We start from the raw sequence: 72,089 nt of genomic DNA, 5'->3' as shown, positions 1-72,089 counted from the left end.
TATAATTGTGTATCATGAGTATTAAATGACGATATTCAAGATTTTTGTTTTTTTTGAAGGTATTTTAGATTGTCAAAATTTTCTCTGTTTTCTAGAATGGCCAACACTTAAAGATGGTCATTGTGGTTTTGAAGTTGGCTTTTGATTTCTATCCCTTGTATATTTATAAATTATTAAGCTAGTGTTACCTCAAGGTAATTGTATTGCTCAAACAATACTCATCATTTTCTTTGATTTGTACATGTGTGTAGGTGACGTGTTTCTACTCCATGTGAATATCATTTCTACTCCAGCATCCATCTAAGTCGCACAAGATTATTGCATAAGAACACTCATATATAAGTCCGTAAGTTCACCATCCTGCACCAGTCATAATACTCGTCAAGTGGGCAACTTATCTTTTCCAATACTCACCTCCTCACTTACGAGAAACTCTCTTATATTTATTAGTCGTAAAATATTTAATCATGTTCCTTTTTCGATTAGGACTGCTACAGACCTTAAAAAGTTTAGGAGAGAACTAAAGAAATTAATCTTACCAAAAGCTTACTACAGCATTGAAGAGTATTTTAACGACTTATTTTAATATTTAAAATTAATTATATATCTGTTGATCAGATTTATTTACTTTTTTTATTATTCTTGTTTTATGTTGGTTCTTGCCTTTTCTTTTCTTCTTTTTTGGTTTTTTCTCTTATTATATAAAATATGCTTCTATGTTTAATCAAAATCGATTCTGTATTCTATTTTTGTCCTGTATCCTGTATAACCAAATAAATACTAGTATTACAAATTCTAGGAAGCTTTTAGCACAAATTTGTAAACTCAGCAAATAAAGTATATTTTGACCTGACTATCAAGGTTATTAAAATCAGAACCAGAAAAGTGTTTGGAGCAAACTCGATCATTGGTGACATTTTTAGTCGGACTTTTATGACAGATCTTCCTCCAAGATTTTTGTAAGGATGGATTCAATGGAAATTAAAAAATTAAAAAAAAAAACAGAGCTATTTTCGGTATGAAAAAAAAAATTTTTTTTCAAAAATCTCGGACACGTCGATTTTATTTTTGAGGGGGACAACTTTTCCTTACCAAGGCACCCTCATACCAGTGGTATGAGGGTGCCATTTTAGTGGAATCACCCCTAAAATCCTAAATGAAAAGAGGGATCGTATGATATCTTATTTTAAAAGTCTTTTAATTCTGAATATAACTGCCAAAATTGAAGTGGTTAAAATTATTTCTCTGGATAAAACAGCTTGTCAAAATTGCGGAAACAGCGAAAATGAAAAAGGTATTATGGACTCTTTTTTGGATAATATTTTTAAAAGAACAAGGAAATCCTATTTTCGAAGGGGTCATTTATTAATTAAGAGGCCACCTAATACCTGGAATCCTTTACGAGGGGTTGAAAGCACCCCTTAAATCTTAAATAGAAAAAGGGGTCGTGTCATTCCTTATTTTGAAGGCCTTTTTACTCTGAATTTAAATGGTGACTTCTGAGTGACTGATGGATATCTTGTGGATATAAAAATAGCAAGAAATATAAAGAAGGATATCGATCGGACGCTAGCTTCACACACATGAAGAACAAGTAGTAATACGCTGCTTGGTAAAAAAAAGGAGAGAAAATTGAAAATTAATTCCGGCAATAAGGTGTTTATGGCTTCACCCATGCACTTTTACATGACTAATATACATAATTTATTTAAGATCAAATAAAAGCTAAAAATTTTTATTGGAGAGAAAAGAGTGGCTAAGGCTTTGGAAAATCAAAAAAATTGGCTCATGATATAGTGCTTGGAGTTATGCCTCACCTTTGTCTGTGTATTTTTTGCAAGGCTAATTATCCTGGGCAGCGCAAAGTGTCCCACTTTAATTTTCCACAAGAACTCAAAGAACAGAAAGGTAACAGTTTACAAAACGGTTTTCTGCTAGTTTACTACTATAAGAATATTATTTGTCTATATAGGCCTTTTCTAGTGTAGAACACAAAACTGTTGCCGCCGCTTTAAAAAAAAGTGTTTTTTTTTTTGTGGGTTATTTACCCTATAAGCTTCTGGGACCCGGAAGCGAATAGGGGTGCTGGGTGGGGTACACTAATTTTAAAATAAAGATAGCATCTGTACTATATACCTAAATACAAAAAGCAGATACAGGGTATTTTTGAACAAAATAAAGGTTGAAAAATCCTAAAAAAACAAAATTTTCTGCACATTTTTTTGAAAAAATATACCAGTTTTCGGCGATTGGAACTCATCACTAAAAACTCCGTGATTGTAAAAGTTAAACTATCATCAGCCATTGTTTTTGTTTTTAAAAGCACTCAACAAAATTACAAAATACAATATATTTTAATTTATTTATCAGGAGTTCTTCCAAATCAGCAACGAATACTATATAAATATTTTCCAGAGTAAGAAAAGTACTAGTAATAGAATACACACATAGAAATACTCTTGTTGGGATATGATAATTCCCCATGGTTATTACAGGTGATTAGATTAGTGTGGCGTTAACTTTACAGTGCTACTGTTTTGCCAAGAGTTTGCAGATTGCAGTTGGTAGCTCAGAATTATTGGAGGCTTGGGATTGTTCGAAGGTTCACTTATGACTGGCTATAAAAGAATATAATCTTGATTATAACTATTAAATAAGAGGGCGCCATTTTTTTTTTATAAATGAGAGAAAACTAAGAAAAAGACTTGGGATATAGGTTTCAATTAACAATTAAATGACCCTGGATAAAATAGATTTAAAGAGGCAAAAAAAAATATCTTAACAATCCAACCAAATTATATTTACATCAAAGATATGTATACACCTCATGTTCTAATCTGTTAAATGTTAATAATTTATTATGAATTAAAATATGAATAATGCTGATATGATTAAAATAAGTTTGACAAAAGTAACATTTAAATTATGATTTCTCTACTAGGTAGATTTCAGCACTTGAAAAATAAAATGCAATTATTAAAGTTTTTTTTGTATATATTTGTATTAAGCAGGGGAAAGTTCATGAATCTTTTTACCTAAGGCATATCAGCCTTAACCAAGTTATATCTACTTAACTACCAAAAAAGGTACTGAAAAATACTGAACAAAAAATAACTAAAATTATAGGTAAGAAAATGATGTATTAAATTATGATATTTATTAAATATTTGTAGCAATAAATTGAGATAAATAATTTGAAATTAAAGGTATATTAATAAAAATTTAAATAGGAGGGACAAATCTATGGTTAGTAATATTTAAATAAATGGAATAAACTGGCCTGTATATTCCTCCAAGAAATGAACGTCTAGCCTTCAAAACCGAGGCTGTGAATGTATGCCATTTGTAGCTTAGCTATCTGGACTGGGAATCTCTAATACTAGCTCTAACTCTGGCTCCAGCTTCACCGCTTTCATCAATTTCCCGGGGAAATCAAAAGTCTGCAGCCATCAACAATTAAAGAAGAATAAAGAGGAAAACGGAAAAGTAAAACCCTAAAACAATGGTTGCTATTGTATTTACTGTCGATAAAAAAATGAATGGCGTTAAAAATGTGACACACTCACCTTGCTAAGTTTCATTATCTATCCATTAAAATCTTGGGCAACCTGCACCCGAATTATGAAATAAACGGTTTCCTAAAGGAACAAAACTATAAATTACAAACCATATTGGCCACTTCCTGCTTCACAGACTTCGGAAATAAAAAACTGGCCTTTTAAGTGCGCTTCTAGCTTCTACTTGCATTCTGCATAGTGATGCGAAGAGTCCGGATTAATCGTCCGTTCAATCCGAATATCAAATTGTTCCGAATCAATCCGGATATCTAAATCGTCCGGATACACGCCGCCCGTCGTCCGTTCGACCGACAATGATAATTAGCTATTTTAGTTTAACCATCATGTAGAAATCCTAAAAAACGAAATGTCTAATGGGTTGCATAATGCATACCTTATATTCGAAAAACAGCTATAAAAAACGTTTATCGGACGGTCGAGCATCGAACCCGAAGGCCGAAACATGGCATAGTTTGCCGAACGGGCAAGACATCGAGCGGATGAATTAATCCGGATGAAAAAACCGAAATTTCAATTCATCCGAATCAATACTGTCCGGATATTGAATTAATCCGGATTTTTACAACACTAATTCTGCAACACGGGAACAAGTCCCACAGAAAACAGACCAAGGATTTTTTCATTTTCATTTCCATTTTCCTCTTTGTGTTCTGTGACAAGTCCTCGAAAAATGGATGCAGTACCGACTAAATAAGTAACGCCCCCACCTCTCGCCTAAGCTGTCAATATTAGCCAATCAGAGAAAACATTAATTAAGACCAACCAGAAGAGTGACGGACCGTTAACAGAAAGCATGAATAATTAAATCAGGAGAGTGATGCATTACAGTAGTAATGTGTCATTGACAGTGTGGATTTAAAGAAATATGAATAAAAGAAGTTGACTGAAATTATTAATATAATTATTGAAATTAATGAAATATCAATGGAGCGTTAGTGAAAATAGGAGTAGAAAAATAAAACGCTACATTAGTATGGAATAGAAAGTTCTCATATTCACTATCTTCAGTTAAATATACTTTGCAATATCTGCAGTTATATTTTTTTATTAAAAAATGGGAGCTTTAGCCTGAAATGTATATTAGAGAGGACCATATATTATCGGAAATATCTTCAAGGCAAATGTCATTGGTATTTAATTTTCTTAATAACAGAGCAATGTCCAATGGAATATAATATATAATATATTTAAGTCATGCAAAACATAACGTCAAATCTACCTTTTCCCTAGTTTTTTCCAGAATAAAATAGTTTTTAGAAACAAATGTAAAGACAGGTAACAGAGAGTGTAACACAGTTTGTTGATCTTGTTTATACAGAAATAAAAAATTAAAATTAATGAGCATCTTTTGCTCATTTTTATTTATCATTAGCTTGAGGAAATGAATAGATATATCTTGTAATGATTAAATGTACTGAAATATGTACTTTGTACAATAAAAAGCATGAAAATAAATAGCAAGCAGCAGAAAGCAAAGTTACGCACAAGGTGAATATATGCAATACCTAAATATAAGGTATCAATCTATACCTATTACTCCAATTACTTGTACTTTTCAAATCTTTGCTCTAATTGATCAGTCTGTAGGTTTCTTAAAAGTACATAGTTAAAGGGCTGAAAAGCCCTTTGAATGAAAATTAAAAAGATAATGTTAGTTGCAATTTTAATTATAGCTTCTGTAGTGTCAGTAATAGTTAAATGTGTATCTGTAGTTAATTTGCCCTTATTGCTACTAATATTTTTAAAGTACTTAACCAACTGAGAAAATGTTTGATAAATTTAAAAATTTAAAAAGGTGAATTTTTATTAATAGCTTGTTGGTATTCATTAAGACTTTTCAATCTCTTAAGCCTGGTATTTATATTAACTATATCCTGCCACCTATTAATAATTTCATATTTGTACCAGTGTCTTCAAAATTTACAATAGGTACCAATAGGACCAATCTCTCGCAAAGCAGCGACTATTACTTGGTTAAAGATTTGCAAGACTAAATTTACATTTTGACACTCTATGAAGGTAGGGTACAAGGCTTTCAGGCTAAGAGTATAACTATATTTGAAAAGCTGAGTTTGCTATTTACAATGCACCTGTTTTAATGCATCAAAAGAAGCAACTTTAATTATATTCTACTATATAGTTATAGGTTGGTTGTATTTTTTTCATTTTTTTTTGTTAATTTATTACTCATAATTATCTTTTGTATTGGGATTTTTCTGTTGGACAATAAATAACTAATAAAAAATAAAAATATAATAAAATATAGAATAATGGTTGTGCAGGATCTTTTGGATGTTTATATCTTTAGCTGAGTTGGGTTTTCAAATAGTGACACTCTTCTATTTAATGCATGATTATGTGTTGCTTCTGCAATAATTTCAAAGCTTGTTTCCTAATCCTAAAATTTTTTTTTTAAATATTATGCAAACACTGTTTTGCACTGGCACGATATGATTCACACAGCACCAGTTACAATTTCTTTTGAATTGTAAGCATTTCCAACAATACTATTACCCTTTATATCTAAAAAAGGCTTTAGATGAATTTCATTTAAAGAATTATCATTTTTTTCCCTTTGTGTTGAGCACATTGAGTCACGGTTCCAACTGGAACAAGCTCTATAATATTGTAAAAACTAAATCAGACAGTCACAAATGACCATGCCAAATCTGGGACTCAAACCGAGGGCCACACGACTGTAGACAGGCATATGCCCGCCGTGCTGCCGGGATCGGCACATAAAATACATAATTTCTTGAAATTTGACGGCACCATTGATTTGTTAATGAAAGCATTAAAACTATCTCTGTAGATATTATTTGCTGTTATTTCGAGCTATACTTCATAAATTTATTCCCTCTTTGATTTTTTGAAAACGCAAAATCAAAATGTTGAAGTATGTAACATTTAATTTTCGCTCATTAATAAAACAATTTTAGTTAAATTATTTACAAGGATACTGGTGGTTTGTTTATTGTTTTTTAACAGTAAATTACATAATAAGAAAAAAATTAAACTAAAAGTCTTTCTCTTTGACTTTAATTTTCTCCTTATGCTGAGTCTTTTAAGAATAATGAATCAATATTTTAAGTTAACTTAATAGTAATTATTAACTGCCATTCCTGATTATAAATAGTACTATGATACTTTTCAATTACTGATGAAATATGAGAAACAGATGTAATTGTAGTTGTCAACTAGTGCTTTTTGTTAATTAATACCTAATTCATAGCAAATCATTTGTTGACTAATATTTAATATTACTGTATGCAATTCTAGGTAAGTCTTTTGTACTCATTGAGACGCCATATAAATCGCACACGGGGCCGTTCCGACCCGGGGATGCAGGGGGTGCGGGGCACCCGGGCGGCAGGTCAGAGAAAACTAAATTAATATTGTTTTAATAAATATTTTTAAAATTTAATAATTTGTTTCAAAAACTATTCTACACATATTATTTTAAAATATTATACATATGTAAATATTATTAATTATAAATTAATGTATTAAAGTTACTTTATAACATTCTAAATGTTATTAGTTATATTTCCGATTCAAATTTAATAGGTATACCTAGATATACGCTTCAGTCCGCTTCAGGTCGCAACGAGTTGGAAAAAATTGTCGCGACGAAGATTTTTCAGGAAAATACTTGTCTGTGGTCAAGGCATATAAATGCGTGCAGCGCGTGCACTTGTTTCATTTTAAATTTTAAGCGTGTAGCCTGTAGTCGCGTAAATCGCAACGTTATTAAAAACTTTTGTTTAATATTGTGGTAAAACAGACAGTAAAAATTAAAAAGGTATATTTGTATATTTTATGTTAAAAGGTAAAATTATAAAGGTAAGTATCTCTACACATACGTTAATTTGATTACATTTTTTTTTGAGCTGTCATATAAAATTTAAATATCGTTTTTATATTTTTGAAATCTATGTTTGGAAAATGGGTAGCCAAACGGAAATGGTGGATGATTGAACCTACTGTCTATTTATAATGCATATTATTTTTTTATTTTTCCTGAAATTTAAGGAGTTTTTTTTTCCTTTTTTTAGATACCTATTACTCCTAATAGAAATCTCCCAATTTTTTTCTCTTGAGATTTAAATTTTTGTTAGCACAATTAATTTTATTTTAAAAAGTAATGTTGACTTATTTAGAGTCAAATAATATAATAACTAAAAAAAAAAATTATAAATTTTGAACTTGAGGAAAAAATGAAAAAATTATATGCGTTATGAATAGCCAGTAGTCGCATTCATCCACTAATTCCATTTGGCTACTCATCTTTCAAATATTAGTTATTTGCTTAATAAAAAAGTAAAAAAAGTAAATAAAAGTAGCATTTAATCTTAATATTTATTTTTTTTTATTTGAAACGTTAAAAATATATCTCTTTATTCATTCAGGGAAAATATAGGATAACTTGGATTTATTTTAATTTTGGATTTGTTTTATTATAGATGTCTGATAATCGAAAAAAGCTTTCTGGAGCACAGTACAGAAAACGAAAGCGTGAAAAAGAAGAATTAACTAAAAAGGCTTGCAGTTCACTCCAAGCGTTTTTAATCCAAACAAGATCACATGACAAACCATCAAGTTCCCAAGCCTGAGATGAAAATGTGACGGAGACTATATGTATAATGGTCAATAGCGGAGAAGAGAAGGAGAACTCATCGAATACCAAAACTATAGTGGAAGGTGATGTTTTATTAGCAGAACAAGGATCTGAAGTAAGCTTTGAAAATATTAATGTCTATAAGGATCCTGGCTATTGGCCAAATGTTTTATTGGATAAAATTAAATTAACTCTGATAGAGTTAGGGCCTACGCAACTAACTGATATGACGTTTCCTTTAAATAAAGACAATAGAGGATTCTCATCTATTTATTATAAAAAAAAATGTGTAATGGAGAAATAATTCCGAAGGTTTGGCTAGTATATTCTAAATCAAAAGATTGTGTATATTGTTTTCCTTGCAAAATATTTAAAACTTTTTCTGGGGTAGTGGTTTGGTTGAGGGTTATAACGATTGGAGACATTTAAGTCAACTTATAGAAAGACATGAAAAGTCAAAGGGGCATATTTGTAATACAAAATCTCGGCTTGATATAAAACAATCAATTTCTTCTAAAACGACAACTGATTCACTAAACGAGAAATTAATAAACATGGAAAAAGATAGATGGGTTTCTGTTTTGAAAATTATAATTTATGTTGTCAAGTTTTTAGCCGGTCAAAATTTTTAGAGGTTTAAAGGCGAAAATAACAAGATATATGAGCAACAAAACGGAAACTTTTTAAAATTAATCGAAACAATTGCCAATTTTAATAAAACAATATGCGATCACATTAACAGGATTAAAAGAACTCCATCAAATATGCCTCATTATTTAGGTGTTCATATTCAAAATGAATGAATTTTCCTTCTAGGAGAGCAAATAAAACATGACATTATATCTATGTTAAATGCTAGTAAATATTTTTCAATTATTTTGGATACGACTCCTGACGTGAGTCATCAAGACCAACTAACTATTGTAATAAGGTTTGTTTTATTTTATTAAATAATACATCAAAACAAATCGAAATTAGAGCATTTTTTGGGATTCATTTCAATATCAGATTCGACAGGACACAGCTTAACTAATGTTTTATTGGATTTTTTGAAGACTCACAACATTTGTTTAGGCGATTTAAGGGGTCAGGGTTTGGTAATGGAGCGAATATGAAGGGTCGCAATAATGGTTTACAAAAAAAAATTATTGAATTGAACCGTAGAGCTTTTTACGTGCCTTGTGCGGCCCATAGCTTAAATTTAGTTGTTAATGACGCTGCAAAAGCATCTTTAGAAATTACAAATTTCTTTGCTATTGTGCAGGAACTTTACGTTTTTTTCTCCGCATCAACTAAACGTTGGCAAGTCTTAAAAGATGAAATCCCAACGTTAACACTAAAACCTCTTTCTAGTACTAGATGGGAAAGCAGAATAGATGCTCTGAAAGTTCTTAGACATAATTTAGGAAAAATATATGACGCTTTATTTGCACTTTACTGTGATAATAACAGGGACTCCGATACCAAAACTATGGCTAATTCATTACTCTTAAAAATTAAGTCGTTTAAATTTATTTGTTCCATTATTATATGGTATAATGTGTTAACAAAAATTTATATTGCAAGTAAAGTGATGCAGGAATCCGATGTTGCTCTACCTAATATTATTTTAATCTTAAAACAGACTAAAACATATATATCTGGTATTAGATCAGATGAAGGTTTCACTTATATTTTAAGGGAGGCCAAAAAAGTTGCCGAAGATATTGATTGCGACCCTTCGTTTCCTCCGATTAATATTGTTAGACCCCGAATAAAAAAGCGTTTATTTGACTATGAGTATGTAGACGAGGCCCCTAAAAATCCAGTTGATCAGTTTAAAATTAATTTTTATTTTGTTATATTAGATACTACATTATTAAAATTGGAAGAAAGATTCGAGCAAATGAAGCAACATGATACGTTGTTTAATTTTCTTAACAACATACATAGCTTTCTCCAAACAGAAAAATCAATTAGGTTTGCAAAATGTGAAGCTCTTGAGAAAATTGTATGATATGATCAAAAAATGAAAAAGATATTTTAGCTCAAGATTTATCTGATGAAATTGATAATGTTGCACCCTATATTTCCCCTGAAATGAATGCCTTAAATGTTCTTACCTACCTATTTGTCAATAACCCTATCTATGTTTTTCCCAATTTAGTAATTTCCATTAGAATTTTCTTAACATTACCTGTCACAGTAGCTAGTGGAGAAAGAAGCTTTTCTAACCTCAAAATAATAAAAAATTATTTACGATCCACAATGGGTCAAGAGAGGCTTTGTGACTTATCAATAATTAGTATTGAAAAAGAAATTGCAGAAAATATAGATGAGTCTAACATTTGCATTAAAAAAAGCGAGAAAAGCAAACTTTGCATAATCATTGGATATGTTAGCTACCTGCCCCTTTATGTATACATATACATATTATAAAGTGCATGTTGCGTATGTAAATAATATGTATGTATGTATTTAATTACAATTTACATGTATGTATATTAAATAAATGTTTGTATTTAATTACAACTTATTTGTAAATACATTACATTACAAATAAATTGTAAATAAAATTATGATTTAATATAAAATAAAGTGTTTATGTTTCTAAAATATTGTTTTTTTTAACGTTAAATTATTTCAAGTTATTTATTTACAAATGTTTATCAAAGGCCGGATTCGGTGGGGTAAAGGAGGGGCGGCAAAATTTTTTTCGCACCCGGGCGGCAGATACACTAGGAACGGCTCTGATCGCACATTCGCTAATCTCGCCAATTCCCTCGCAGTCAGGTACGCCCAGTTGTGCGAAAATGCCAACAGTTTGGCTGTGCATCAACCCTGATGAATGCAAATTCACTTCAAGATTTGCATTATCTGGGCGTCAAGGACGCTATTACATACCTAGATGTGCAGGGTGTCCCATTTGGGGTACTTTTGCGGGATATCTCCGTTATTTGTAGCGATGGAGAGTTGCCGTTTTGGCGACACTGTGCTACTTTTTCGTAAAAGTAAAGATGCTGTTAACAAAATTTTCATAGCCCTTTTATTTTTTAAGATACAGGGCATTTTTGAAATTTTTTCATTTTGCGACCCTCATAGTATCTCCGTTATTTTTAGTTTTTGTAAAATTAAAAACTCATTCTTATAGATTTTTTTGCGTAAAATCTAGTGATATAGATATATTTTGTTTTGATGAATTGTTTTTGAGTTATAGCCCAAACTTATGTTTTTTAAATGGAACACCCTATATATTTATAGTTCATAAAATTGGCCACTTTTTTCATTTTCAAAAATATATAATAGTATGGACTTACTTTCAAAAATACGCAAATAACTAACAATTTTTTAAATTAAATGCATAATTTAATAGTAGGCCATGAATAACAATAATAGACAAATAAAAAGTTACAAATTAATAACGACGAATAGGGAATTGCATCATTCTTTTTTTTTTGTAATAAAAGAACATAAAAAACAAATATATAAATTTAATAAACACTATAAGAAAACAACCATATAACAAAACAACAATGTAACAAAACAACATTTTTACAAAAGATGTTCAAAATGACCACCATTTTCTCTAATACAAAATTGGCTTCTTTGTAACCCCTTGAATAGCAGTCTCCTTCTCAAATTTTGAAATGCTAAATGAATTGCGTCTCGAAGTTCTATTAGATTATTGCATTGTCTTTTATACACTTGATCTTGTGTATACCCCCATAAAGAAATCTAAAATCGAGAGATCGGGGGACTTATCGAGGCTATCTAACAGGTGCGTTGGTACCTATCCATCTTTGAGCAAAGTTATTTTCAAGAAATGCCCTTAGCCCAGAGTTATAACTTGAGGCACCATCTTGTTGTAGGTAGACAATGTTATATTGGGCTAGAGGGATATTTTCCAGAAGTTCTGGAATAACTTTCTTAAGTATGTCTAGGTATCTACGTGCTATAAGGCCCCCTTCAAAAATTTGGTATACTATTCGTTTTCCCAAATTAAAACAAGACACTCCAACTCCAAAGCGTCCTTTTTGGCCCTTTCAAATATTAAATGTCTATTTTCTGCATGCCAGTTTCGAGTATTATGTTGGTTAAAAATGCCGCAGTTGAAAAAAAGCATTCATCAGACCAGATAACGAGTCTGCCAAATAAGTTGTTGGCATCAATTTGCTGCAAATACCATTGGCAAAATAGCGTCCGGCGCTCGGCATCGCCAGGATGTAAATGTTGAATGATATTAAATTTGTATAGATAATACTTATACTTTTTTAAGATGCGTTGTGCATTAGTTTTTCGCACTCCAATTTCTTTTTCGATTTTTCTGCATGAGCTCAAGGGTGTCGCTTCTATATAACCTAAAACATCTATTTCTTTTTCATCCCTAACATAAGAAATTGCTAGGTAGTCATATAACGGCTTCTAAGTTACCTATGGAAATATAGTTCAGAAGCTTGTTCAGCATTTTTATTGGTTTGTATAAAACATATAAGCATATGATATTTTTTATAATTTTCAAATGCTGCCATTTTTTTGGCAAAATTCAGTAATAACGAAAATAAATAGGTTTTAGAGCATAAACTAATTCAAAAACAGAGAAATTTCAATCAAAACAATAATGGTTTACAAAAAAAAATTATTGAATTGAACCGTAGAGCTTTTTACGTGCCTTGTGCGGCCCATAGCTTAAATTTAGTTGTTAATGACGCTGCAAAAGCATCTTTAGAAATTACAAATTTCTTTGCTATTGTGCAGGAACTTTACGTTTTTTTCTCCGCATCAACTAAACGTTGGCAAGTCTTAAAAGATGAAATCCCAACGTTAACACTAAAACCTCTTTCTAGTACTAGATGGGAAAGCAGAATAGATGCTCTGAAAGTTCTTAGACATAATTTAGGAAAAATATATGACGCTTTATTTGCACTTTACTGTGATAATAACAGGGACTCCGATACCAAAACTATGGCTAATTCATTACTCTTAAAAATTAAGTCGTTTAAATTTATTTGTTCCATTATTATATGGTATAATGTGTTAACAAAAATTTATATTGCAAGTAAAGTGATGCAGGAATCCGATGTTGCTCTACCTAATATTATTTTAATCTTAAAACAGACTAAAACATATATATCTGGTATTAGATCAGATGAAGGTTTCACTTATATTTTAAGGGAGGCCAAAAAAGTTGCCGAAGATATTGATTGCGACCCTTCGTTTCCTCCGATTAATATTGTTAGACCCCGAATAAAAAAGCGTTTATTTGACTATGAGTATGTAGACGAGGCCCCTAAAAATCCAGTTGATCAGTTTAAAATTAATTTTTATTTTGTTATATTAGATACTACATTATTAAAATTGGAAGAAAGATTCGAGCAAATGAAGCAACATGATACGTTGTTTAATTTTCTTAACAACATACATAGCTTTCTCCAAACAGAAAAATCAATTAGGTTTGCAAAATGTGAAGCTCTTGAGAAAATTGTATGATATGATCAAAAAATGAAAAAGATATTTTAGCTCAAGATTTATCTGATGAAATTGATAATGTTGCACCCTATATTTCCCCTGAAATGAATGCCTTAAATGTTCTTACCTACCTATTTGTCAATAACCCTATCTATGTTTTTCCCAATTTAGTAATTTCCATTAGAATTTTCTTAACATTACCTGTCACAGTAGCTAGTGGAGAAAGAAGCTTTTCTAACCTCAAAATAATAAAAAATTATTTACGATCCACAATGGGTCAAGAGAGGCTTTGTGACTTATCAATAATTAGTATTGAAAAAGAAATTGCAGAAAATATAGATGAGTCTAACATTTGCATTAAAAAAAGCGAGAAAAGCAAACTTTGCATAATCATTGGATATGTTAGCTACCTGCCCCTTTATGTATACATATACATATTATAAAGTGCATGTTGCGTATGTAAATAATATGTATGTATGTATTTAATTACAATTTACATGTATGTATATTAAATAAATGTTTGTATTTAATTACAACTTATTTGTAAATACATTACATTACAAATAAATTGTAAATAAAATTATGATTTAATATAAAATAAAGTGTTTATGTTTCTAAAATGTTGTTTTTTTTAACGTTAAATTATTTCAAGTTATTTATTTACAAATGTTTATCAAAGGCCGGATTCGGTGGGGTAAAGGAGGGGCGGCAAAATTTTTTTCGCACCCGGGCGGCAGATACACTAGGAACGGCTCTGATCGCACATTCGCTAATCTCGCCAATTCCCTCGCAGTCAGGTACGCCCAGTTGTGCGAAAATGCCAACAGTTTGGCTGTGCATCAACCCTGATGAATGCAAATTCACTTCAAGATTTGCATTATCTGGGCGTCAAGGACGCTATTACATACCTAGATGTGCAGGGTGTCCCATTTGGGGTACTTTTGCGGGATATCTCCGTTATTTGTAGCGATGGAGAGTTGCCGTTTTGGCGACACTGTGCTACTTTTTCGTAAAAGTAAAGATGCTGTTAACAAAATTTTCATAGCCCTTTTATTTTTTAAGATACAGGGCATTTTTGAAATTTTTTCATTTTGCGACCCTCATAGTATCTCCGTTATTTTTAGTTTTTGTAAAATTAAAAACTCATTCTTATAGATTTTTTTGCGTAAAATCTAGTGATATAGATATATTTTGTTTTGATGAATTGTTTTTGAGTTATAGCCCAAACTTATGTTTTTTAAATGGAACACCCTATATATTTATAGTTCATAAAATTGGCCACTTTTTTCATTTTCAAAAATATATAATAGTATGGACTTACTTTCAAAAATACGCAAATAACTAACAATTTTTTAAATTAAATGCATAATTTAATAGTAGGCCATGAATAACAATAATAGACAAATAAAAAGTTACAAATTAATAACGACGAATAGGGAGTTGCATCATTCTTTTTTTTTTGTAATAAAAGAACATAAAAAACAAATATATAAATTTAATAAACACTATAAGAAAACAACCATATAACAAAACAACAATGTAACAAAACAACATTTTTACAAAAGATGTTCAAAATGACCACCATTTTCTCTAATACAAAATTGGCTTCTTTGTAACCCCTTGAATAGCAGTCTCCTTCTCAAATTTTGAAATGCTAAATGAATTGCGTCTTGAAGTTCTATTAGATTATTGCATTGTCTTTTATACACTTGATCTTGTGTATACCCCCATAAAGAAATCTAAAATCGAGAGATCGGGGGACTGATCGCGGCTATCTAACAGGTGCGTTGGTACCTATCCATCTTTGAGCAAAGTTATTTTCAAGAAATGCCCTTAGCCCAGAGTTATAACTTGAGGCACCATCTTGTTGTAGGTAGACAATGTTATATTGGGCTAGAGGGATATTTTCCAGAAGTTCTGGAATAACTTTCTTAAGTATGTCTAGGTATCTACGTGCTATAAGGCCCCCTTCAAAAATTTGGTATACTATTCGTTTTCCCAAATTAAAACAAGACACTCCAACTCCAAAGCGTCCTTTTTGGCCCTTTCAAATATTAAATGTCTATTTTCTGCATGCCAGTTTCGAGTATTATGTTGGTTAAAAATGCCGCAGTTGAAAAAAAGCATTCATCAGACCAGATAACGAGTCTGCCAAATAAGTTGTTGGCATCAATTTGCTGCAAATACCATTGGCAAAATAGCGTCCGGCGCTCGGCATCGCCAGGATGTAAATGTTGAATGATATTAAATTTGTATAGATAATACTTATACTTTTTTAAGATGCGTTGTGCATTAGTTTTTCGCACTCCAATTTCTTTTTCGATTTTTCTGCATGAGCTCAAGGGTGTCGCTTCTATATAACCTAAAACATCTATTTCTTTTTCATCCCTAACATAAGAAATTGCTAGGTAGTCATATAACGGCTTCTAAGTTACCTATGGAAATATAGTTCAGAAGCTTGTTCAGCATTTTTATTGGTTTGTATAAAACATATAAGCATATGATATTTTTTATAATTTTCAAATGCTGCCATTTTTTTGGCAAAATTCAGTAATAACGAAAATAAATAGGTTTTAGAGCATAAACTAATTCAAAAACAGAGAAATTTCAATCAAAACCCGAAGATAGTTGACATTAATTAATTAATTTATTTATTTATTAAAGGTATCCACCAATTTTACAAAAATAAAATAATACAAAAGATTCAACTTAAGCTTGATAATAGTAAGACATAAATCAATGTTACAAATTAATTTAAAGAAACATGTTAATTTAATAAAAAACAATTTATTTGTCATTTTTTTGTTATTTGTTATAAATAGCCATGGCCTCCCATTAAATTACGAATTTTATCATCTAAATTTAGAAAATTGTTATTTATTTGCGTATTTTTGAAAATAAGTCCATACTGTTATATATTTTTAAAAAGGTAAAAAAAGGCCAATAATATGAACTATAAATATACAGGGTGTTCCATTTAAAAAAACATAAGTTTAGGTTATAACTGTAATGTGCCGACCTACATATCATACATATTATTTGAACATCCCTGTATTTCCCTATTTACCCATTCACATAGATTAGTAAATACTTTATCTTGTTTTGTATTAAGGATAAAACTTAATATATTTGTTTCGTTCTTATAGATTAGCTAATTACTTTATTATGTATTTTTCCCATCGTAATGTTATCTTCGACTCAATAAAACCATTCTTTGTATAATAGTTAAATATTAATTTGTAAGAAGATGAGAGGTAATTAAGTTGTTTTGTCATTCTAAGAAAGTTATTTACTTTCTCATAATAGAAGTTGGATTTTGGATGTTTATTAAGTTGTCAATTAAGATATTATTGTTATAATTATTAGTACCTATTGATAAAACGAGAATATATTGTACGACAGAAGGAAGAGCAAAATACTTACAGTGAGAACTCCGTAACAGTTTAAATCTTGTTTATAGTTTTAACTTTAATAAATATATAAAAAGTGCTCCAGTGCATTATTTCCAAACGGTCCATTACAAAAACTGGTGTCAGAAGTGGGATTCTCGTCATCCTGAAAAAGCTTGAAGCTGTGCCATTAGTTCCTGGGATCATTCCAGAGAATCACATCTAAAAGCATCTGAAAGGGGTAAGAACTTCAAGTACCTGATAAGTCTTCCAAACCTTGGATTGGACATAGAGGCTTAGTGGACTACGCAGAAGAATCACCCATTTCAACTGTAAAGACCAGCCAGGATATGCATCTTGGAAGCCTTATAGTCATACTGTAAGTCAAATCTTTATGTATCCAGATCTTTCATCATTACGAAGAATTTAATCCTATTTCAAATCAAATATAAACAATGTCTCTTTCCTTGGAATTAGCAGAAAAAATGTTAGTCCGTTTCGATGGTACAAAATCTAAACTTTATGATTTTATTGATAATGCCGAAAGTGCAATTAAGCTTGTTAAACCTGATTGTAAAAATATTTTATTCGCAATAATACTATCAAAAATTACTGACAATGCTAAGGTTTTAATCCGAAATCGCGATTTTGAAAATTGAAATGAATTAAAAACCTATTTAATAGAAATCTATTCTGAAAAAAGATCTATAAGTCAAAGGCAATTGGAATTAACGTCATGTAAACACAATATTGGCGAAAGTGTTATTTCATATTCTAATAAAGTAGAAAATTGCTATATTCAATTAATCAATTCTTTAGATATGGATCTTGCAAAAAAAGCACGTGAAGCTTGTGTAAATTTACTAAAAAATCAAACTCTTAATGTCTTTATAACTGGCCTAAATCGAGAATTAGGTATTTTAGTCAAATCTCAAAATCCAGATTCACTAGAGAAAGCTATATCAATTGCATTAAACGAAGAACAAAAGCAAAAGTCTAAAATTGAAATATCTAAATATCAATCTGTTAATAACTCTACTACCCGCCATTGCTTTAATTGTAACAAACCTGGACATACAACCATAAACTGTCGCTTTAATCGAAATCAAAGGCAAAATTCATTTTCTCATCAAAACTCTTTTAACAGGAATCCTTTTTCAAATAGTCAAATTCGACATTTATCACATAATCAAAAATTCTGTAGATATTGCAAAAAGTCTGGTCACTTAATTAAAGAATGTCGTAAGCGCGAATACAATAATAAAATGAGAAATCAAAATCAATTTCCTAATAATAATCCAAATAATTCTAATAATTCTCGTTCCAATAATCAACATAGAGGTTTTAACCAAAATCGAATTACTAATCAAAGTTCTAGCGTAAATCAAAGTCTCCCAAATATCTCAATTAAATTATATAAATCCCTCAATTTATTCTAAACTGCATTTTTCAAAGGACATATTTTCAGAATTGAAAGCTGTTAAATCGACACTCGAAGTTTATTACTATAAACCATTAACATGCTTGCTTTTTTTTTTTAATTTATGGAGATTTATTTTCTTATTCTTTTCCTTTTATTTATTTTCTTTTGAATTATTTTCTTTTTCTTATTCTTTCGCGTCAAGATTCTTCTGCAATAAAAATAAATACCATGTGGCACAAAAATAATTAAATTACTTGATTTAAATTGAGAACATTTGCACACAAATTAGAAATACAAATGTAACAAATGTAACTTGTAATTGTACTAATGTAAGTAAAATAATTTTTTCAGGCACAATTTTTGGAACAATTCTCTTAGCAATATTCTTTATTGAATTTAATTCACATAATCTCTTTCTCCCCCAACTTAAACCAATGTTTTTATTTAAAAATATCAGAAAAGCCTTATACAATACCAATGGTCTTAATGTATTGTATGACATTGAAATCATAATAACACACCATAGTTTATTGACAAACAGCTCAAGTCTTATTGATGTGATTATTTCAAGTCAAGAACTTGATATGATAAAAGCCGTTTCTACACCTGTGTCATGAAGCCTAACCGACCATAATTTATTATACGCCAACGTTTAAAATACCGTAATAATGATAATAATAAAACACATGTTTTTTTTGGTCGGTCTAAGGTAAACAGGGCATCTCGGTCCTGGGAGACTATTAGGTATTGCCCCGGAATTCCATGGACAATCTCAGCCTCCCGGTTTTTCCAGAAATACCCCGTTAAGGAGTCACAACCCAGAAGTGGTGCAAGTCGAATAACAAATAGAATTTAGCAAATACAAGATTTTATATAAAACACGAAACAAAAAAAAATAAAAATTAAAAATGTTACTCCCTAATTTATAAACTAAATTTTTAAAACAATTTCTCTCAATTTGCTTCAGATTTCAATAAAAAATAAAAATAAATCAAATGTTACTAGGACAACAAGTGTTCTCTGACTAGTTTTTTAAAAGCATTCAGAGTTATACATTCCTTAATAAAATTAGGTAACAACGAATTAAAATCGGATAAACCTTTATAAAGTACAGAATTGAGCATTTGACTAGAATTACACCTATCTAATAAAATAAAGTTAGAGGTACGACGTGTGTCATAATTATGTACACTAAAATTTTTAATTTTATTTTAAAATCACTAAAAATTTTGATTTTATCGTAAATATACGTTCGTAACATTTTATTTTTTGCTTTAAACAGAAAGACATATACACTAAAAGCAATTTTTTGTTTTATTGTCAACATGTTTGACACATTAAGCATTAATGACACTGAAGTAAATCTGTTGCATTTCGAAATAGTTCTAATTGCTCGATTCTACACGACCTGTAATTGGTCGATTTTAAACTTAGGTATATTATAAAGAAGTGATGAACAAAACTCAAGCTAAGGCGCTGCTATGCTATTATGTAACAATAATTTGGTAGTTAGTGACAAATTTTGTCCTACCTTTGAAATAAAACTTACTTTTTTCGAATACTTTCGTGTCATGTAATCAGCATGTACGTGAAAATTTAAATAACACCTAAATATTTAATTTGTTGTTCGTGTTCGATTGCAATATCGTATATGTAAACATGAATATTATCTGTGTTAATACCTGATAGTTTACTTTTCCTTCCAAACAAACAAATATGGTACTTATAACATATAGATTCAAATTGTTAAATTACAAAAGCTATTAAAATTACTTACACAAATTAAGGGGTTTCGTCAATACATCTTACAGATCTAGTGCCTCAGATAAGGTTAAAAGGTTAAAACGACTAAAAATCAATAAATATGGCATCCACAATATGATAAAAAGCTTAATTAATTAACAAATAATTGGACGTTGAAGACATAAAACTTACATTAAGATACATGAGGAATGGGACCAAACATGGATTTACAAAAACTTTAAAATTACATCATTACGACAATACGATAATTATTTTGTAAACAAGAACTCTCAGTTCTTGTTACAAAAGAACCATATAAATTTTCAAAGAATAGCGTGCGCCTTTCTTAAAGTATGGTACCTGTAATTTGCAAAAATAGATTTTAATAAGTTGGCCACAGATGGCGGTACTGGAAATGATACTTAAAATATAAATGTTTTTGACTCTTTAATATGAGAGAATGAAAAGGCGTTATAAAATTAGCATTGAAATTTAATTAATTAAAAAAGTGTGTAGATGAATGATTTATTTGATCATTGGCACAATATGTAATACTATTATTCTGTATCGTTTTATTTATCTCTAAAATGTCTAGTAAATCTAGTTTATTACTTTAAATTTAGCTTTTTGATGTTTGTTAAATATGATTTAAATCACTTTAATATGTTTTGTCCAAAACGGAAACCTTTTAATTTTCTTAATAAGATATTTCGATCCACTGTCTCAAAAGCCCTTTTAAAATCGAGAAACGCAGCCAAAACAAAATTCCCTTTATCCAGTTCTTTAAGAAAACTGTCCAATCAAATCACGACAGGCGAAAATATAAGGAATGACACTCAGCTGTTTTTAACGTCAGTCTTGCGATTTATTTATTTTTGTTGGAAATGTTTGCTAAGGGCTTGTATTGTTGTAATTTTTTTTGGATGTCACTACCACACAATTTTTTTTTCAGAATTAAATAAAAACACGATACAACCACCATGTATGGATTTAGGCCAAAGGAATACCGTCGAAGAGCCTGCAGATCTTATTATGTTACCTAATGTTGCTCCAAGCACACCTATCTTAGAGCAGGTGCCATTTATTGAACTTGAGCGAAACATAAGCGATTTAAATGAAATTACCAATCAACCAAAAAAAATATTTGCAGAACTCCAAAATGTCACTCCGTTGCAAAGTGAATATAAAGAATTTAAGGAGAACACTCAAGGGACTACCGACTATTCCGTAATAGTATTCAAATGTGAAGAACTTGAGAATTTTCCTTCCGGTCGAGAACCTGTCACCGACAGCCCATATTCTATGGAAACTAGCAGAGAACTTCGGATCTGCAGAATACTCTTTCAAGCTTACCAGTTGAAAACTTCAACCGGTCGCCTTACGAAGCTTCCGATTTACAAGGAGAGGTCGAGCAAATTGTACAGCAAGATATTGATAATGTTCCAAGAACTACAAACAGCAGCATGGGGCAAAACCACCGAGTTCATCTGGAGGAAACATCTACTTCTGAACTCCCAGAGAGTGACAATGATTCTGAATTCTTAACAGCTAGTGATTTAGATGAAGATGTAATGGGTTTAACTAGAAAGTGTAAGCGAAAACCCGAAACTTGGAAGGTGAATGCACAAAATATTTTGAGAATGGCGGGATGGCTTCTCACTACTATCGAAGCAACACGAAAAGAAAATATTTGCCAGCTGGTTTAAGTGAGGCTCGTATCTATCAAGACTACGTGGAGTACTGTAAAGAGCACGTCGCCCAGCCAGAAAAACTTGGTTTTTATATATCAATGTTTGTCTCAGAATTTAACTACGGCTGTCACACTCCAAAAAAGGATCAATGTGACTATTGTACTCAACACAAGAATAAGCCAGATGAAGAAAAAGAAAAGTGTAAGGAAGAATACAACTTGCATTTGATTCGAAAAGAAGAAGCTAGAGAACACAAAAAAAATTGCATGACTGAAGCTCTTAATAATCCGACTATTGTTTTACCATGGACCTAGAAAAAATATTATTAACGCCAAGTTTGCAAGTAGGGCAGCTATATTATAAAAGAAAGCCAAAGACTTACAATTTTACGGTATATGATCTTGCTACTAAACAAGCGACAAACTATATGTGGCATGAAGGTGCAGGTACAAAAGGAGCTTCAGAAATATCTACTTGTTTGTGGAAACTTTTAGTTTCATTAGGACCCAAGAAAGAAGTGACTCTTTATTCAGACACAGCATCAGGTCAGAATCGCAACTCAGTTATTTCTGCAATGTTCCTAAGAGCCGTAAAATAATTACCCATCGAAACAATAAATAAAAAGTTTATGGAATCGGGGTACTTAGAAATGGAGTGCGATTCTGTGCACTCTTTAATAGAGGCCCGGGGTAGAAAAGTTGACGTTTTTACGCCAGAAGGATGGTACATTGTCGCCCGTACTGCAAAAATAAACAAACCGTATCACAAGATTGTGGAATTAGATTATACAAATTTCCTCGATTACAAGAAATATAGTGGTCAAGTGATGACGAACAAAACTCAATCGGAAAATGGTGAAGTAATGAAATGGTTAAAAGTAAAGTGGTTCCAGTACCGCAAAAACGAGCCACTAACTATCTATTATAAGTATCGATTAAGCGACAATGACTTTAAGTCACTGAATATTCAACGTAGAACGCGTAGAAATAGATCTGCCATTATAGAAGTACCAAGATTGTACTGCTCCCAACCAAAAATAGAGCAAACTAAACTAAGAGACCTATTAAACCTTTGTCAAGATGGTAGCATTCCATCAACCTATCACGAATTTTATAAAAATTTGACCCCTGAAGATAATGTTCAAGAAAACTGTAGTTCGGACAGTGAACTAGAAATCCCAGACTAATATAAAATTATAATTAAAATTGGTGGTGGTTTACCTATTTTTTTTGTAAAATTTCCAAAAATTTTTTGCTATTAAACTCCATTAAAAACTATTATTTTTTTATTTTTGTATTTGCTTGTAAAATGATAATTCACTTTCACTAAGTACTAAGTATAACTTAGATGAGACCGAAGGTTTAAAAACACAAAGAATGAACGTACTGTACCCAATTAGCATTGTGCTGGGTTGTATAAAGTTAGGGTAAGACAAGTTTGCTTAATAAGGTAATGTTTTATGGATACAATAAGCTGATACTTCGTTATTGTTGGAATAATGTTTTGTGGTCTAATAACCACATTTACAGCTATTTCACAAAATAGTTGTGTTTAAGGTTGCTTTTTCTAGGTTTCAGCATTTAGCAGAGTGGCTTGACGCTTTTGGAAATCCCGCACGTGTTGTAAACTTCGCTTCAATAATAGCAATATTATTTTTTTTTAATTTTGTAACTTAAATATATGCTTTATTAAAGAATAGAAAAAAGTTTTATTTATTTTAAAACTTATGCCTATAGCTGATAGAAATGAAAATTCAATATTATATTCCAGGCATATTGCAATATATTTCGTAAAATGAGATATATGTGGCAAATTCGCAATATCCAAGTAGCGTGACGTTATATATTGCGCGCGCAGGCTGTTCTTTTCTAGAAGGCATTGATTTAATATTGTCAAAAAATCAAACCCGGTTCAAAATTAAAAACATCGTTCACACACACCAACACTGGGCTTTTCTTGAGTCTAGTGTTTTCCATTTTGTCCAAGAGGTCATACCCTTCTTACACTGATGTAACAAGGTTGTGTCCGCAAGGCAAAAAGGCTTCTGCCTTTCTGGCCACTAGAAGAGAGAAGGTGGTTTGCGAATGGTGACTTAGTTTCAGTTATATCTGAGTTTTTCAATTTTTCTACTAGGCTGACGACTTCACAAACTCTGGTGGAAACCATCCTTCCGGATTGGCCTACGTAAATTGCTGGGCATTCACTACAATTCAATGCATATACACGTCTAAGTACGAAAGGATATGAACTTTCTCCTTTACTTGGGCGATATTTCTCTTTAGGGTATTTGTCGTTCTAAATGCGATCAAGACATTCAACTTTTTTTACTGAAAAAAAATTGTAGTCATTAACTAAATATTTAGTAGCGTTTAATACATATTCTATTAAGATAGGCGCCAACCTAGACGACGTGTTATTTTAAATAAAAAATAAAGTATTAAGTTAAAATAAATAGATCATTTAGTTAAAATTATCTTGGGTTGGGTAGAACTAAGAACAACTAAGAACACATATTTATTTTACTATTTATTACATTTCTTATTACCTGACAGTGCACTTAGTTGTTATTAAAACATTATTAGTAAAATTAACTAAAGCCATTTAAGTAGAATCTGTATTGTTGTGACGAATTCATAATGAGTTACTTATTTTATTGGATATTACGTCACTTAGCAAAAAATCAATTCAGAAAATACTATCTAACATCAAAAATTGAAGAGGAGAAGAAAATATACTTATTCACGTATTTAAAAGAAATATGAACTTAAATCTCTAATCATACATTTCGTTATACTTAATTTAATTTAAGTTTTAAATATAATAATGTACTTGAGGTATAATAGGTTTTTTTATATACCTAGGAGCTGAGGTTTAATCTATTAATCTCTGAGCTCGTTTCTTCTTTTCCATATCCTACGTAACTTTATTATGAATATTAAAATTTAAAACGATAAAAACAACGAGAAGACAAAATAAAATAAGTAACTCATTAAAGCCATTTAGTTATACTACCGATGCTGACGGTGGTGACTAAATTGCTTTAATTATTTGAAATAAAACCTTTAGTAACTTTTAATAACAATTTATTAATGTTTAGCAATTCCTTTTAGTTAAGGTTAGTTGTGAGTTTATTCAATCATATATTTTTGTATTATTGCAATAACAATTGTCAAATTCAGAATCCATTGGTGAACCTACACAGTTAGGTCTCAACCAGAGGAGTTAAAGTGTTAGATATGCGAGGAAACATGCATTTTTAGCGAGAAGAGAAATACCGCTTTTGGATGCTATTGCGATTTATGTAATAAACCCGTTTACAAGGCTTGCAGTGGCATAAAAAGCGCAACAGAAATCAGAACTATCCTTTTGGCCAAAAACAGAAGAACATGCATTTTTTGGTGTCCCGATTGTAAGAAGAAGAACTTGGCTCTATTGCAAAGAGCAGCTGGTTTAGATATTGGCTAACGAAGTTGAGATAACCTATTTAAGATTGCTAAATAGAGATACTGATGATAAGAACGAAATCCTAAAAGAAAATAACCAGCTTCTTAAATAGAGAATCGAGCCATTGATAGCTGAAATGGACATTCTAAAGATCTCTGGCAATGTAAATAATGCAACTTAACAACTATCAGAAACATTGGAAAATATGTTTGATGAATATATTGAGAGATAAAACCGCTTGAATAACTTTGTTATATTCAATTGTCCAGAAACCACAAATAACACTTAAGAGGTGGCTGTCCGAGTCATTGAGCACTGTGCCCAAGCCCAAGCGATACAAATATACAGGTGTTTCGTTTGGAAAAGCGGAATGAGAACAAAAATAGACCATAGACCCAGAAATAAAGGTCATCTGCTAATCCACTTATCTTACTAACGCTATAATACGCTATGCTAAAGAACTCGGAAACAACACAACTTTAAAACACCTTTCGATTAGTCAGGATAGAACACAGAAACAGCTCCAGGAGTATAAGCAAGCTGGAGAAACTAATCTAAGGATTCTTTATCGTAATGGTAAACCTATAACTTTATTGAATCATAATTTAAACTAGCAAGGTTTTCTAACATGTATATAAGTATCGCTTATCAGAATGTCAGAGGTTTGAACACTAAAACTGGGGATTTTATAACTCTGTGTCTCTCACTGATAAGCATTGGTGGCAGTTACAGAGATCTGGATTCAGGATGGTGTCTTTAATGACGAACTATTTATCCAAAACTACATTGTTTTTAGAAGGGATCGGAATTTAGATGTGATGAATGTACTGAGAGGAGGAGGAGTACTGCTTGGTGTTAGGAGTGATATACCAGCCACGGCAATTGATCTTCGGGCCATTGAAATTGATACCTCGGATACATATAATTGATGATACTCTTGATATTGGGATGTAAGATGCTAATCTTTTATAAATCTGTATATATTTTTGTTATTTATATTCAACCACAAACGTCACTGTCTCAATATCAACTTTTTTTTTATTATTTCTCTGTGTATGAGCCCATACAAAACAACAAGCTCATCTTTATTGGAGACTTAATTATTACATTTATTTGCCAACTTAATAAGTTAAATGATTATATGGCATTATCCAGTTTCAAACACTTTAATACATTAAAAAATCCGTATAATAATATATTGGATCTTGTAATAAGTAATTTTGAGTGTGACGCTTCTAAAGAAAATCAAACACTTGTTCCTGAAGATAAATTGTATCCCAGCAATTTATATTCCAAATAAATTTCTAGTCTTGGAGAATAAATTATCACGTGCTTATGCGTCTGATGTCAATCTGGCAGTATCACTCTTCTATAAGCATCTATATGATATACTCGGCCAAACAGTGCCTCTCTTTAAATACAAAAAACACAAAATAAAATACTCTGTAGGTATACAAATGAAATTATCAAAAATTTGCGAAAGAAGGACAAACTTCATAAAATATGCAGAAAAAAAAACTTTATTCTAACTATATTGCACTCTCTAGTATCGGCTAATAAAAATTAAAATTGATAATGCCTATAAGTCCTATATTAAACAAACTGTCATTTGTAAAAAATGATCCCAAACAATTTTGGAAATACGTTAATCAAAGGAAAAACATTTCCCGAATTCCTGCTTCAGTGGTTCTAGGTCGGTTCTCATTTACAGCACCCCAATGCATTGTCAATGGTTTTGCTGACTTCTTTAAAGGTGTTTACGTGGACTTGTCGCATCCAGTGCCTACACACCTTGGCCGGGATTCCTGCTCCCATAACATATTAATAAACTCTTTAACTGAAAATGATGTGAAGACTACACTGCAAAAAATGGAAAACAAACACACAGCTGGACATTATATGATCCCTTATTTTATTCTTCGAAATTGTGCATAATGTTTCACAGCTTCCTTACTCCTCATATTCAATCTTGCTATAAAAACTTCCACTTTTTCAGATACTTGGAAGATTTTTAAAATTACACCAATACATAAGAGCTGCAACAGACAATATCGAAAATTATAGACCTGTTTCGATACTGTCCAACTTCTCAAAGGTTTTTGAAATGTGTATCTATGACAGCTTATTTCATCAACTAAAAAATCATGAAAACACAAACACGAAACTAAAAAATCATATTTCCTCAAAACAATACGGTTTCTTCAGTAGAAGATCGACCGTTACGAATCTCACGTGTTTTCTACAAATTGCATACAAAGCTGTGGACATAGGAGACAATTGGATGTTGTGTACTCTGTTGATTTTTCGAAGGCCTTCAATAGGTTGGACCATGGTCTTATCATTGAAAAAATGATATCTATGGGTTTCCATCATGGCCTTGTTAAATTTTTTGTCTCCTATCTGAAAGATTGTTGCCAGTTTGTTGAATTCAATGGCTTTAAGTCAAATTGTTACCTTACACTAAGTAGTGGCCCTGAAGAAAGCAATCTTGCCCCATTCATTTTGTCTATATTTGTCAACGATATCACTAGTACCGTTGTGTCTGAGTGTCTTTTATTTGCAGATGACTTAAAAATATTTCGCATAATAGAATCTAAAGAGGATTGTGATCTATTGCAAAGAGACATTGATGCTTTAGCACACTGGTGTACAATAAATAAACTACCTAGAATATTAAAAAGTGCGAGTGTATGCCAATCTCAAATATTTACAATGAATATAAGCACAGTCATACGTTAGGTAATACTCCCCTAGAAAAGTTGGACTCTGAGGGATCTAGGGGTCACAGTTGATAATAAGCTGACATTCAACAAACATCGATGAAGTTGTTAAATCTTCCTTGAAAACTCTTGGATTCATAATCAGATCAACAAGAGAGATTTGAAAGGTTGGACAGTCTTACATTAATCTCTACATTAATTTGTATAATGAGCTAATTAGGTCTAAATTACTATATGCAGCAATGGTATGGTTCGTTAACTCTAATGTCCATATAGTTATAGACAGACTAGAATATGTACAGCGCAGGTTTTTAAGGTATCTATGCTTCAAAATTGATGGAATATACCCTCAATCAATTTTGAAGGAGAGTATATTCCAAGGGGATATGACCATAAACTACTTCTACAAAGATTTAATTTTTTGTCTCTGAGGCACTGCACTATTCTGAGTACCCAGCATTTTTTATTTAAACTATGCAACTATAAAATTGATCTTTTAAGGGACTTTTCCACCTATACACACTAAAAAACCTTCGTTTTTATTTGTAAAATAGACCTACTGACTTAGCAAGAAATAAACTTTTATATCGAGCTTGCTCATGACTTAATATTTACACAGCTATATTTACATACACAGCAATAATGATATTGACTTGTTTAATGGCACTATAGCTACATTCAAACGCAAAATTTCTCCAATGATGGAACTTGAACCTTATAACCACTAAATATTTAGTTTTTATTTTTTTTCAGCTTATTGGTTCTGTATAATTACTTTTCATTTGTTAAAGATATATGTTCTCTTATTATTAGGAATTTTCTGTTAGACAATGTTTGGTAAATAAATAAAAATAAATAACAAGCCGCTTTAGTTATTTCTATAAAGTAAATTCCTGTGGTTATTATACGGTTTGTAATTTTAACTAGCCAGTGTTGTTGGTTTAAATAAAGCAATTAGTGATATTAAATAATATATATATTCTTAGATTTACTAAACTTTTTAGTTAAAAGTACTATATTGCCTTATTTAAATGCCTCAGTTTATTTAAAATTGTATACATGGTGTCCCAAATTCGATGCTCGCCATTCCGTAAAAGCGAGGTAGGTTAAATTAGGCCAAATATGCGTAAACTGATGCTCAATGAAATGCGGTTTAGAAATTTGAAACATTCCAAGCTTGCACAATTTCAGTTTTTTCAAGATATTTTAAATTTCTAAACGGCACTTGAACATCAATTTACGCAATTTTGAATCGATTCAACAACCTATTATGTCTTTAAAGAGTTTCCGAGATGGGAATGGCAAGCCTCGAATTTGGCATACTCTGTATAGGTATGCCAAATTCGGGGTATTCTCACCATCAGCTCACATCATCATTGAGAACTTCTGCATGTTATAAATAAAATACCATCTTGTTTTAAACCAACCTGTTTAATTTCTCCAATACAAAATTAAAAACTAGCGAGGTTATTAACCCTTATTTTATAAACAAATTGGTAAGGTAAGTTTTGGTACACACCAGCATAGATTTAGTTGAAAACTTACCTATTAAAAACGTTTAAAAATTTACTATTCGCTAAAAACTTAACATTTCCTATATTGCATACTGTGCATAATAGTACTATTTATGCACAGCCCGAAGCATGCTACAATGCATAGCTATGAAGACTTAAAAAATATGTTTTATTCAAAAAATGAAATATATACGACAAACTTTTGTTCATGTTGCGTGCTTTGTTTTCTGCTTAATAAAACGATGTTCTCCCATCCTTCAACAATTTTAAGTGTATGTTCTACCGCTATTTATAGGAATATATTTCCTGAGCTGCTTTGACAATTGGGTTCTTTCAATCTAAAAAAATTAATTAAAAAATTATAGAAATTACTATATATCAAACCAAAAATTATTTTTCGCTTATTCCTTTATTATTTTAATAATTAACAACAATAAGAAAAAAAAATACTAATTTAAGAATAGCCTAAAAAATTTCAAAATAATTGAGCGCATATCATATTTTTTAGCATAGTTTTTAAATATTTTACAAAAAAATGTCAAATATCTTTTACAGTCTAATACCGGCCAAACGTGGAGTCAATAAATGAATCGTTTTGATGATACAGGGTATTACAGTTTTACATTCTGCTAACTTCACCGTGTATTTTGGAAATCTCTGAAGCAATTTAGTATATATTATGTTAAAAGTAAATTTTTCTCTAATCTAATTTATTAGAATAATGTAAAATCTTAAAACCCTTTATCATCAGTCACGCGTTTCTGAAATGCATGTTTTATGAACTTTTTTTTTAAGAATGACATCCCCCTAAAGTTTGATTCTAGAATTTGGGATTCTCTGTATGTAAGTATTTGACTTCACAAGAGTGACATACTTATTTGATCCCATAAACAGCAAATCGTTTATTAATAATCACTTTTAAGAGTCTTATCTTATGCCCATTATCTGTACATTTTTTCAAACATTTTCGAGGCTCTACAACACCAAATATGGATTACTACCATTTAAAGATTAAAAGATCCTAGTTGGATCTATGTAAAAACTGTAAATATTCAAATACACTACTTTTAAATTTCATTGCAACATTACCATAACATAATAATCATATAGAAAAAAATGGATTGTAAATAAAAATGGAAAGTGTATCTATGTAAAAACTGGCACAGGGCTAGATACTGTATCTATAATAATATGTACTATCGTCACCAAAAATCTCCTATATATACAGGGTGGTCCATTTAACTTGATACATCGCAATATCTCGAAAACTAAACATGTGTCCAGAAAATGTTTCATGTAAAGTTTGAATGGAAACCTTGAGTGGACGTCTTCAAGGTCAAATGAAGGTCAACTTCCCTTTTTTGCATAGAAATCTCTATTTTTTTAATAGTATCTGATTTAGCGTTAAAAAATAAGTAACTTGCATCTGCCACGTTTTTACATGCGACCTCTCCTTTTCAAGATATTAATTCTTGATTCTTTTACGAATTTTTTGTCATGCGATATCCTCAACAGCGACTTCAATCGCGAGCATCATTTTATCGTGTAGTGAACTACTTTATAGAAGATGGAAGTGTGAGAACGATAAATCGATCACAAAAGAGAAGCATTACCAGTTAAAATAATGAAATTGCCGTCTTATCTGAAGTTGCCCATAATCCTGGAGTCAGCTCACGATCAATTTCTTCTGCTTCTGGAATCTCCAAAACAAATGTCCTGAGAATTTTGAAACGCCACAAGTTTCATCCGTATCACTTGTCGTTACATCAAGAGCTTCACGGGAATGATTTCCAATGATCAGTTTCATGAAAATAACAATTTCTTTGTGCGCGTCTTATTCACCGATGAAGCTTCATTTACAAACTATGGTGTAGTTAATCGTCATAACATGCATTATTTGGCAGTAGAAAATCCCACGTGATTTAGAGCGATAGAACATCAGCGGCCATTGTCTGTGAATGTCTGGTGTGGCATCATCAATGTTAAAGTCATAGGACCTTATTTTATTGATGGTGTCCTTACAGGCCGAAGACGTGTGTTTTGAAGTGAGACTAAATATATGGTACCAGCATGATGGTTGTCCTGCACATTATTCACGCGTTGCACGCCAAGTGTTGGATCGTGACTTCAATGGACGTTGGATAGGTCGCGGTGGAGCAGTCCAATAGCCGCCACGGTCACCTGATTTGACGCTCTTAGATTTTTTTCGCTGGGGTTATTTGAAGGAGATCGTATATCGCGATCCACCAACGACTCCCGAAAGTATGAAGCTGTGGATCACGGAGGTTTGCAGGCAGATAACTTCACAGATGCTGCACTCTGTTGATCGATCGTCGAAGAAAGCTAGTCGAAAAATGTATAGAAGTAGAAGGGACACTTTGAACATTTATTGAAATAATTTTCTGACTTTTTTGTTTCAATTTCTTTTATTTGAACTTTGTACATTTTATTTTCAAGTTTTCGACTCTGTTGATAATAAAATTCTATCATAAGATACTTTGACTCCGTTTGATAGATCATCAGATAATACCTACAAGGGCAAATGTCATTGTCAAGGAAACAATTCGTAAAAGAATCAAGAATTAATATCTTAAAAAGGAGAGGTCGCATGTAAAAAAGTGTCAGATGAAAGTTACTTATTTTTTAAGGCTAAATCAGATACTATTAAAAAAAATAGAGGTTTCTATGCAAAAAAGGAGGGTCAAACCAATGATCATTTATAGCCATTTTATGGCCCCCTGGAAACCATTCAAACTTCACATGAAACGTTTTCTGGATACATGTTTAGGTTTCTAGATATTGCGATGTCTCAAGTTAAAAGGACTACCCTGTATACTTTACAAACTTTTTTAATTTACTTTTATGACTGATTAAAAGTTGGCTAGAATCATTAATCAAATCAAAAAAATGTATAAAAATATAGCAATTTCTTCTAAAAAAAGTGGGGCGGTAGTGGTGCACTTTAACAGCTCCGTAGACCGTGACAAACTTTTCCACCAAAAGCATCTCAAGGGAAGCAAAGTTGTAAACGTAGAAGAACTGACCAGAATATGATATGAACTAATGCTTCTGGCACAAGAAAAATTTGGTAAGAATGCAGTATGGACAATGGACGGTAATATTCTTGTAAATGTTGATAGGAAAAAATTACCAATTAAATCTGAGGATGATGTAATGAAAGATAATGAATAGGCCAAAACTGCAAAATTAAAATTAAAATTCCTTTTTTTTGTGTGCTGAAAGAGCGAAAAAATTCTTAATATTACAAAAAATTCCTTGTATAGGTAAAATTTGTTGGGGAAAGAAATACTATATATCAGTTGGTTTTTTTTTAATTTATAAATCTGAGCTTTCACATATACGTTTCATTATAATTCGTAACTTCATTGTTTTGATTGACAGTATATATTCAGTAGTAGCTCATTTAATAACATAAATATCTATATACATATATTTTTGTCTTTTCTTTTTTTTTTAATTTTTAATTTTTTTGAAGTGTATATTTAGATTTTGGCTGTTGGCTTAATAGTTTATTTTAGTGGTTATATATGTATGCTTAATTCATTTATGATTCATTTAAGATGTATAGTTTTTGAGATATGGAGAGTCTTCGAATGTGCTTCTTGAATGCAAGGTCGCTTTTGCCTCATTTTACTGAATTTAGGGATGCTATTGTTCAGGGTGAATATGATGTTGTCGGAATATCTGAAACATGGTTAAAACCCAATATCTCAAACTTAATAATATATGTACCTGGCTATCAAATCTTTAGGAATGATCGGTCAAGCAGGGGTGGGGGATTAGCTCTTTATGTTAAGAACAACTCACAAAGTTTGAAGGTCGATATCACATCAAATGAAACATGTGAGGAATTATGGATCGAGTTGAAATATGTGAATAGGACTTATATTGTTGGTGTTATTTATAGACCTCCGAAGGGCAGAGTGGAGGAGTTTTTGGAGAATTTTGAAAAGAGGTTGGCTGATTTTCAGCCAGTGGATATAATCTGTGGGGGTGATATTAATTTAACTCTGTTGAATTTGGGTGATCAGAACATTTCTAGTTTCTTTGAATATGTTGTGTCTTTAAATTTGCGACAGGTTATAATAGAACCTATCAGAGTTACGGACACGATATTGGTGCTTTAAGATATAATTTTAATCCCAGATGGAGAGTCGAGTTTTGAATCTGGTGTTAAAGATGTTGGCATTTCTAATCATTTTCTGACATCTTAAGCCCTTTCATAATATAATTTATGTACAAACTGTTAATGAAAAGGTTGCGGTTCTTAATATTTTTTTAATTAATATATTTGATGTTTTGGCGCCTGTGGTTCAATTTAAATTTAAAAAAACAGAAACCACCATGATTAACTTTTAGTATTAAAAAAATTATAACCTTAAAAGACACGGCATATAAAAAATACCAAAAAAAAACTGATGCAAACTGGAAATCCTACAAACAAATTAAAAATAAAACTAATATTGCAATTCGTCAAGAGAAGAGATAGTATTTTGATCATGCAATAGCTTCTAGTTTTAATAACAAAAAACTTTTTTGGCAAAAGCTTAAAAAACTTTTTACATTTATTCTAACAATATAGCCAGCCAAATACCTGAGCATTTAAATATTCCTAATAATATAAATAATCATTTTATTTAAACATCAGTACATAATAACCCAATAGATGTAGAACTTTTAGAGTTTTATAGAAACAATTAAAAACTTGAGATGGCAACAACCAAATTTAATTTTCGTGTCGTATCCACCGATGTTGTGCGATTAGTATTTGTTTGAAATTAAGTAGCTTGCTACCGGAGCGGATCGAATAAATCTTAATATGTTTCTATTGTGTGTGGATACGATTTTGCCGTACATAGTTCATATTGTCAATTTGTGTATTTTAGAAAAAAAAAATTCTGATGTTTGGAAGGCCCATAAGTATATTGCCAGTTTTATACAAGGTTATGGAGAAGATAATGAATGCTCAGATAAGGGAGTATCTTAATTCAAACCAAATCTTACCAGAATATCAGTCAGGGTTTAGATCGAGGTTTGGCTGTACAACAGCACTTCTGAAAATTACAGATGATATAATTTAAGCTCCTAATCATGGAAAATCTACTGCACTAGTGCTGTTAGACTATAGCAAGGCATTTGACCGAATCAATCACAAACTGCTTTATGTGATTTTAAGCTATGTGGGGTTTAACTACAATGCACTTTCTCTGATTAAAAATTATTTAACAAACCGGAAACAGTTTGCTGAAACCAGCAAAGGTGTATCATCCGAAGGTACCACAAGGGTCTATACTGGGGCCAATTTTGTTTTGCATTTATACTTGTAACCTTACTAGTTGCCTAAAACATTGCAAAGCTCATTTGTATGCAGATGATACACAACTATATTTTTCAATTTTTCCTGAGCAAAAAGTGCTACCAGCAAAATTAATAACGATCTGGAACGATTGATTAGTATTTCTATTAAACACAATTTTGTAATAAATGCATCAAAATCAAACTTTTTAATTTTTGGTGATGATTGGAGAGCTTAAAACTTAAAAAAGATCTGATTTTAATGACTTCTGCGGAACAACTTCCGCATTCCGATTGTTCTAATAATTTGGGGCTCTATATTGACACCAACCTTCGATACAAACAGCATGTAATTAAATGTATTCAATTAGGCTATGCAAATTTAAAAAGGTTGTTTCCATCTAGGCACTTACTTTCAATATCACAAAAAATAAACTTATTTTAATTCTGATGACGTAGCGTATAGGCCATGCTTGGATCCAATAGATAAATACAGAATACAACGGGTTCATAAATCTTGCTTACGATTTATATATGATATTCGTCGCCGCGAACCGGTAAGCTACAAACTGTGTGAAAGTAAATGGCTCTCTATGGAATGTCAAAAGAAGTTACATGCTGCAAGTTTATTTTATTCGGTAATTCGTTCTAGTTGTGCCTCGTATTTGACAAACAAAATTCGATTTCGAACGGATGTTCATTCCTTAAATTTAAGGCATAGGATTATTATATATTCCTTAAATTTAAGGCACAGGATTAATCTCTCCGCTGCTGTACACATCTTTTTACGAACGATCTTTTTCTTTTAACATATACAGGGTGTTCATTTGAAAACTTCCCGCCACGGACTTATCGAAAACCACTGTTTAAAAAAAACGTCGAAATACGTCAAAATTAGTTTATAATTTAAAACGGAAACTACCAACATAAACAGCAATTCCGAAAATTAGACGTGGAAAATACTAAATAACAACCTGAATTTTTTCCGCATTCTTTTTATCAATACAGATATCCTGGGCGTAAATACAGTTTATTTATTGTTATACCTACCTTAGTTATTTATAGTTGCTAAGGAAAATACAGAATTTATTTTGCCGTCAGTTACATTTGTGACAGTCTTGGAATAGTGAAAATTTATTCGTTGAATTGAAGATTTTACTTCCAAAATAGTTTACACACTAGCCGAAAGAGTGGAAATTATTCTAATTTATGGTGCCCAAAATCAATGTGCTCGGCAAACTGCCGTCACGTTTAACGCCAGACATCCGGAGAAGATAACTTCGCATAGGTATGTTTTGGACCTTGTTACTAGGTTTACTGAAACTGGATCTGTTGCAAATAAAAAACGTGATCATCGGCAAATTTTGGATGAAGCCGCTCAACTTGAAGTTTTGGGTCATTTTGGAACAAATCCTAATACTTACGCAAAATTGTTGCTGCCACTGGTATTTTATTAGGCTCTGTTCACACAGTTACCAAACTTCATAAATTTCATCCATTCAAAATGAAAATATTGCAAGAGTTTACCGAAGACGATTTCGATAGGCGAGTTGAGTTTTGTGAAAAAATGACTGAAGCGATTAATGATAATACTATTCATGTAAAGAATATCTGCTTCAGCGATAAATGCACATTTTATCTTATTGGATTTGTTAATAAGCATAACTGTAGATATTGGAGCAATGAAAATCCTCATGCATTTGTAGAAGGGTACCCAGTACCCTCAAAAAATTAATGTATGGGCAGGCATTTTAGGAAATAAAGTGATTGGGCCATTATTTCTTAACGGAAATTTAAATGGAGACATTTATTGGAATATGTTGGAAAATACCATCAAACCGCTTATCTATCTAAATCTATTGAAAACCAAATCGATAATAATGGAAACCCTATACTTGATGAGGCTGAAATATATTTCCAGCAAGACTGCGCTCCTCCTCACTATATTCTTTTCGTTTGGCAATGGCTAGACGACGAGTTTCCAGATAAATGGATAGGGCGAAAGGGGCCTATAGAATGGCCTGCTAGATCTCCTGATATAACGCCATTAGACTTTTTTCTATGGGGTCATTTGAAATCTATTGTGTTTACTCCCCAACCTGAAAGTTTGGATGAACTTCGTCAAAGCATCATCGACAGCTGCCATGATATTCCACAACATATTATTGAAAATGTTTGTCAGGAATTTGAACATTCCTATATCATTGTTTGGCCAAAAACGGGCAACATTTTGAACACTTATTGAATTAAAAACTGATATTTTCATATTTTTGTTTTCTATCTAACCAAATTAAGATAAACAAAGATTTTTCTAATTTTCTCGAAAACGAATCGACCGATTTAAAAAAATAGTAATAGTAATATTAAAAAAGGAAATGACCCTGGGGGGCAATGGGTGAAAGGGGGTGAAGTAATTTTAGGTTAGAAAGTTGTCTCCCTTGACAAACCTTTTGACGTATTTCGGCGTTTTTTTTAAACAGTGGTTTTCGATAAATCCGTGGTAGAAGTTTTCAAATGAACACCCTGTATATTATAGAGTCAATACGTGGCGGTGTATGCTTACTAATAAAAACCGATATTTCTGTAATATATAAACTATAATATATATTATATTGTGCAGCCGGCTTTAATCGGCACTGAGTAAACCAAAGTTTTTAGGTGGCCACAGAAGAGGAAATCTAGTGGATTCAACCTGTCAAAAACTTCAAATGATTCCTCACCGCGGAAAATGAGCTCGTGCATAATTTATCAAATATATGATCTCCCTTTGTGCTATGGGAAATTCCTCTAACATTTTTGGAAAAGATTAAGGTAACTTTGATCATTTAGTCAAATGTTTATTATTTTAAGAAATAAGTAACTTTTCGAAAGGTGTAAAATTAACCTCAGAGAATGAAAATTGGAAAGAAATAAAAAAAAAGTCCACTTAGTCTACCGTCAACAATTCCTGTCCAAACGTTAACTAAGAATCGAATTTGATGTCGACTTTCCACAAAAGCATGAATGTTTTAATCGAACCAGTGTGTATTATGGTAAGTGAAAATTCCATTTTTTGTATGACCAGCTTCATCCATGCATAAAACATTTGTCAAAAAAAGGGATTCTTGTAGGAGTTTTCTTACTAACCAGCAATAGAAGATGATTCGAGTGGGATAGTCTTCCGGAGCAAAAGCTTGTACGCTTTGGATGTGATATGGATACAGGAGTTGAGTATGACTAGTCATCCACACAGAATTGAAAGAACTCGTGCATTATCTCCAAGAGACCTACGTAACTAAAGAAAAAATAAAAAACTCCAAGTCTCAGTCTCAAAACATCTTTTTATGCGTCACTCAAGTTACATGTTTCGCTAATAAAGCATCTTTAGACTTACAATAAATAGGAGAACACATGTAATTACAATAAAACCTTACACTAAAACAAAATCAAATTTTACAATTATTTAAAATTACCTTATAGCTAGATGACCTGCTAAGTACTGAGAAATAAAATTTAAAAGAATACCCACATATTTTATAATAAAAAACAATAACATGGCACAAAAATTTAACAAAAAAATATAAAGAGGAAAAATGTGACTAATGTAATATTTGAACCCACGCTCTAAAGTTAATCTCGGTGAAACACCAGACCGTTAACCACTCGGCCAGTTCTGCTTATAAATGTAAGCGTCAAAGGCATGTATGCGTATCGTGAGCATAAACAGGAGGTTAGATAAGATTATTAAAGATAAGTCTTGGCTCAAAGGTGAAAACATCATTAACGCATGTCACAATTGGACTCTTTTTGGCTTTGGTGATTTCCATTTTCTCCAAGAGATCTAACTTTTTACCCTTAGGGCACTCGTGAACAATGGAGAGAATTTCAGGGAAGGAAAAGATATAACCTGTTGATAATAAATCGTTAGCAAAAGCTGACATAGTTAAATAATATTTCGTTAATAAATTCAGGGACACCGATACCACAGAAACTAGACCATCGATTAAGACAACCATATTCTGTACCTATCTGGTATACCATTTTGAAAATGTTCACACAGTTTGTATATCCAGAATGTTTCTTAGTATCTATCTTGGTCAAGCAGTTCCCTAAAAATATTGGAACTTCCACAGATATATGCTCCACCACTGACGAATCCTTCGCAACCATCTTGATTTTTTTTTTTGTTATCGGCACCATTTCGTCAGTTGCACATTTTTGGCTAATTCTACATTGGGTTCTTTATGTATTTATTTAATAAAGAACATATAATTTACTTCATGCATTCTCTGTGAAATAATATTACCATCCATAGAATTATCATGCTATTTAACATAGTCCTGATCCATTACTACCCCTTTGAAAATATTTTGATATCCAGTATCTCGTTTTCTCGCAACAATATCCTACAAAACAACTGTGTGTCATCAATATTAACCACCTCTGATTCTTGTTGCGACTCATTTAGAATATTATTTTGTTATATTTTTTTTTTTTCTAAAGTGCAATAAAATGGAATGATGGTGGTGAAGCGATGAATGCCAAGTTAATCAAAAGAAAAGAAGTACTAAAAATAGTGAAAGGTTTATGGCCTTAAGAGGGTCTCCAAAAGTTGTTTGATGCCCGGAGGAACTTAACCCCTCTTACCTGAAACGCCCAGAGAAGGAATCCTTCACAATGCTGCTAGCTCAAGCCGATGTGGGTTCTAGCTTCTTTCTCAACCAAATGAACCAAAATTTCTTAGGTAGTAACTACCCAAGAGTTACCCAACTAAATGTCAAAATCAGTATGGCGCCACCAAGTTTTGGATTTTATATAATCCCAAAGGACGCCCAATGTTTATCAAAATTTATTTAGGCAAGTTCAAAACGAAACTTGGAAAACAAAATCAAAGTCAAATCAGTATACACTATTGTTTCCAAATTACCTATGATATTCCAACCTACTCAACTCAAGTGAAAAACAAATTAACAACAGAAAATAACAATTTATTTAAGTCTTGATTATCACAGAGAATTATGTTATGTTATTTATCGTTAAGAGGAATAATTATTTAAGTTGGTAATAAGGAACCACAACATCACACAAAAAATACACAATCAAAGTGTGGTTGTCAAAGTAAAATAAATTATGTTACACCCAAACTTTGGGGAATGAAGCTTCAATTCAATGAAACTAATAATTTACATAGCCCAGTATATCCCGCCACGGACATTGACCTAAGCAAAAAAAAAAATAACAACCCTAACTGTTGAAGCTTCCCCACTTAAAATTACCCTTTTATTAGTTTACTCTAATATTTACTAGCTAATCTGAGAAAATTTGACATCTTAGGAGTAGTCTGAAAATAAATAATATAACCCAAGTATATACTCGTAGTACTACGAAGCCGGCTGCGTCTTACCTCACAGGAGTCACTTGTCACATATATATGTACTCATATCAGTAATATTCAATAATAAAATAGCATCGATTAAATAATGTCAATAAAATTTTAAATAAGCTTATGTATGTATCTCAACTCAAAAGATAAAAGTCGTGATAATAAAAATAAAATAAAACAAGTGAATAAAAAAAATGTTATGTTCTGTCACTTAGCTCCATACACAGCAGACTACTTCATATTCGAGACTCTCCCAGACATCCAATTCCCAGTCAAGGAAAACTGCAGGCTTCCAAGCTTCACCTCTTCCACTTCACAAGCTCTGGTAGTGGTCTAGGTTAGACGTTAGCTCACAGTTGCTTAAAATCTCCTTCTAGATTAGAGCCAGTAGAGTACATAACCCCAAAACGAAAGCACCATGTGGCATGAAAAAAATCAGGTCCGTACAAAAAAAATCCGTCCAAAATCCATGTTATGTAGCTCTAGTAGCCAAAAGAAAAGAAAAAACCTATACTATCAGTATAAACGATAAATTCAAGAATACCTACTTGCTAATTAAATTGTCCCCTGCCAATGCCAATCAGAACCGCTATTTTGCCGATGTTCGAGGGCACGTGAAAAATTATTAGGTTTTAAATCGCCATAAAGGCCAGTAAATTCAACAAAACAACAAATTATAGCATTACGCCCAAAAAGTTGATTTACTCTCACCACATTTAGTCAATTATATCCCCATATGGGTAAAATTCACGCGAATTTCAAAAAGAACTAAAGCACTCTTCACTTCATGACGGCGGTCTGGGAAAAGGAACGACCGCAGAGGTCAAACCCGTATTTAAGCAATCACGCACAAAGTGTATTGCCAATCGAAATATATAACAAAATAACTTAACTTTTTTTATAAGTACCATAAAACCTTTTATAAAAAATAAATAACAAAATTTGTGGCCCAAGGAAGTTGGCAATGAAAATATGTGTCACTATGACAATCAATTTCGATTTTGCCTAGACCAGCAACTTCTTGCTATCTTCCAAGAAAACTAATATTTACATTAGATAAAAAGAGACAAAAATTAGATAGGTCAGTCCGAGTAAAATCAACCAGCATATCTGGTATGGTCAAGCCAAAATCAGATATTGTACTATGAACAGTACAACATACACAATAATTGTACATGCCCAATTAATCATTATTCGTTATAAAATAATTAAATAATCAATATGGGATATAATTTAAATTCTAAAATATTTCTTTAGTCCAGAACCGGGTTTTATAAGAGTATAAATAAAATTTCATTAACAACCAGTACAATATGAAGCTGAAATGTACAAAACTAAATGTGTCCTTAAAAAAAGAATACTGTAATTTGAAATGGCTAGAGAACAGAACTATGGGTTACTTGGGAGGCTATTACAGAGAGGGCATTACTAGTATCAATCATTAATATTTGTAAAATATCTATTTTGAAAATATAACTGTAATCAGTGCTTTTAATAAGGAGTATAAAATGCCAATTTTAACCTGTAACAATTTATGATAATATCGCTTTCCTCCAAGTTCTTTATCGTATTATGCGCTTGATAATCTGGCCGAGTAGTGAGCGTCGTTTTATAAAACGACTAGGCGTTTTATATATCTAGCCAGATAGCAAAATAGCCAAATAATGAATTTATAATTTTTACAGATTTTGAGAATCCCATTTACGCCCAGAAGGCCGCCATTTACAAAATGACCTGGCGTTTTATAAAACGACAGACGTTTTAATTTGGCTACAACATATACAAATTTTGATTTTTGATTTTTTTCTTACTTCTTTTTCTTTCTTTCTAATTCGGTTAATATCGGTTATAATAATCGGTTTAAAACCGATTCCAAGCGGTCTACCGGTAATTACCGTTCCTAAATGGTATTAACCAAACACGTCCAAGCGGTTATAACTATACCGAGATACGTGACGTCACCAATTAGCCCTTTATACGTCATCAATTTGGAACAGTAATTACCCACGTCCGGAGCTGTTTTCTAAACATCAAATGTCAAAGATATTGAAATAAGTGCGGGAAAAAATAAAAACAAACAACAAATTATTTCCTTTTTAAAAATGACACAAAATTTATTATAGCTAATAAGTTTTCTTTTTTGAAATGTATGTTTAAGAACTAATTACATGTAATATTACTGGCGTCTGGGGTATTATTTAAAAACAAACAAACTCATGATAGTGACAGCTGACAAATTACGAAGCTACATCAACCAAACACGTCCAAGCGGACACGATTGGTTATGTTATAAAGGGAATGTTCAAGGTGAACCAAGGGCTTAACCGCGGTTAAAACCGATAGATCGCTTGGAATCGGTTTAATGATTTGAGCCGTATTTTAGCGAGTAAGCGTCTTACTCGGTTGCCTTACAATGTCTTAAGCGTTACGTCATGATATGGTTGCGCTCGAATGACGTCATGTCTAACAGCTGTCAGAGTCTAAAAATATTAGTAAATATTAGCTATACCTTTCATCGGTATTGCATTCGCTTTGGAGATTGACCTAAACCATGAAAACACCCATTTGTCTAAGTTTTCAAAATGTTTTGAGTCTAAATCTGATCTCATACATTTTAGGGATCAGATCAAGAGGAAATACAATAAACAAAAAAGTTACTTTCGTAAACATAACCTCACTAATATTTTTTTACACAGAAATAAACACAAACTAAATAAAAAATCAATTTAAAAAAAATATCCGCGCAACCTCACCTTTACGTTCTTCACTGTATTTTTTGCAAATCTATTCGCTCTTTTGATAATTTATTATTTTCTGCATTTTTATTTGGTTTGGATGTCTCAACTGTTCATGTATATGAGACATTAATATTAAATAAATTAAAACTAATACTAAGAAATATAATGCTTCTACTCTAAAAAAATATCAAAAAATGTATATCAATATTTATTGTTTATTATTGTTTGTATAGTTTCCCTTTGACTTTGACATATCGAGTTTATTAGCGGTCTCCCGAGACCGCTAACAAATGCTTAAAGCGCCTTATACGGTGACGTCATGACTTGATCGCTCGAATGAGATGTCTTAAAGACAGACTCTCTTAAAGACGCTTATAGCCGCTTACTCGCTAAAATGTGGTTTTGTTTTCTTTCTGTTGACACGTCGTTTACTGACATTTGTCAGCTGTCAAATGTGAGAAGGCGGCAAAACTCGAGAGAGATGAGAATCGTTACTCCTTACTTCCATTATTTTTCTTTTACCTGGTAGGCAGTGAGTTGAAAACGAGTGTTGGTGGATCCAATCATCCAAGAGCATTTCTACACTTCCAGCATATCATGTATGCACATGTGGAAATTCTCAGAGGGCAAGATAGAAAATTGCGTGCATAGCCCTGGTAGTTTAGACTATAACTCTTCTTCATGAATAACAAAGGCAGCAATGGTAAAAGGGGGCCCTGCAAGAAAGGAGCCATGTATTTGAGAAATGTAAGTTATAATATATCAGATTTAATATTTGAGGCCTGCTGAAGAAATCAGGTAAGGCAACAGTCACTTAAAAAATGTTTATCCCTGCCTGGTTCCTAATTTGAAAATTTGGGTCCGGTAAAGTTAAAGGGACGTCTAAAAACCGATTTTTTTTTGAAAATTTTTACATAGAATGTTGAGTGTGGTCAAAATATTGATAAAAAAGTGAGGATGATTGGAAAAAATACAAAATTTTGGAAATTATGAAGGTTTTTCTACATACGTTAAATACGTAATTATTGCCAACTTGCACAAGGTTTTTTAGCTCTTGATTTTGCTATAGTTAAAAAATATATATATTGGGGCAATTTTGGAACTTTTTGGGGGTTATTATTGTAAATTTATATAATTTTTTATCGCCTGGAACACTTTTTAGTTGGATGTGTTGGCTGTGGACTCAATTTTAGATAATAAAGGCACAATATAGTTAGATTTTACATTACATGAACAAAACACATTTATCAGGTGTTAAAAAATAGGTATTATTTATTTAAATTATTTGATATTTTACGTAATTTTATATATAATAAATATATATTTTGAAAAAAAAACATAATTTAAGATATTTAATTATTTATAGGTAAATAATAACGATGAGGTTTAATGTACTTTAACTTATAGTCAAAACAATAAATATCTTTAAATTCATTATAGGCATTAGGAATAGGAATAAGGCATAGGAATTATAGGCACAAACACGCGGGGCTCCCGCCCATTCATTTCTATATCATTTTCTAATTATTATCCCATTCACTAAGTAGGGCTCAAATGACTACCCAACCCACTATTTAGAGCCAACCCAAGGTTCCAATCCCAACTCCACATGTGCGCCAACCACACAGTCCCATGTGCGCACACGGGGCTACCGCCCTGTGTGCATATTTTATGATTATATAAATTAACAAATACTTACCTATAATGAGACAGGACAGAAAATTACGATAATCGTACTAGTACAGTAGCCACTCCCAATAAATATGTGACATTTTGACAGTTTTTTTTTTATTTATGAATAAATCCGTATTTACATATTTGATATTCCTGATTTGCGTGTGAATGGAAATTTGTGTTTATCACCTAAAGAAGTGATGTAAATCTTTCTAAGTTGCAGAATTTTATTACTTAAGGCTTTAAATTTAAATTAATAGCATATATAATGATCAATGTGATGCCTAGTCGCAAGTAGAGTGTAGTTAAGCCGGGTGTAATTGTGAATCATGCGTAAGTAGAAAATCCTTTATAATTTTTAAAATTTTGCATTTTTTTACTTCATCCTCACTTTTTTATCAATAAAATTCAAACTCAACATTCTATGTAAAAATTTTCAAAAAAAAATCGTTTTTTAGACGTCCCTTTAACTTTAACGGACCCGAAAATTTAAAATTGTTTTACATAATTTTTGAGAGTATATTTACTTTTCTCTTGTCCTATTTAAATGTAATATTATGTGTTATATTAAATAAATAACTCGTCAAGGGAATTAAACATGAAAATAATTGTATCAGGTTCTGAATATACCATGCATTCACTAGAAGATACCGAAGAGATCAATGAGTAGTTTTACAAAATACTTGCCATGAACAATTCAAAGAAAATCCCCTATATTTTTGGTTATTATTAATAGCAAGAAGAAGAATAATTTGTGGCATTGCCCAAAGATTCATACAATGGTGAGATTGCTGTGGTAAGAGCTAAAAGGGTCTTCTTGTATGCAAGGCACTTGCTTGGACTGTATGGAAAAGAGCATTCCTTTGAACATGTGATACTTATTGCAAACTTCTTTTTCTTTCAAGGGCATCCATTACTGGGAGATCAGGAATAAAGAGTGAGGGGCAATAATAGATTGATTTGATTACTGACTGACTTTTCAATATCTACTTGCAAGATGTCCAAAATTGCTCATAAAGGTCATAAAATATACATTATAAAAAATGTTAGTTCCATAAAACAATAAAATTATAGTGTATACTAAAAAAATAATATATGAATATATTGAAATAAAGATAATAAAATTTAATTTGAAAGATGTGAATTGCAAACCTGTTTAATAATTTGTATTAAAATACTTCAGAAAAATATTCTGTGAGGCTATAGTAGCCCCTTTTTAACAAAAAAGCTTTGGTAGAGCACCTAAATACCCAGCTGTTGTTACTTTGGCATATGGATAAGGGTACATGATTGAACATTTTCTTTCCATTGTAGACCACTGATTTGTTTACTTATTCAGACCAGGGGATTGGCAATCTGATATAAGAGGCATTATAAGCAGTATTATAACCAATATTTTCCACATTTAGTTCACCATTATGTTTTTAAAAAATCAGGCAGATTGTTTCCAAAATAAAAATACAGTACAAAGTAAGAATTTTGAGTCTAACAAATAGGGACAACAAGTTTCTCGAAGACTGACCCTAAATAAACATCTAATAGCCCTCTTTTGCAACATAAATACCTTATTAAAGACATACTGAGAAAAGGATCCCCAAAACAAATACCATAACGAAGATGGGATTCAACTAAAGGAAAATATGAAGCTCTAGCCACTAAGCTGTTTAAATTATTCACAATGACATGAAGAGCATAACAGCCAGAGGAAATTTTATCACATAATGTGTTGTTAAAATATTTGTCCTTTATGTATAAGTGACTTGTGATATATAATATCTGTTTTTTAACATTAATAAATAAGGTCATTAATTTGTACAGCACTGATAATGCTAATATAGTTCATTTTAATTTGGGTTCTATATCCTAGCTAAACATTAAATATACAATTTTGATTTTATCAAAAAAGGAATTGTTTTTTCCTTCTCTAAATTTTATAATTGGTTTTTTAATTATATAATTATTTTATCTCCCACAACCAGTTTAATAATGCATAACGATTTTCCTCTAGTAAGGACATAAAATTATTTAATTTAATATACTCATTGATAGATAAAATGAAAAAAAAAAGTCTGGGAAATCAAACAATAAATAATATTTACATTTATAAAGTTAATAGCCTTAGAACATTGAAAGGCTAGAAGTAGCATGCCGTGGAACTATGGGCAGGTTTGTTTGCTTGCAACATTCTGATGCAATGATGCCAAATGCTTATATAGAAATGGCAAAAATCACTTTATAATATTATAAAAATTTTCAGTTGCTTCCGAAGGCACAAAATAATACTACTGCTCCCCTTTAATGAAACATCAAGTATTTTTTTACATAAAATGTGATAAGATACTCTATATTGAAGTCAATATACAACATTAAATAAATGTAAATAAAGTATATTAAAGAAAACGGTAATGGCATCGCAACGCCGCTCGATCGCATTGTTGATGTCACCGATACAAGCACTCTCTACCAGTGACGTCGTCAACAAATATTTACAAGATAAATATTAATTAATTATTATAGAGTTTGAGTATAAGTGATATTACCATTTATGAGCTATTTATGTTTTTTTTAATGGACTTCATTAGAGGAAGGACCTAATAAAAGGCAGCATTTTTTTAAAAGTATTTTTATGGAAATTAAATATTTTATTAATATTATAGATATCTTAATAAATCATTTTTTAAGACACAAATTTTTAACATTTTGCAAAATGTTATTGTTATTGTTATATTGGACAAAACTCAGTTTTACTTACTTTATATCACATAATATATACTTCTATGGTGCTGACTTTCAAAGGGACAGTATTGCTTCAGCGGAAAGAGTTAAAACTTGTGAAGGAGTTGCAGGTTTTTGTTATTGTTATATTGGACAAAACTCAGTTTTACTTACTTTATATCACATAATATATACTTCTATGGTGCTGACTTTCAAAGGGACAGTATTGCTTCAGCGGAAAGAGTTAAAACTTGTGAAGGAGTTGCAGGTTTTTTATAGGTTATAAGATTTTTATTATGAATATTTAGCCTGCACAATGGTTTTGCAACATTTAACACTGGCCTATATAATACCTAATACCAATTATATTATATTAATTTATACTAAAAAACAAAGCTTACCTAAGAATAAAGACCCTGTACAATAGATTAGATTAGATAGTTTACTAGTAGTAATATACAAACAAGTACTTTTACAAGTCAAATAAAATATGTAGTATGTTGGGCTTCTTCGAAAATCTTTTTTAAAAAGTTAATAATCAATAAATAACTTTAGCTTTTGAAATGGTGGAATCATCAGTGCTTATGTCCCCAGGTATCATTTTGATTTTACCCTAGAATAATGTACGTAAAAATACAGTATTATCAAAATTAAAAAAAAAATATAAAAAAGTGTATTATGATATTCCAATTGATCAATAAAATGTATGTTATTATAAAGAATCTTTGTAATATCATACATTTGATTAATTGCATTTAATTAAACAAATATAATACAATAAAATACTATATCACTTTTAGAATAAGATGATACATGGCATAAAACTCTTATTTGTACTTAGAGAAAGAATTGAATAATAATTTTTAAATGTGCTATATTGATATCTATTTTGAGTGTATTTTTACCTTTTCCTTGGCAGAGTCAGGGAATGTGTAGCAGTTAAACAAAAATGGCTGGATGAGAAATAGTAATTGTTGACCTAGACCCCATGGTTACTGTAGAACTATTAATCTCAGATGCAGTTATTGTTGATGATGAATCATGAGATCTGTAATAATACAAAATTTGGTGTATCAAGAATATTAATCTATTTTAATTATCCATACTTGTCTATATTAGCTTCACTGTTTGTACTAAATACCTTTTTGGAAGCTAAAGAAGTTTTTGCACTCTTCAGGAAAGTTACCCCTGCAGCTTTGAAAGGAAAATCACTTGGTAAATTAACTGAATTATCAGCTGCTGTGTTTTTAACCGGTGCATCAGAAATCCTAGTAAAAAAATACTTTTACACACATACCTAATTTAATAAGTATTAGGTATAAATAAAGCTTATATGAGTAACACTAGTACTTTTTGTGACGAAGCTGTATGTTTTACAACACAGCCCAAGTGCAAGTTTTAAAGGGCTGTTTTTTTAGCTTACATAATGTAGTAAATAAAAGCATTCAAACCTTTATTAATAATTTTAAGGTAAAATATAGTCATACTCTATAAATATACTAAAAAATATATTTTAAAAAAAATTACCTTTGAGGTAGAGATGATTTTTTTAATAAAGTCTGGCTACTGATATAAAAATGAAAAATGAAAATATCCACCAAATTTTACGGAAACACAAAATTAACTTAATACATAGATATCAATTAAATGAATTTCAAAATTCTTTAAAGGCAATAAAAAATTAGTAATTTCATCTATCTACCTAATGACTATATTAAAAAAAACATAACTATACAGTGCTTTCATTTCAAAACGATCCACAGGGGGATATACAGGGATACATATGATATACACGATATACAGGGGGACGTTTAATTATGCATTTACTGAAGTTCTGTCAATCACCTCCTCACGTCCAGCTAACCTCACTTTAATATGTCGAATGAGAACCTCCATCGTGTGATACATCATAGTAAGGAGCGTAAAATTCTCTATTCAACGGTACCAAAAAAATGAAATCGGTAAATGTATAAGCAAATAGTTAGCGAAAATGTCTAGAAATAATGAATATTTTATGTACGCCAAACTTTGGTATGTCAAATGGCTACCCCATGGTGTGATACATTATTTTAAAGGGCATTCATTATGGTTGTAAAAAAAAATAAAATTGATTGACCAAGAAGCAATTAAAGTGTTAGTCCTTACGAACATTGGCAAGGGTCTGCCCGCTAATTTCTCTGCATTTTTGAAATATTCTATTTTTTAAATTCTCTATACTCTCAGGTGGGGTTTTATAAACTTTGCTTTTTAAGTAGCCCCAAAGAAAAAAGTCTAGTGGGGTTAGGTCCGGAGACCGCGCAGGCCATTCGATTGCACCACGTCTGCCAATCCACTTTTCTCGAAAATTTTCATCAAGCCCCTCTCGAACTACCAAAGTGTAGTGCGCGGGAGCTCCATCCTGCTGAAAATGTATATTGTTTTCATTTAATAATATAGCACCATGTTGATCTACTTGATTTTCCATAGATTGGATGATGGAAGGGTATATTGCATTTTCTAAAAGGTTTAAATAAATTTCGCCAGTCAAATTTTCTTCCAAAAAAAAAATGGCCCGATTATATCATTCCTATAAATTCCTGCCCAAACATTAATTTTTTGGGGATATTGGGTATGGCCTTCCCTAAAAACATGCGGATTTTCATTATCCCAGTATCTACAGTTATGTCTGTTCACCAGGCCATTTAAAAAAAAGGTCGATTCGTCACTGAAGCAAATGTTCTTCAATAAATGGGGATCGTCGTCAATTCGCTGGCACATCACTTCACAAAATTGAATTCTCCTATCAAAATCATCTTCTCCGAGTTCATGAATAATATGAATTTTATAAGGAAAGAACTTTTTTTCTAAAACTTTATGTACGGAACCAGTGGAAATATTTGTTAGTTTTGCGGCCTTTGGTATAGACAAAGTTGGATCGATAGCAAATTGTCCTAGTATTTCAACTTGGCATGCTTCATCGACAACTCTATTTTCATATTTTTTCTTATTGCAAATCGGGGTACTGCTATGGAGTTGTCAGGGCAACTACAAATGTATTGAATGTTATGAACAGTTTTGGGCCCAGTACTCTTTATAATATATATCAACTCACTAGTACCTGTACCCTAGGTGGATGGTCTACTACTGTAATAATTATAATAATAATAATAATAATAAATGTAAATTTACAAAGATAGTATACAATCATTTTAATCTCCAAAAAATCTAAAAAACACACAGAAACAAAAACGGTGCAGTCTAGCTTTAAAGAAGTTACTCTACTGAACCTTGTTAATTCAGATAAACCAACTAAAACTAAACTTAAAATTCGATCCCGTCTCTTCAAATTTTCGTATCAATTCTAATATGTATTTATGGCTCACGTTTTTATCTTGATACCTTTCATTAAATGCTCTCGCGGTTCTGCGAGCACACCGATCTTGAGCTCCATAAAGGAAAATTATTTCTATTCTTTTGGCTAGCGTATACACCATTTTATTAACTCACTGTTTTAACTAAAATTGAAAAATTGCACGCGTCAAACTGACAGTTTTCACAATAATAAATCGCCTGCTTTTTAAACGCAACATTCTTATAACTACAAAGTTATAGGAGTGCAAAGATTTTTGCAAAAAATTTGAAGACACTTTTCTCGCAAATAACGGTACACATTCTTTACTTAAAAAAATAAATAATTTGCTTGAACTAAATGTACTGTTTGTTACCACACATTTTAACTTCTAAATTGCTTGTATTTTTTTTTTTTTTTGATGATCTATTATAAAAAATGTAAGAATTTTAAAATGATGTAGGTACCACACTAAAAGTATTCATTTAAAATACCAAAGTTTGGCCTGAATAAAATATTCATTATTTCTACACATTTTCGCTAATTATTTGCTTACACATTTACCGATTTCATTTTTTTTTTGGTACCGTTGAATAGAGAATTTTACGCTGCTTACTATGATGTATCACACGATGGGGGTTCCCATTTGACATATTAAAGTGAGGTTAGCTGGAGGTGAGGAGGTGATTGACAGAACTTCAGTAAATGCATAATTAAACATCCCCCTGTATATCTAATTTGACGTGTTTTTTTTTTTATATATATATTTTTTTATATAGATAGGTACATAGGTATTATGCCTTTTTTCTGCCAAAACAACAAAAAAGAACATAAAATCCTGTAATAAAACCACGGACAAAATTCTAGTTTTATATTTTTTATAGCCTATTAATAGATGAATATGTTCAAAAAAATATTTAGATTTAAAAATATAAATACTTTGGTATTTTACGCACACTTTCGCATTCAAGTTTTCATTAGGTTTATATCTACCCCCATTCTACGTTTATGATGATGGTAACCCTCTGATGTGATGTTATGAAAGTATCTGTACTTATTTGTGAAAAGATCGGCTTGAATCAGCTTTTTATCATGATGCAGCACAAACGACTTTTTCTTAAGGATATTATATCTATTCTTAAAATAGGTTAATTGTAGTATTTATACTTTTTATTTTAAACTTGCCTATAAAATACAACACCAATAAGTTAAATTAACGTTATAATGATTGTTAAAATATAGCTAAAAATTTTCTCTATTGGAAATTTGTGTCGACTTGACAACAGAGAATCGGCTAATATGTTTGTAAACAAAACACCCCTCTTGCCCCTGTGCACATGTTGGACTCAAACGAAGTTGTATCGATAAATCAAAAAATGCTTTATTGTATACAGAGGTATGAGCTCTTATTTACAAATTTAAAACTTAATACTTTCTACATAATACTTTTGTATATTTCTTTTCTGACAACTTATTTAGTAATTGACAGCCAAGTCCTTCAGTTTTTAGTACATTACAATAATAATTTAAAAATTATAATTTTAGTGTAGTAAGTACAAAATACTTGGAGCCACTGCATATTTACCCAACTACATATTTTAACTGCTTTACATATTTAGGATATAATAATTCAAAACATTATCCTGACTTGGTCGTTTGAACGCTATACTCTAAACTAATTCAATAAAAATCTTATAGCACCATTTATTTAAATATATTGTACTGTGTACTATGTGATAATCATTATAATTTATTATTTATGTCACATTTTGTCACAATTAGCCATGTTTTTAAATTATTTTTGAATTTATTGTATTGTAAAGTATTAAGGTATTTATTGCAATATTTAATATATTTTTGGCATTTTGAGGAATCTTGGAACAACTGCCATAAACCCAGGTGGCTGGTAGTAATTTTGTGATCCACAATATCTCGATTAATTTAATCTTTTTATGTTTATCTGGCAACTGAATATCTATAAATTAGATTCAACTATAGTACTTAAGCCTCTTTAAATAAAATATTAGTTAGATATTATTTGTTTTTCCTGTATATAATTTTAGGTAAATATTTGTTAAAATTGAGTTTTAACCAACACAACTACCACATGGTAGCAAGCTGCACCCCAAGTAAAAACATAGCAATTTATTATAGATTGAATTATAGCAAAATATACTGACTGATATATTTCGCTGTTGTAATTCGTAGAAAAGTAACTTGAAGAAAATATAATATTCCCTGAGGTGATGAAAGGATTTGTGTGGATTGTTGTAAAAACTTGCAAATGTGCAAAAAATGCAATGGTAGTCTGTTAATGTTTTTTTTATAATTTTTTTGTCAAAAATAGTACAGCCAAATGATGGTATGGTATATACTGTTCTAATGCCTTTATATATATATAAGTAAAAAAAAAAATAAAGTAAATATAAAACTTTTTGAAGAGACCAATCTGGCAAACCCTTATGCAAAGTTTCAAAAAAATTTAATAAGCGAATCTTGAATTATTCAATTAAATGTAATTGCAAAATTAGCAAATTTTCGGTTCAGGTAAAACCAAACGGGCACCAGTAAAATGAATATTGTCACTGACGTGAGGAAAAGTGTAAATAAATCAGTGACAGGCGATATTTGAAAACAAGTATGAATTATTTAATCGACGAAAAAATAGCCATAATTAAGTGACATTATGCGGGAAACAGTTTTAGAGCAGTATCTGAAAAGTTTTTAGTTTATTTTCCCACCAAGCCCATTCCGTCCATTTCAACTATTAAACGTATTGCTAATAAGTTCGAGTCCAAAGGTACCGTAATAAATAATTGTAAATGTTCAACTCAATCGAAAATAGAGCCAAAGAAAGAGAGAACAGAGATATTCTACTGAGTGTGGAGGAAAACAAGATGGTTAGTACGAGGGTTCTTGGGCAAGACATAGACATTAAGACATAGTAATTTTTTTACAAGACAAGGTGAAGAACCTGTGTGTGCCTAATAATTATAATTACGTAATTGTAGCTATTCTATGATCAGAATTTTAATATATATGTATATTAGATACATAAAGATTTACCCTATAATATATAATAAATTACTAATATTATATTAACACAGTATATATAAACTTAAGATAGATACTAACATAATTTTTTAATTTAATTTTATTTATTTATTTATTTTTCCTAATAGTCAACTAAACTAACCCATACATACTTTAATAGGTACACATTATGATAACAGATATATTCTATTTTTCCTGTGAGCTTAGATTGGAAATAAAGTTTGATGTTCAAAGATATAATCTTTCACTTCTTTAATAATTTTTTTCCTATTATTTAATAACTTTATTTGATATAGCAATACGTTAAAAAAATTTGGGCCCAGATATATTATACATCTTTGATTTAATGATCTTTTACTTTGTGGTACTATGATATGCTTCTCCAAATTTATTCTTGTTTGATAGCGATGGTTCATTAGGTTTTGAGTGTTATATTTCTTTTTAGTATAAAGACTTTTTGTTTTTGTAACATAATTTTTACACCTGAATTTTGAATTATTTTTAATGATTCCAAATAGGTGGCACTTGCTCCCCCCCAAATTGAGATCCATATCGCAATATCGGTTCAATCAGAGATTTATAAAACATCAATAGAAGTTTTTTGGTTAGTATCATTCTTAACAGATAAAATTTTCCTAATAAGGCCCTGATTTTTGCAGTAAGATATTGAGCCTGCAAATCCCAGCGTAGGTGTTGGTCCAATATGATACTCAGGTATTTTTACATTTACATTTTATTTGTTACGGCATTTATAGTTTCATAAATGGTATTAATCATAATATTTTCATAATTCGGACGATTTAAATTAGTTAATGAGAAGGCAATATATTTTGTTTTTTTAATGTTTAATGATAAGTTATGAGAATCTAAAAAGTGTTTTATTCTTAAAAGTCCATTACATAATTTATTTTTTACTGCATCCCAGGTATCAGCAGTAAATATTGCTGTGGTGTCATCTCGAAAGAAACAATTTCACCCCCTATGTCAAGACTAAATAATATGTTTACATATATTTTGTACAGAATTGGTCCCAGTACGGTTCCCTGTGGTACACCCATATTGATTATCTTTGGATTACTATAATACTCACTAATTGTTGTATATTGAATTCTATTTTCTAGATAACTTTTAAATAAAGAAAGGACTTTACCTCTAATGCTATAGTTTTCTAAGATTTCTATTAATTTAGGATGAGAAACAGTAACGCTTAAGATAGGTCTAAAAATAAAGCTAGGCATTTTTTTCCGTTATCTATATTTTTTGTTAAGATGGTCTTGTAAAGCATCTTCAGTACTCAATCCTGCAGTAAACCCAAATTGCTTGTTTGACAGAATTTTTTTTTTATCCATGTAGTTTATCAGCCGTTCTTTTAGGCTCTTCTCAAATATTTTGTCAAAATTGTTCATAACACTGATAGGTCTGTAATTTTTTAAAAGGGATTTGGGTCCTGATGTATGCACTGGACGAACCACTGACGCTTTAAATGGGCAAGGTATGCAACCAGTATTAATGTGTTAATGCTTTAACAATATATTTGTGTAAAGCTTTTATAGTTTTTGCGGTAATGCCATCTTCACCTGGTGAGCAATTATATTTTAAAGATACTACGTACTTGATTACCTCATTTTCAGTTATTGGTTTTAAAAATATAGAGAATGGTATTTGATTTTTTATTTTTTGGTTTACTTGGGTGTTGAGAAATGATGCCCTCTGCCATTTTTCCCACATTAATAAAATATTCGTTAAAAAGGTTAACCACTTCAATATCGTTGTCAATTAAATCGTTGTTCTGAGTCGTAATTTGTTTTATTTTTTCCATTTGTTGCTTCTTGGACAAGTTTGTAAATGTTTTTTATATCTGTCGGATTTTCATTTATTTTTTCGGTATAATAACTATTTTTTGTTTGTGTAATTAATTTGTTTAATTTATTTCGAAAGTTTTTATATTCATTTATTTTGTCAGGATTTGAGTTAATTTTAAGCGATTTTTTAAGTTGATCTCTAGTTCTTATATATTTTACCAGACCATTCGTTATCCAAGGTTTAAGTTTGCGATTTTTGTTTGTAATTTTAATTTTTATTTCAGATTTCTTAACAATGTCTATAATAAAGCCTGTTAGTGCTTTAGTTGCAATTTCAGGATCTTTTATTTCCAGGATTTTATTCCATTGAACATTTCTCACTAATAACATTAGTTTTTCATAATCTAGTTTAGTGTATACTGAAGCATCATTTTTTTGTTGAAATTATTATTCAGTTATATCATAGTTTAAAATAATCGGTTTCATTTTTAATAGATCTTTTGTAATTTAATTTTTAGTGAAGATATGATCAATGCATGTTCTGTGGAATTACTAGTTACTAACTACTGGTCTGGTGATATCTTTAAATGAAGCAGTAAAACCATTCAAATTTAAAAGGGATAGATAATCATTTACCATTTTGTCCAAACCAAAAAATTGTTACGTCAAATGCTTTTAAGGAGGATAAGAATTGGTCTAGGTCATTTAAAAAGTCAGTGAAATTCGAGTTTGGGGAACGGTAGCATGCATTTATACTAATTTGATAATTGTGATATTTAAAATTAATATTAGTTATACTTATCTTACTATTTGTCAGTTTTCTTGTAGAGATTTTAGGATTTATTTGGTTCTTTATGTATATAACAATACCATCAAACTTATTTAGTTCAGCATAATCATAGTATATTTCAAATCCCGGTAAGTTGTTGCACTGACTCCAAATTGTCACATTCTGTAAGAATAAGTAAGCCACAATCTCTAAGATTGCAGCTCTCTAAAAATTCCATAAATTTATCAATATTTGATTTTATGCCCGGTATATTTAAAAGTAGAATGTTAAGGTCATTTGTTTTGTAAAATGTTTTAATAATACCTTGAAATTCATCAGTGTTAACTGTAATTTTTTTATTTTCGTTAGGAAGCTCATTTAATAGAACATCTATTTCCATTACCTAAAAAAGAAAACATTTTTTAAATTGTAATTTGTACCTATCTACCTATACCTAAAAATTATTAGTCACTAAGATCTGCTTCATTTCTGATTCTTATTGGTGACTCGCCTTCTTTCTTCACCAGGTAGATTTTCCCATTTCGAGTCAGGTTGCATGAATGCACTTTTAGTCCCTTTACTTCTTTTCTCGCCTTGAGTAATTTAATTTTTTCTTCATGACTGTAGTTTTATTAGACTTGGGGCCCCTTCCTGCTTGTTGACCCTGTACATTTCCACATTCCCAGTTGGGGTGAATTTTATAGTTTGGAATATGTTTCCAACAACTTTTTTTAAAGTCTCATTCGGCTATTGTGGGACTCACTATAATATTATTTTGTATTTCTTTTTGTTCTTGTGAGTTTATTTTGTCTTCGAGTGCATTCAATCTTGTTTTTAGATCTTGATTCTCATTTTTTAACAGTTTCCTATCCTTGTTTACCTTTTCCAGAGCCTTTTTCTGTTCCTCAAAACAGTCGGATATAAATTGGAAAGATTTCTTGAGGTCAGCAAACTCTCCATCCACATGATTTTTGAAAGGGTCTAGGATGTCGGTTAACACTTTGGTAATAATGTTTTTCAGCGACGTTTCATCCATTGGAATTGCAGTTGTTTGTTTACAGCACTTCACAACTTTTTCATTTTTTTCAGTAATAATAATGACTTTGGCTTGTTCAGCACAGCTTGGGTGAAAAGCTCCCTTACAGTTAATGCAGTTTTTTCACCGATTTTTTGCAGTGTTTGCAGTGTTTTTCCGGCAATAAATCATTTGTTTTTGAGATCACATAACCTCAATTTTTTAAAAGTTAAATCAACTTATTTGTTTTACCTTAACTTGGGAAAATATAATTTCCACTACTTTCCTCACTAAAAGATGAAGATTTTTAAGAAAATTAATTTATTAATAATTTAAAGGATTCTGTTCTCTCTTTTTTTGGATATATTTTCGCTCTTCTGAGTTAAACATTTACAATTATTTATTGCAATATCTTTGCACTGGAATTTACTAACAATAGGTTTAATGGTTATATTGGACCAGATAGGCTTGATGGGAAAGTATATTGAAAATATTTCAGATACTGCTATTGGTTTAATTAAATTCTAAGTATGATAAAATTATTTTTTTAATAATCGATAATAATAATTGTTATTGGTTTAACTTCATCGTTATATTAAATAAAAGTTTAAATAAAAAAGTAATGTTAACGTGTCTTACTTTGAATGTATGGTTGTGAGATTGATAAAACGAAAAAAAAACATTTCTTGTATTCGACTGTACGTCAGATTTGACAAAGCCTTATAACAAATTGTTTGCTGGTGGCTGGTGTCTGGTTTTACCTGAACCGAAAACTTAGTAATTTTGTAATTACATTTAATTGAATAATTCAAGATTCGCTTATTAAAATTTTTTGAAACTTTGCACGAAGGTTTGCCAGATTAGTCTCCTTAAAAAGTTATCTTAAATTTTTTCTGCAAAATGTACAGGGAAGTCAATAACTGACCTCCTTAAAATTTACATGGGATTTCCTATGTTCTGCTCGGCGACGCACCACCCGGTATATATATTTATATATAGCTTACACATTTAATCTTTTATGTATTACTAAACCTTTTTTTTTTCATAAAAACTTTTTATACAGGGAGTATCAGATAACGGTGGTCAATACCAACTTGCTTAGTTTAAACATAATACCCTGTATGTTAATTAATTTTTAGATTCCTCAGATCATTTTAGACATATTTTGTATACAATGTCCTATACCTATCTTTGACTGTTTTAGAAATATTAGTAAAATTCGAAAAATAACATTTAGAAAAGAAAATTATTTATTTGCCGAAAATTGTTACAACATGTAGGAGATGTTCAAAATGCTCGCCACGAACGTCTTGGCAACACCCTACCCGTAAATAGAAATTTCTTCTAACGTTACTCAACATTTCAGGTGTGATCGATCTAATTGCCAGGGTTATTTGTCTTCGTAAGTCAGCTAAGCCAGTGGGTTTAGTTTTGTATACAATAGTTTTCACATCTATCATAAGAAAAAGTCTAATGGGGTCAGATCGGGAGACCGTGCTCGCCATTCCATCAATCCTCGCCTCCCTATCCACCGATCTGGAAATATTTGGTTGAGGTACTGGCCGTACATTTATTTGGTAGTGGGGGTGTGAATGAATCTTGTTGAACCTATATCATATTCGCTGGAACTTGTGGGTTTCCTGGATCAGGATACAAGTTGGCCAACGTTGGCACTACGTTATTTTGAAGCAATTCTAAGTAATTATCGCCATTCAAATTGCCCTCAATAAAAAAGGGACCTATGACCTAATCTTGAATAATTCCTGCCCACACGTTAACCTTTTCAGAGTATTAAGTATTGTCTTCTCTCGTCCAGCGAGGATTTTCCCTGGACCAATAGCGGCAATTTTGACGATTGGCATGACCGTGAAGAGTAAAGGTGCACTCATCAGGAAACATAACATGTTCTAATTAGATCACATTGCTGCCTAACATTGCCATCATTTGTTCACAAAAATTAATTCTGTCAAAATCGTCTTCTGTGAGCTCCTGGGTGGGTATAATTTTATAGGGATGCATTTTGTTTTCTTTTAATATTCTAATAACTGATGAATAGCTAATATCGAGTACTGGGGCTGCTTTCCGAGTAGATGTATGTGGGTGTTCCTCAAACTCAAGCATAATAGCCAATTTGGTATCCTCACTTATTGCATTGGCAGCTGCTTTTTTTACCTGAATTAAAAACCGGGTATTCGATTTTCTGTTTTTAAAAAACAGTTTATTAGGCATACAGACAACATGTAAGTTTACGTATATAAAAATATAAAAAATACAAAAGCTTATACGAAGTTTATCTTAACTCTTGCTAACTCTGACTAACTCGAATGAGAACAATAATTAAAATATAAGGCAAAGCAAAAGTGATTACAAAGCTAAATTAAAGTGCATGGTTATCATTATATATATACTATGTATAACTCCTCCCCTCAAAGATTCAACTCCACGGTTTGGCGGGGCAGTTGAATTGGTAGGTCATCATCGGGTTGGCTTTTTCCAGGGATAGTCTCGGCAGGGAAACATCTTGGCTTCAATATTTTCTGGTATACGTAGTAGCTAATGGCAACTACTAAACTTCCGTATATAAGGGTAGTCCATACGCTGGGGTAGCGGACCAGTTCGTATAATATTGGTTTCGGCTGGTTATGTAGGATTTGACCCTTGATTTTATCGAGTCCTTCTAGTTTGAGATCGTCGATATGCGCAGTTAAGTTTAGCGTGGGCAGGACAACGTGGTTTGCCTTTAAATCCGGAAACAAGATCGGCTGATGATTGGTTCCTGTTGATTGTCGATTGGTGATTGTAGTATTTAGCTTGTCAACTGTATTAACTGGTCTATTGTAATAGTAATGACAAATGACATTGACATATCAAAAAATAGGGTTAGGTGATGAACAGATTTGGTACAATGCGGCATGCTTGGGAATAGAGTTTCTTTGTTTTGAAATAATTCAACAGTTTTTTCTTTTTAAACATTTATTCCATATAACAAACAACCTCCAATTAACAAACGTTAAATAATCAACAACAAAAACACCACATTTTGGTGACGAGTAAGTGTTTTTGAACCCGCAAACATGGAAAACACGTTGGGTGCCGTGGAATGTTTTAATGTTCATGAAGCAAATGTTGGAGTGCGATGGCAAAAATGGATCAAGAGGTTTGATAACTTTCTGGTTGCATCAGGCATTAGCAGTGATGACCGGAAAGAGGCGATGCTACTTCACTGTGTAGGAGAAGAGGTATTCGACATTTTTGCATCCTTACCTGATCCTCCACCCCAAACTGACCCTACCACTAACACCCTAGTTGTGATACCCAAATATGATATGGCAAAACTTAAATTAAATATTAATTTTTCACCTCAAATCAATGCTGAGTTATGCTCTGCAAGATATGCTCTTACAGACAACCCCTCACTTAAACAAATTTTAACACAGGCTAAGGTTTATGAAATGACAGAAAAACAAGTTCATGAAATGGAAAACAATGAAATTAATGTGAATAGGTTAAGTTTAGGTACTAAAAGCAGCAGCAATCCAAACAAGAGCAGGCCATTTAACACAAGTCTTAAACCAAATAATACACAAAAATACAAACAGCAGGATCAACAAACCTGTCGAAACTGTGGTAATGACTGGCATATCAATGGTAGGCAAACCTGTCCCGCTTTTAATGAAAACTGTAATTTTTGCAACAAAAAGGGACATTTTGCTAAAGTTTGTATGGCTAAACGAGACAACAGGCATAGAAATCAATCTGAACAAATACAAGGATCAAGTAAGCAGAGGTACAAGTCGCAGCATTAGGAGCAGTATGGAAAACAATCCAGTAAGGATGCCAAGGTTAATTGCACGAGGCATGAAGAAAACAATGACTCTGACTATTCTTTCAATATTGCTACAAGAGGCAGTACTCTACCTCAAATCACTTTAAATGTTAATGGGCAACAATTAGTATTTATTATAGATACAGGAACATCTGTTAATTTGATTTCTGAACAAACATACTACAAATATTTTAAGGATCCGCTAATTGCTGATGATAGCAAGATTTACCCTTATGGTCACTCAACAAATCTTGAAATAGTTGGAAGATTACCAGTAGTCTTAAAACATAAAAAATAAAAGTATTGAATCAGATTTAATTGTGGTAAAAGGAAATACCGAATCTTTATTATGTTATCAGGTATCTAAAGATTTAAACATTGTGTCATTCACCAATTTTATTAACAACCACATTGACAAGGATTTTGTCGAAAAATATTATCCTGAACTAGTTGGAGGTATAGGAAAATTGGCTGACACCACCATAAACCTGCATATCAACCCAAACATACCACCCATTGCCAACAAACATAGGAGAATACCATTCCATATTAGAGAAAAAATTGAATCGGAACTGTCAAGACTGGAAAAGCAAGACGTAATAGAAAAAGCAACAGGACCAACACCTTGGATATCACCAATTGTAAATGTGCCAAAGCAAAGCAATCCAGATGAAATTAGGATATGTGTGGATGTGAGGAATGCTAACAAAGCCATAATCAGGGAACGACATGTTACACCAACAATTGATGAGGTTATAACACAACTTAATGGATCAACAATATTCAGTAAAATTGACCTAAAAGAAGGGTATCATCAATTAACATTGTCTGAAGAGTCAAGATACATAACAACATTCTCAGCATATATTGGATTGTTCAGGTATAAAAGGTTGAGTTTTGGAATTAATTCAGCAGCAGAAATTTTCCAAGACACCATTAGTAAAGTTTTACAGAACATTCAGGGAGTTATCAACATCAGTGATGACATTTTGATCTTTGGCAAGAACAAACACGAACATGATACAATTTTAGGAAAAGTTCTTCAAACACTAAAAGATAACAATCTTACAATTAACAAATATAAATGCATCTATAGTACAAATAAAATAAAATTTTATGGCTTTGTCTTTTCTTCCGAAGGAATCCTTCCAGATCCTAACAAGGTCAGCAGCATTTTAAACCTTAAAAGTCCTGAGAGCTCAGGTGAAGTCAGATCCTTTCTTGGTATGATCGGATTTGTTGGCAAGTTTATGCCTAAACTGTCAGAAACAGCAGAACCACTGCGACAACTCACTCTGAAAGATGTTTTTCATTGGAGTTTTTCATTGGACAGAGGACCATGAGAAAATTTTTAATATGCTGAAGCAAGAATTAAGTAGTACTAAAAATCTTGCTTATTTTTTTTTTTTTTTTTTTTTTTTTTTTTTTTTTTATTTACGGGCATTTAAATTATGCTATTTCTGTAAAAATGGGTATTTACAGAAATAGCATAATTTACAATAACAATAATTTATAACCTCAAACAATTTATACTTAGTATTATTTTATATAATTATCATTTGATATTCACAACCCATCACTATCACAGTCATAGAATAAAACAGGATTAATAAATAATGGCAACAGGAGAACTTAAAAAATATACAACAAAAGAACACAATAAAATTAATTAAATTCAGTTTTCACTCCCTTGAACCCAATTATCACCTCCAAAATTGGTTTAAACCAGCACACAATAGTATGAAGTATGAATAGTATGTACACACAATTAAACAGAATAGCAAAAACCCCACAACAATATACAAAGTCACACATGAAAATCCTCAACAAACTTAGCAAAGCGCCTTGGACTTATATTGAAATCTATGTTCAGAGATGTACTATTATTTGCAAGCCTGGCTGATCTAGCAATAAAGCTATTGTACTTGATGTTTGTTCTACAGAAAGGTTGGTAGAAAAGGCTGTTTGACCTTGTATTTCTCGTAGGTATTGCTAGACCTATTGAATATAGCAGGTCTGGTGAATCTACAGAAGCAGTCAGAAGGTTATACAAATTTTTTAAATCCCGTTGTTCCCGACGAACAACAAGAGGAGGAAGACAAAACAGCTCATACAGAACCCTGTAATCATAATGGTAGTTGTCAACAGGATCAATTTTGGATTTAAATGCCAGGTATTTCAGCATTCTCCGTTGCACCTGTTCCAACCTGTGAATATAGCAGGCATAATGAGGACTCCAGACTGAGGAGGCATACTCCAACAAAGGTCTGATCAATGTACAGTAGAGCATGCGGATAGCAGGGGTATTTGTAAAATCTCATGTGCATCTCTTGACAAAACCAATTATTTTAAGGGCTTTTGTTACTATCTCAGATATATGAAAGCTAAATGTAAGAGATGAGTCGAATATGACTCCAAGGTCCCTAATTGTTGTCACATTCGACAAGGGTCTATTGCACAAGGAATATGCGAATGTTGTGGTATTTCTACGCTTGGAGAAGCAAATACTATAGCACTTGGCTGGATTCAAATCCATGCAGTTCTGAACACACCACTCTTCCAGTCTGGAAAGATCTGACTGTAGATTGACACAGTCATTAAGAGAGGAGATAGCTAGAAAACATTTCAGGTCGTCTGCAAAACATAAGAATCTGGAATATTTAAAACATGAGTGGATGTCGTTCATAAAAACATTAAAAAGAAGCGGCCCCAAATGTGATCCTTGAGGAACACCTGAGGGAACGCTTAGCTCATAGGACATGAAGCCATTGACCCTTACAATTTGGGACCTATCTGATAGGTAGCTGCGAAACCATCTTAAGAAATTTCCCCCTACACCCGCGGCTCCAAGCTTACTCAAAAGTATCTCATGATTGACTCTGTCGAACGCCTTCGAAAAGTCGGTATAGATAGTGTGAACCTCGCCACCCCTATCCAAGACGCTCGCCAGATAGTCTGCATAAGTCAATAGATTAAGCTCTGTTGATCTCCTGGTCTTAAAGCCAAACTGCTCTGATATAATGGTAGGACCCAAAAATGATGTAAGATGTTGTGTTACAATTTTCTCGAATAGTTTTGGAATAGCGTTTAAGTTGCACACTGGTCTATAGTTGCTTACGTCGCCCTTGTTTCCTGCTTTATGTATAGGGGTCAAGTAGCTTGTCTTCCAAAAATCAGGGAAGACTCCCAATTCTAATGATTTATTGAATAAAATAAAAAGTGGATGAGACAGAACAAAACTGCATGATTTAAGGATGGAGGGTGGTATGCCATCTGGCCCTGGACCCTTATTGGTGTTCAAGCTGCAAATTTCATTGTATATTGTAGAAATATTTATGTGAAAATTGCTTATGTTGATATTATTGAAGGATAAAGATTCAGGTACAGGGTAGTTTTTGGTTAAATAAACTGTTTTGAAGTAATCAGCAAAGAGATCAGGTAGGGCAGGACCAAGAAGGCAATGCTTATCATTATAGAACATCTCTGAAGGTAGATCATTTCCTAGTCTTCTAGAGTTTACATAAGACCAGAACTTCTTTATGTTACTGTGATCAACTAAATTTCTTTCTGATTCGGAAACATATTGTTCAAAACAGACTTTTGCAAGTAATTTACACTCTGATCTTAAGCTTGAGAAGGTAATATAATCATCTCTGGAACCCGAATCTTTGAAAACTTTATGTGCCTGTTTCTTTGAAATTACCAAATTTTTAAGAGCTGGAGAAAACCACTTTGGAAAGTGCCCGCGAGACACCCGTTTTAAAGGTACAGCAATATGTATAACTGAATAAAGTATATCATAAAAAATATTTAACATAATATCTAGGGAATCCTGTTGAAGTACATAATTCCAATTAACCTGTCCAAGAAGTTCATTAATTAAATAAAAATTTGCTGAATTATAATCATAATAATATTGATTGTTAAATCTACCTGGATGATTAGTATGTCCTCTCGAAACAGTAATGGATGTAAGGAGGGGTGGATGGTAATTGTCCTGTGGAACCAGAGCATCATCAGCTGCCGTGACCTCTGCAGACAAGGTACTCTCACAAAAAATCAGATCCAGTGTATTCCCCAGGTGGTTTGGAATATTATTCAATTGGTATAGATTGTGGAAACTACATAAGTCTGATATCACTTCTATGGACTCGACTTCCAGAGGGCAAGCACCCAGTGCACTGGTCGCTTGAGAACAAAAGTTGTCTGATGACCAAATTGCTTTTGGCAGATTGAAGTCCCCGAACAGTAGTAATGGGCACTCCTGATTCCCAGAGAAAGAATCGATCTCTTGGCTGAGCATGTTGTACTTTTCTGAAGGTGATTTTGGAGGGAAATAAATACAGCCCACTATGAACTTTCCTAGCCCAGAGCCTACACTAACAAATAGCAGTTCAAGGTCTGTTGACAAGTTTATTACAGCACTAGATAGTTCCTTTGAGATCGCCACCAATACTCCACCACCTCTTGAGGAGGTGCTAGATTTTGCACTTCTGTCAGTCCTAAAGACATTGTACTTATCCAAACCAAGCTCTGCATCCGATATATCAGCCGAGAGCCAGGTTTCACTTAGTAAAATTATGGAGTAGCAATTAGAGATAATGTTACTCTGGAGAACTGACAACTTAGTTCTCAATCCTCGAACATTCTGGTAGTAAATATCTAGGTTTTGCTGTCTATGGGATGGTTGCTTTGTTGTAGAAGGCCCGTTTATTAGTTTTTTTTCTTAAAAATGTATATATATATATATATATATATATATATATGTATTTTGATATAAAGAAAACAACACATCTTTATGATGATCGAAGCCCTACTGGAATTGGATCAATACTAGCTCAAGAGGATGTCAAAGGCAATATTCAAATTGTTGCGTATGCAAGCACCACACTTTCTGATATACAAAGAAGATACATTCAGTTTGAAAAGGAAGCACTTGCTTGCACTTGGTCTATACAACATTTTCATAATTATCTTTATGGTTCCACATTTATATTACATTGTGACAATTTACCCATTGTAAAAATCTTAGAAAACACAAGAACAGCTCCCAATGCAAGAGTTGAAAGACTCTTATTAAGAATCCAGCCTTATAACTTCAAGATAGTTCATCAAAAAGGCATCACTAATCCATCAGACTACTTATCAAGACATCCAAAGCCAACCACCTGCGAACAATATGTCCAACAAGATAAAGTAGAACAATATGTCAATTTGTGTATCAGGAATTCTTTACCCAAAGCTTTAACACTAGCCGAGGTTCAAGAAGCTACCCGAGGAGATAAAACACTTCAAACTTTAATTGAGGCTATATCAAATAGTAATCAAAGATATTGGAAGTTACCAGAGTTAACACCTTATCTAAAAATTAAAGATGAATTTATTTATAGTGATGAAGTGATACTGAGAGACCATAGAATTGTTTTACCCGTGTCTTTACAAGAAACAGCAATAGAATTGGCCCATAAAGGACACTTAGGCATAACAAAAACAAAACAATTGTTAAGAACAAAAATTTGGTTTCCAAATTTAGACATTTTAACTGAAAAATACATAAAATTCTGTGTACCATGCCAAGCAGTTACTTAGGTCAATCATAGGGATCCAATAAAATCAAGTCTACTTCCAGAGTATCCTTTTCAACATATTGATATAGATTTTGCAGGACCTTTTCACCAAAACAGGTACATTTTTTTAGCAGTCGATGAATTTTCAAGATATCCCATAATAGAGATGGTAAATTCCACTTTTTGTACAGCACTGAAGCCAACTTTGGATAGAATTTTTGCTACCTGGGGATTTCCAGAATCTATTAAGTCTGACAATGGACCACCATTTAACGGACAACAATTTGCTACTTTTCTACAAAACTATGGGATAAAACACACGAGAATAACACCAGCATGGCCAGTAGCTAATGGTATGGTTGAAAGATTCGTTCAAACTGTGAAAAAATCATTACTGTGCTCTCACATTGAAAATGGACATTTTTACTCAAAAATTCATGAGTTTTTGATAAATTACAGGAGCACACCACACTCCACAACTGAAAAATCACCATTTGAAATTGTTTTTGGCAGGAAAATGAATAATTTTCTACCCACACTGAAAAACCTTAAATCAAATGGATATAAAGACATCAAGCAATTGGATTTCAAGAACAAGTTGAAACAGAAGAATTATGCAGATAAGAAGAAGAAGACTAAGTCACATAACTTTCAGTTAGGAGATTTAGTTCTGTGTAAACAGTCAAAAAGAACTATTTTGACACCTGCATATGACCCAAGACCCTTTAAAATTGTACAAATTACGGGTTCTTCAATAAAAGCCAAGAGAAATGAACATATTATTACTAGGAATTCATCATTTTTTAAGAAATTCCTGAGTCCTTTGAACAACCAAGATTCCAAAGCTGTTGTAGCTAGAGGTGAACATCAAATAGCACCAATTAAAAAAACCAGCATTCGTTGGAAATTTGCCAATGATCCTATCCCCATACAATATCCTTTCCCACTCCCTCCAACACCAGTTAGTGAAGCCAGCCAGAGGGAAGATCATCCTGTTGAGATACCAACAGAATCCATTTCTGAAGACCCACGAGAAGTTAACTCACCTAACCATTTCGAACCATCTTTGTTCGATGAATCAAAAAATGACATTGAGCTTATTTTTTTTTCAATCAGGCTCAGAAGAGAACTCCAGGAGCTCTGAAGATGACGAATTAAGTACATCTTCATCTGAGTTTGTTGACACAATGGCGAATCTTCATATGGAGAATCCTGACATTATGATGAAGACTGATGAGAGGCCAAAAAGAGACTGTAAAATGCCAAGCCGGTATGAAGACTTTGTAGTAGAGTAAGAACGGTGTGAGTTTAAATGTTATGTTCAGTTATTAGCTTATGATATGTACTGGTATAGATATAATATCTTAAAATTAGTTTTTTTAGTACATATAATTTTTAGTATGTTTAGCATAATATATTTGTTTTTCTTAGGTCATTAATGTCATACTCTTACGGTTAGGAATGTTTTTAATTGTGCCAGGGGAGAATTGTAGTATTTAGCTGGTCAACTGTATTAATTGGTCTATTGTAATAGTAATGACAAATGACATTGACATATCAAAAAATAGGGTTAGGTGATGAACAGATTTGGTACAATGCGGCATGTTTGGGAATAGAGTTTCTTTGTTTTGAAATAATTCAACAGTTTTTTCTTTTTAAACATTTATTCCATATAACAAACAACCTCCAATTAACAAACGTTAAATAATCAACAACAAAAACACCACAGTGATAACAACTTCCTGGTTATGTGTTACCTGGCAATTGATTGGTAGATCGAAAAGAAATGAACCTTGAAGTTTTACGAATTCCTCTTGAGGTTGGCATTCCAAATGAACTGTTATTTCGTCAGGATGAATGACTGCATACTTAGCGGAGGAGTCCAATTGGTTGTAGATAGGCTTTGAGATTTTAACCTAAACGGGTTGGTTGCAAGTGGGTGGTTGACCTTGGCCTTCTGGCTGGACAGCACAGGGACTACTTGTTGTGGTTTCTTGTAGGTCCATTTTGTCACAGAAGTAGAGCTTTCCATATATCTCGTGGCATTCAGAAGCCCGGTATGAGAAGTGCAATTCATTTTTCAATAGATATTTATTTTTTGGTATGGATGCTTGATCTAGGTCGGGGTTTACAGTATTATTTTCATTGTTTTGGCTGGAAGAACCAGACTGTTCTTGACCTAAATGTTTATTAAATTCTTCAATATAGTTTTTTAAGTGCGTTAGCCCAAACCCCTGGGCCTTTTGTGTGGATCTCGATTCTTGATAAGGCGTCCGCATTTGTGTTTAGTTTACCTTTTTTATAAATGATGGTATAACCGAATTCTTCTAGTTTGATCCGCCAGCGTAAAAGCTTTGAAGAAGGATCTTTTAATGAAAATACCCACTGTAATGATTTGTGATCTGTAATGATATTGAATTTACGACCGAAGAGATAAGGTCTAAAATATTTAGTTGCCCATACGAGGCAAAGACATTCTTTTTCAATAGTGGAGTAGTTTTGCTCAGAATCGTTAAGGGTTTGTGAGGCGTACGCTATGGGTAAATCTTGACCAATGGGTCCTTGAGAAAGAACAGCACCAAGAGCGACGTTACTCGGATCTGTGGTTAAATTAAACGGCTTAGACAAGTTAGGGTATTGTAAAATGGGCCCATTGATTAGAAAATTTTTGCAGGTCTCGAAGCATGTTTTGAATTCTTCATTATGTTCAACCTTCGCGCCTTTTTTCAAACATTTCGTTAGGGGTTTGGTTAATTTGGCAAAATTATTAATAAATCGCCTATAATAACCTAAAAGTCCTAATAAACCTTTTATTTGTTTCGTAGTTTTCGGTATAGGGAATTTCTTTATGGCTATGATCTTATCAGGGTTTGGTTTAACACCTTCGGGGGTCACAATATATCCTAAATAAGCGACTTCGCGTCTTAAAAATTCGTTTTTGTCAATTTGGATTTTAAAATTGGAATCTCTGAGTCTTTTGAAAACCGATTTTAGGCTTTCGATGTGTTCTTGGAGTGAAGCCAAGAAAATAATGATATCATCGAGATATACCAGACATTTTTCATTTTGAATTCCTCGTAATATGGCATCTATAACTTTTTGAAAGGTTGCCGGGGCATTTTTTAGTCCAAAGGGCATACGGGTAAACTCAAAATGACCGTTTTCGGTACTGAAAGCAGTTTTAGCAATATCGTCTTTACTCATCTCAATCCGGTGAAAACCTGAGGCTGAGGAAGTCTAATGTCGTGAAGTATTGACATTTGCCTAATTTATCTAATAAATCGGATATATTGGGCAAGGGATATTTATCGTCAATGGTTTTCTCATTTAGCTTCCTAAAATCGACAACTACACGCCATTTCAGTTTGTTTGATGCGTCTAATTTTTTCGGTACTACCCAAATGGGTGCAGACCAAGGAGAATTTGAGGGTCTAATTATTTTTTGATTTAACATCTTTTTTATTTGAGACTGAACTTCATTTTTATGAATAAATGGGTACCTGTACGTTTTTGTGTAAACGGGGATCTCATCTGTTGTGCTGATGTTATGCTTGATTTTACTGGTGAAAGTCAAGGGCGTATTCTCTTGATAAAATATATCTGAGAATTCTTTACACAGGGTTAAAATTGAATTCTGTTCTTCTGAATTCAGATGATCGATTCTAAGTTTAGTGAGGTCTAGCTTTGTTTTAGGAGTCTCATCAAAGTTGTTAAGGTCTATGGTTTCAATAAATTTTCTGTCAAATTTCTCTACATCGATTGGTTGAGAAAAGTCGAGTGTTACAGGGTTGCAAGTATTGTTTAAGATGGTGGTCATTGCTAAACCAGTTTTTGCGATAGTAAGACATTCTGGAATTTCACAATTATGAAATTTTTGATGCGGAATAATAATTTCGCCATTTTTAATAGTGTTTTTTTTTTATTACTTGCTCAGAACGAGGTCTAACAACAGTTAGATACAATTAAGTTGTTGTTTCGTTTGGTGAAACTTAGGTTTAATTTTTGAGTAGGGGGTGACTAGATATCCTTGTTTAAAATCTAGATTAGCTTCTAAAGATTTTAGATTGTCTAGACCTAAAAGTCCGTTAAGTGTTGTGAAATTTAAATAAATAGAATTTCAAGCTTTCTTGTTGCGGTAAGTTAAAAATTGTTGATGCCGGTAAAAGAGCACTAAATTTATGAGCTGATTTTTGGAAAACAGTGCTCACAATGAATGGGTCGTCTATGATACAATCAGGGTAAAAATGAAAAGCAAGTTGTGGATCTATAAAAGTTTTGGTCGATCCAGAGTTATAAGTATTTTTATATTATGTTCAGGGAAAGTGATATGTGGTAATTCACTTACACTGTTAGTATTAAATGACAAAACTGGTGGGGCTAAGTTTCGGGATTGTCGGAATCGGTATCCTGAAAATTTGGGTCATAGTCATTTGATTCGTCATAAGTTTGGTAGTGTTCATTTTGGGGTTCGGTTTCGTACTGAGTTTCATAATATTTATGATTGTATGAATGGGTTACATCCCCATTTTCTGTGGGGTTAAGTTGTGTGTTACATACACTTCTTCTGATATAGGTTTGGGCCTATTTTGTTGATAGTTTTGGTAGCTATTGTTTCTAAAATTATTCGAGGTAGAAAGGCGATTTGTATTGTTAGTACAAATTGACATAGGTGTAGGCCTAGGTAAATGCCTATTTGGATTGGGTTTAAATACATTTTGTTGCTTACCAAAAACTTCAGAGTTTGAGGGTAAACGTGGTTGTTTGTAAAACGGGTTTGGCCTTATATCTACAGGGCCAGTAGGAAAAGGTTTATTATTAGAATTATTATTTTGATAGTAATGTCTGTTAGGGTTTACATCTCTGTGATGTTGAGGGTTAAATTTCTGTGGGTTTGTTTATGTTGTACTTGTGAAAAATTATTATGGTTATTTTGAAAGTATTTTGTGTTACTTTCTTGTAAAACAAATTGAATCGCTTCGGCTAGATCGACAGGCCGCATACAACGTATTGTATTGCCTAGAGGTTCTCGTAAACCTGATATAAATGTTGTTAAAGCTAATTTTTTATACATTTCGCGCTTTATAGAGGCTGCTTCAGGTATTTCATGGGAATCAACTTAGCTGCATAACAAATTTAAAATCTCTAACACTCTATCATAGAAACCTTGCGGAGATTCGTTTCCATTTTGCCTAAGCATAACTAAATCTCTATTTTAACAAGTCTCATCTCTACGATCAGCGAAGTTTCTATATAGGGTATTTTTAAGATCATCCTAAGTGGAGACATTTTGTACATTAACTACAAGTCTAGCATTTCCTGAAAGCTGCTTACCTATTAAACTATTTAAAATATAAATAT

General features: G+C 31.9%; 1 long non-coding RNA gene and 1 pseudogene across 1 annotated transcript; one reads left to right on the top strand and one right to left on the bottom strand.

Moving 5' to 3' along the window:
• The first annotated feature begins 17,108 nt into the window (after positions 1–17,108).
• On the top strand, positions 17,109–18,286 carry LOC126749199 (uncharacterized; annotated as a pseudogene).
• An 11,177-nt stretch (positions 18,287–29,463) lies between these two features.
• LOC126748673 (uncharacterized) lies at positions 29,464–41,771 on the bottom strand. Its single transcript, XR_007664795.1, has 2 exons — positions 40,792–41,771; positions 29,464–40,725 (listed from the first exon to the last, which is right to left on the bottom strand). It is a non-coding gene; the product is annotated as an uncharacterized LOC126748673 (long non-coding RNA).
• Between the last annotated feature and the right edge of the window lie 30,318 nt (positions 41,772–72,089).

The sequence above is a fragment of the Anthonomus grandis genome, chromosome 22 (genome assembly GCF_022605725.1).
Source record: "Anthonomus grandis grandis chromosome 22, icAntGran1.3, whole genome shotgun sequence".
Lineage (NCBI taxonomy): Eukaryota > Metazoa > Arthropoda > Insecta > Coleoptera > Curculionidae > Anthonomus > Anthonomus grandis.
The sequence above is the reverse complement of the archived record's forward strand: the minus strand, read 5'-3'. Positions and strand labels throughout refer to the sequence as shown.